Below are 61,008 nucleotides of genomic sequence, written 5' to 3' on the forward strand. Positions count from 1 at the left end.
AAGTTTTATTGTTATTATTATTTATAGGGGATATATACAATATAACCCTAACTTAATTAGTTAGTTTTATTTTGAATAAATTTCACCAGAATCCCATTCAAAAACTCAGACTGCGCAAATAGTTTCTACAGGCCAAACTAGTGATGTGAAAATATTATTAATTAATGTCGAAAGCCGTGTAAAAACTACTTTAAGGGCTGGCAACATTTAATCTAGCATTTCTGGTTCATTGAGAAGTTGGCTGCAATTACAAGTTCTAATACGAAAAATGTAATCGGTGTAGCTTTATTCCGCTAGCAAAGTTTGTATTATTTTTGGCCATTAATATTTGTTCTATTAAAGGAAAAATATTGATTGTGTAATATTGAGTGTAGTTGGTCCGATTTGTGTATGTTCAAATAAGAAATAATTCCGTGTTACTCTCTAATTTGTATTGAAATGTTTCTACTCAGTAACAAAGGAAATACGAAATGTAGAAACAAGTGAGAACAGTGCAGATGGAATAAAAGTGCAAAGGGTAAACAGAAGAAAGAAAATGAATAGCAATTAAAATGAACCATACAAAGGCCGAATCAAGACGTATAAAAAATTAGCCGTGGAGAAATATGAAATAAATGTAAATTGACTTTTTTTTTGCTTCGCGATATTTGCATCAATTTGCATTGATTCTTGTGAAAATAGTATGTGCTTTGCACATGCAGTATATTAAAAGATTAAAAACAAAAACTCAATACGTAAATAAATTGGAGTGATTTCTTGACTAGTATAAGAGTGCAGTTGCATAAAAACCTGAAGCTGTAACGCTGACGTCAATATAGGCAACAAATAGTAACGCAAATAAGTGGTGTTAAAGATTCTTGAGCAGATTGTGTAAAAATTATTTTAGGTGAGTTAACGGATAACAATGCGGCTTTGTTATGTTGTTTAATTATTAATATCCTAATGAGAAATGTGCTCTTGCTTTTAACTGTCCTTGCAAGGCTGCGTTGGACTTTGGACTTGCAATGCCGGCTCGCCTTTCGCTGTATCGCGCAGTGTTCTCTCTAACCAAAATTTCTTCGTAATATGTTATTTAAATTGAAATTGTAGTTCGAATGCACATGCACATACAAATACGTGACCTCTAACATATATGTACTTCTGTATGTAGGTACAAATGTCAGAGGAAAAGTGTATACGCGCTGCGTATAGTTACACAAAAAAATGCTGTTGCCCTACTAATAACTGAAGTTAAATATTTTATTTTATACTTAAATTGGTATAAATGCTACAAAAATTTCCATGGCATATACAAGTAATTTCATGACATGCATGAATATACATACCTACATATATTTGAAAAACGGATGTATTCTGAAAACGCAGATGGTGTATAGAAACTTTCAAACAATTCACATATACATATGTATGTATGTTATAATGCACATTATGCCAGCGTCGAAAGAAAGTGTATGCCACATATTGACAAGTTTTTTATTTTATTTTATACTTGATTGTATCAAAATTCAATGAGCTATAAATTTTATTTAAAGATTCCGAGTAAAAAGTTTGAAAGTTTGCTGAATTGTTATAAATTTTGTACAAAGTTAGAAACTTTGCGTTATATGGTTTTTGTTGTAGTATGCACTATATTTCTATAAAAAAAAAATAATAATAATACATTAAAAATAATAAATCAGAATATGGCAAATTCTTTTGATGCTGGGAGTATATGCGAAATCCCTGAGTTTAGAATATTCTTATGAACATATATTTTGTACTTGGTTTTGACTTAATTTTATAAAAAAAATGTATGTTAAAAATAGTTAAACTCTAAATATTTGAAATTTTATGTTTTGTAAATTAAATTGTCAGCATCAGTAAAATGCTAATGAATCCATGTATGCAAATTTGTACATATGTACATATGTCATATCTTCCCAGCGATACTATATATTGTATTTTTCTCATTTGTTTTTAGTTTCTACTCATTTTGTATAGCCACACAGTTGCAAATTTGTCATAATTCTTTCGACATCTTCGTATTTACTATCTACTTTTCATGAAATTCGCAAAGTCATATCGTTGTGCCTATTCGCTTTCGCTTTTTCCACAATTAACTGTTTTTTTTTTTTGTAAATTGTTTATTCTTTTCTTCCCATACTTTACGTACAAACATATAGTATATACATATGTGTATACCTGCATATATGTATGTATGCAATTAATTCACATATGTACATTTGTTATATTGTTTCTTTGTTGCGAAAAAGATATGCAAACAAGAGCGAAGAAAATTGTTTATAAAAACATATACAAACGTACTTATACATAAGTAATATATGGCATATAAACCCCTTTTCAGGTGTTTGGCCGAGTTTCTCTTCCAATTTGTGACGCTCTCCAAATGGCAGATGGTGTCTTAAGGGAGAAGCCCTTGCCCAGCAGAATTTCACTCGATAATTTTCTATTGCCTACCAAAGGGCGACTGCTATTAGAATAAAATATTTCTATCATTTGATGTGTCATGCTCAAAGTGGGCATTGAACCTGCCACTAATTGTATAGTAGTCACCCACGAACGCACTCGGCTAAGTTGACCGGCCCGTTGTTTTTAAGGAAATTTATTGCGATCTTACTATTTATTGTGTATCTCACACTCATTGCCGTGCCCAGCATCAGCTTTATTTTGTATGTCTTTCTGAAACTGTGATCAGTGAATATAAAAGTTATATACTAATGTCAGCTTGTAATTGCGAAGAAAGAAATGAAAACAAAGAATATCCAAACTCGCACACGGAAGAATATAAAAATAATAACGTCGCCTTGTAGGTAGCTATTATACTCGTCGATATTCGAAAAGCAAGTAAATATCATATGATAAGTTCTAAATGCATGAGTAATAAAGTAACAGCACAACACGCCCATGAAAAGTCCAAACAGACTTTGCTGTCATTCGGTATACAAGTGATAATTAATTTATGGAATTGGTGAACAATTTACCTGTTTCATTTAAAATTACCCTTTGTTGTCGACGAGAAAAGAATTCCTTATCTGCCCCAGGTCGAATTGATCGTTTTGGGAGCTTAAATTTTTATTTCCTTCAATTTAATCTGGTTGCTAAACTCTGCGTGAATAAAATTTAAAATATTACTGACATAAAATGGTTGAAATCGCACAATAACTACACCCGAATTATTAGCCAAGGCAGTTGGTGTATTTAGGAGAAATGCAACTTAAGAAATGACGAGTACTTTAGGACTAATTTGTGCAGGACGAATCGTTCTTTTATATTATATAAAGGATTAAAATTATGCGTTATACGAGTAATATATATACAATACATCAAACAAACAACGCTGTGATTGTGCCATTTTGAATTCAACAGTAGCAGGAAAGCTTAATATACTAGTACATAATATATTTGGCATTAGGGTGGTAAACGTCTTAAATCAGCGGAATCGGTTCATTACTATACACACCTGCCGTATAAAAGTATTTTTCAAAATTCAAAAAGCTGATATTTCATTATCTAATGAAAAAAATTTGATCGATATTTAATTAATAATAAGAGGAAATTGGGTGTCTTGCCCTTTTTGGGTGCCTTGCCGAGCTTCTCCTCCTATTTGTGGCGTGCGTCTTGATGTTGTTGCACAAATGGAGGGACCGACAGTTTCAAACTGACTCCAAACGACAGATGGTTATTTATGAGGAGCTTTTTCATGGCTGAAAAATTTTACACTCGGAGGTTGCCATTGTCTGCCAAGGGGCAACCGCTATTAGAAAACCCTTTCTACTCATTTTGGTGTTTCACGGAGTTTCGAACCTATGTCTTCCGAATGGTAGTCACGCACCAAACCATTCGCTACGGCGGCCGCCATATAGTAGTATAATATAATATACTTTTTACGAAAAAAATTGGGCAAATTGTTGAATGCGAATGAACTAAAATATAGGTCCCTTCACATTTGCCCGGTCCAACGACATTCCGTTTCACCTTTTAGAAACTAGCCGGATTTATATCAGACTTGTATGACGTAAAAGCTGATGAGGTAGTCCTTGGAGTGTTTGAGAGAAAGGCTATGTGGGATATTCAATAAACTAAAAATATGATTCTGTCGATAACCTATCGAGATAAAAAATGTTTCGATTTGGTTGTTACGTATACCACAAACTTTTTACCTGTGTACATTTTACCAGCGAACCATGGAGATAGTGTTTTGTGTACGAACAAACAAAGTAAAGCAGATAGAAATAGTACACAGAAACAAGTAAAAAACAATTCAAGGTAAAGCGTAAATGGAATAATTAGTCGCCGTATTGCTCATCACAGAACGATAACAGATTTTTGTTGGCGAACTATGGTCGGCGAATGAGCGAATATTCGCACGCTGCAATGTTTATATTATAGAATTTTTATACGCTCTTTTCTAGTAACATTCTAGTTTTGCTTCGCCTTTTTTACTACCGCCTCATTTTCGTATTTTCTTGTGCCAAGCACAATTTACTTTTCCATAAATGAGTGTGTGAACATTAAAAAAAAACAAAATTATGCTAATTTTTTCGTTAATGTAGCGTCGATCATTAAAAATAATAACAAAGTACTATTATAAATACAACTCTGGTGGGTATATACATATGTACGTACATACATATATATATTTAAGTTACTTTTGCGGCAGCTGATTTTGTGTACACATTTGCTTTAAGTATATAAATATATGATTTTCCGCTTTCAGCGATTTGGATTTATAACTTACAACTTTATGACACTTACAAGTGTTTTTATATTTTTTAGTAACCATTCGGGGATGCTCTTGACTTGTTTCTGAATTGTTTTTGTGTTTAATCAACCAATCAAAAACCGAGAGTTATCGAAGAGTTTGCTCTTTTGGTATAAGTATAGCTGCAATTAGTGGTGCCGCACCGTAACCATAGCAATCAGCTGTTCTGATCAAACATATGGACATCACTGTAAACGATTTTAGATGCCGCATCATAACGCCGTAACCGTAACCGTAAGCAGCTGTTAAATACTTTACATTTGTTTTGATATTTGCGATAAAAATTTGAACATTAGAAATGAGCGACAAAAAATTAATTGACTTAGTGGAAAATTATTCGTGTTTTTATGACAAAATACACATTTTGTCTGTAATTCTACTTCAGCTGTTTACGGTTACGATTATATGACTAATCAACTAATGCTGTAATATTTCGGCTATGGTTATGGTTACGGCTATGGCGTTATGGCTACGGCATCATTAATTGAAAAAAAAAATTAAAAAGCGGTTCGACAGAACTATTCACGCTGATTACATTGGTACTAAAAATGGGGGAGATATCGCAGGTCAAAGGTCAATTTTACGCATTTTACAAAACCAAGTACACCATTTGAAAAGCAAATGAAATACTTCTTAAGTTTTGGTGTAACATAAGTTTTAGAGAAATTCAAAATTTTATAAAAAAGTATGAGAAATGTTATATTCATTTTTGAAATACGACATTGTTTGCGACTGCACTTAAAAACAAAACCTTCATTCTATAAATAAAATATATTTTTTTTTTTCTAAAAAGCGTCAATGTTACCTTTGACTTTCGAAATCAAGTACGTCATTGGAAAGGTAATTACCAATGCTTTTTAAGTTAATGTGTAAGGTTTAAGAAAATACAATTTGTATGAAGTATAAAATATAAAACGATTTTTATCGAAAATTTGCTCAGTAAACATAGATTCAATATAATTTCGTTAAAAAGAGTATCCAATGGCCTTTCATTTGAAATACCAAACGCCTATTAGTTTTCGACTGCATTTAAAAAAAAATTGAACGGGTACATTGTATCTCTCTGGCTAACCGGCGCCGGTTGGACACACCAAGTCAAGCCAAGTCTTTCTCCAACTGATCTTTTCATCATAGAGGGGGCCTTCTTTCCTCTTCCTCTGATACCGCCAGTTGGTACCGCGTCGAATACTTTCAGAGCCGGAGCGTTTGTATCCATTCGGACGACGTGTCCCGGGTATATTGCAGTTTTAAAATGCATAAAATTGACCTTAAAGCTTTGACCTTCGGAGATAACGAGATATCCATTTTAGTTTCCTGCTGTTGTAATCAGCATTAAAAATTCTGTCCTCATTTTCAATTTTTTTTCTAGCGAAACGGTACGTATTATTTACTTGATCCTTGCTTTTATTAAATGCTGAAATCCCAGCACTGTTTCGACAAAGTGTATCTAAAATCGTGAAATTTCGAAAATTTGACTTTCAACTCAAATACCTTTGCTCCAACGAAAGAATGCTCAACTGAACCAAAGGGAAATACTTGAGGGCCCACTGATTTCAAGCAAAATTTGTATTCCAAACTTATTAGAATTATTTACGAGTACCTCTAATGCAATACCGCCCTTCAAGTCATACTGAACTTACTTCCCGTTGATCTTCAAGTTTCATCCATTGCCGCTCTGAGCTCTATTAGATTGTACGAGGCTGGCCTCTGGAGGCAATATCTCCATCCGCAAACTGGATTTTGAGGGTTGGGCTAGGGCTATCTTTTCCAGCAGACTGGATTGAAAGGAGGGGAGAGTCTGAACAGGCATAGGTACCTCTGTTTTCACCGACGGATCCAAGATGGAATCTGGAGTTGGAGCGAAGGTTTTCTCTAGATCAGCCAATATTTCAGGCTCCTTTAAACTGCTGAAAACTAGTAGTGTTTTTTAAGCAGAGGTCTTCGCGATTATGCAGTCATGCAAAATGCTTAGGGATCGTTCTTTGCGGGGAGACATAAATATCTTTTTCGATAGTCAAGCTTCCACTTCTTACTGTAATTCGTTCGCTTGCTGCCAAGGTAAAAGTTTATGTCACGTTGACATGATACGGCGCTTAGTAATTACCTATTGCCTACTTGCATCGCATGAATTTCAAATATGTGGGGCCTTTTAATTGATTGTACGTAAATTATCAGTGGAGACTTGCCATTTAAAAACTGTTCTATCAGAGCTTGTATTATATTTCGTGGAGTATGTACTCTGATGTACTGTAGTCCATCAAATGAATGATGGACAGCTCGCTGCTGGGTCAAGTCTTCCTTGCCTTAGTTTGTTCGGGTATTATAACAAAGGGGTGCTACAAATACGTACAGATGACAATTTGGGTGTTTCTTTATGGGCACGTGTGGGCAAGTTTACAACAAAGAAGAAGAAAAAAAAAATCACATCTATCCAAAAATCAAGAAAAATTAGCCCCAAGAGTCCCGCATAATCAACAAACAACGACTGCCAGTGTGCATTCTATTTTCACAATTCTATTTTTAGCAAAATTCTCTTAATTCTTCAATGCTAAGTTAAATGTGTGCGTGAAAGTTTTTTTGTTTTAATTTTTAGATTATTTTTGCGATTGAGTGAATCGCCAGCGGTTTTCTTTTCTGTTTTTTTTCTTTTGTTTATACAAAGAATTTTGTTTTGTTTCTCAGATTTATCTGTGTTTACTTTTTGATTGCATTCTTTATATGTATTCGCTTTTGTAAATTATGAAAGTCACGCGATTAGCTTTTAAATACGATTTTTTTTTATATACAAGTATTTTTCCTCTAACCACAATTAATTCGTACCCATGCTATTTCTTCTTATATGCACCCCGTTGCGAAATTGTAAACACACAACCACTCTTTGTTTTGGGAAATTATTGTTCATACTACAGTAGAAGCCCGATAAGTGCAATACCGATAACTGCAATTTCGCGGAAAGTACAATTCGATTTTGAGTCCATAGAAAACTCGAAAAGAGCAATAAAAAATTGCAATTTTCCGGCGCAAAAGAATTTTTGTTCGAAGAAATTTTTTACTTCATACGGCAATGTATTTGCGTTCATCACGCGCGAAGACACAGCTTTATAGCTATGCACAGTTATGGTTCTCGGAATTATTGCGACCAAAAACACTGTTCTCACGCTTTGTGATTTTTGATTTTTACAAATAACTGTAAAATTGTAGCGCTGATATCATAAAATATGGCATCGAATCGTTTGTGACATTCAACACGCGTTAGTTTCAAGCTGGTTCTTGAGAGTAAAACAATCGTTCGGAGTTTGAATCATTGTTTTTTGCTTTCATCAAATAAAATCATGGGAAAAGTGAAAAAGAATCTACATTTTCTTACATTGAAAGAAAGAGATGAGATTCTCCAAAAAATTGAAAAAGGCGTTAAACAACGAGACCTTGCATTCGAATACAAAGTTGATTGCGCAACGATTTGCCGAATAAAAAAACAATCCCGTTCATTAAAAGAAAATGCATACAATTCATTTTCACTTGGAAATAAACGGAAAACTTTGCGATTTGGCAATCATCCAGAGCTCGAGAAGCGTTTGTACCAGTTTTTCATGAACCAGCGGCGACGAAATGCTCCTGTTTCACATTTTCAAAAAGTGGTCTTTGATAATTTTGTCGAAGAAGTGAAAAAATTCGTCAAAGAAAATGAGGTTCCACCCAAAGCATTACTCTTGCTGAATCAAGCCCCATCTCATCCGCCCGAAGAAGAATTAGTTTGTGGTGAGATCGAAGTGATGTATTTTCCGGCCAATTGCACAGCGATTTTACAGCCAATGGATCAAGGTGTTATTAACTTGACAAAAATTCAATACAAAACATTGCTAATGGAAACCATAATTAGTGAAAAAGATTCTTCATTACATGAACTATTGATGAAAATTGATTTGAAAACCGCCGTGATCATGTTGAGCCAAGCATGGGGGAAATTGCTCCCTGAAACGATCGCTAAATGCTGGAAAAGGGTATTGGCGACCCCTTTCTTGTTGGAGGATTACAACGGTTAAATGAGATGGTCGAAAACTATGTGGGTGAAGCAGACACAGATGAAATCCGCAATTAGGTTTTGGAATTAGGAATAGATGAAGGTGATAGTGAAGCCAATAAACCCGAAGATACTACTCAAGAAGAAACAACCGAAAAAGTCCAGCATGAACCGATTTTTGGCTGTGTCAATACAATTTTGAAATGTACTGTCATTCAATCAGATCGCTTGTTTGCATGATATCCGATCAAAAGCACTTGAAAAGTGTTACGAGAAAACGCAATCGAAAATAACAAAGTTTTTCCAAAAAAAATAATTGAATTTTGGAGCACACACTCATGTGTCCTTCCGCATTGATCTCTTTGTATTAATTTCAATAAATATGTGCTAATTTTTCTTGAACATCGACCTTTTGAGCTCATTAATTGCATTGAATAGAGTTAAAATATTTTTCCCTAGGTATTCCTCGATCCACAGGAGAAATTCCCAAAAGTGCAATTTTTCGATAAGTGCAATCATTGCTGAAATTTTCCAATTGTACTTATCGGGCTTCTACTGTATAACAAAAACCATGTAATGCAAAGTTTTAAACTTCAACTAAATCTAATCTAACCACATTTTTCTGAGTAAGCGGTTTTTAGCTCATTGAATTTCCACTCGAGGGCTTCATAACATACGGACAAAAACAAATCGAAATAACCTCATTTGGTCTGTTTACAAATTACAAATTACAAATGAAATTTTTTAAAAACGCATGGGTTTATGTAACGGTAATTTCACGCTCAGTAGTCAAATTCAAGTCAGTTCTGTTATTCATTAGTAGGGTGTATTGCATTCGATTTGTCTCTTGTCTTTATTTTGTTAATTCAGGGCACAAATCTAATCAATTGTTAATTCAAATTTATAAGCCCGATGTGGCAAATAAAAGAAAAGTCCAGGAAAATTATAGTGATATTGAAAGCAGTAGCTCAACAACCACCTACGCTTCATACATTCGTTCTGGAAACAAAAAAGATTGTGTAATAGACAAATTTCGGGCGGGAGACGGTAAATTCAATCCATTATTTTTGTCATACCTGAATAGAAAAGTCAAGATTACATATTGGCGATTGCTTCATGAGGTATGACACCATGTTCCACGGTACTAAATGCAATAATTATATTACGAGTATAATATATATTAATAATAAAAATACCGCCTCAAAACGCTTAGCGTACTTCTCACTCATTTTTGTTTATTTGCGTTTACGGGAAAGTTTCGAACGACACTAACCTGAGTTAGCACTGGCGTCGTAGCCCTTGAATGGGACTATTATGCAGCAAAAAGCGGAACGAAATATATCTTGAAGTTACAAGAAAAAAACCGGTTCTTTTCTTCTGTATATAAATATTATTTTCTCCTGTTGACTAACATTCTATAAGGTTCTCATCATGCCAGCCCTAACAAATTACGCAGAAGCTTGGACGATGACAATATCCGATAAGGCATCCCTTAGAGTGTTTGAGAGAAAGATTCTACGGAAGATTTTTGGACCTTTGCACGTTAGTAAAGGCGAACAATGGAACAATGAGCTGTATGAGCTTTACGACGTCATAGACATAGGTCTATGGTCGTTCCCATGATAGTCGGTTCTACGTTACCGGAACGACCCGAATTTATATCCGGGAATGTTTATGCTGTTACAACAACAACAGCAGCTTCGGTGGCTGGGTCATGTCGTTCGTATGAATAAAAACGCTCCGGCTCTGAAAGCGGTACCGGCTGGTGGTAGCAGAGGAAGAGGAAGGCCTCCTCTGCGTTGGAAAGATCATGTGAAGAAGGATTTGGCTTCAGGTGGTGTGTCCAACTGGCGAAGGTTAGCATGAAAATTGCGTAATCGGTTATCGCGCCAATTAAGAAGAAGAAAGGGCACGTTTGAAGTGGCTCAAAATTCGCGTTGATATTTACCTACTTATTTTATATATTTCATTTATGAAATTATTCTGTACAAAAATCCCTGGTTACGCGCTAGGGTAGCAAAATAGTTCTCCTACTGCCTAGTTTGAAAGAATGTCTGGATTCAGTTAAGGTGGAAGTTAGTTAAGAAATTGTTAGGGGCAGGGTTTGAGGTAATTATTTTTAACCAGATATCAAAACGAGCTTTTGCAGTTTCCGCGTGAGAGGTTTTTCGAGCGAGCTAACCTAACTTCATATTTTTTAGTTATGTCAATAGATACGTAATTAAATAACGAAACGAAAAATATGTAATGGAATTTATGAATTTAAAAATAAAAGGAACTCAGTAAATTACTTATGTATATATCTCCCTGTACACCTCTAGGGCGGCAAACTTCAAAACAGCCCGAATGAATTCTACACATAGACTATTTGTTTTAAGTATCGTCAATCATATCATACAAATCAATTGCTTAGATGCATAAGCGGCATCGTAAAAAAATATTAATTCCTCGACAACAAGGCCTGTTTTCTTTGTAGTTATTTCATTGAGTTATCAACAATTCCATTTTATAATCGGTCAGTGTCAATTTTATAGCTGAGAGTTTTTAATATTTTCTTTCGAAACGTATAAATCAAGTAATTCTAATAAATACAATTATGATTTTAGTTTATGTTGTGTCATGTGTACTGGTCTATTTGTTTATCGGCACATGCACGCACGAGATGATTCTTAATGGTCAATCTAATGAAGTGACAACAACACAGCAATATGCCATGAGTGAAAATCTAGGTCAGTATTGTTACCATTGCCGATGTCAGCGCTGTTGCCTTCGTTTATGTTTATGCGACTATGTCGCCGAGTTAGTCAATGTAGCCGCCACAGAGGTACACAGTGAAACGTGAACACTACTACGTGGCTCCTTAAGAGTTTGCACAAGTATCAAGAAAACAATAAATTTGAAAGTGCGAAATCATTGCATAAGATAGATGACGAAATTTATCGAACGTTCTACTACTACTTCGGTTTGTATATAAGTATGTCAAGTGGGGGAAGCGACTGAAAGTATACAAAAAGGATGCAGTGTTACGTACACTTGCGGGCACTAAATTCCACTCTGGCTGGAAAAGTCATGCGTATCGGGCTTGGTGGCAAAAAGTATAGAGAAGTCAAAGGAGGAGGCATGCACGCACGGTCAGCAAAATCGATGGGTTTTTTGACATTTCATATTTTTATTCAAGTGCACTTTGGGCTCGCGCTCAACAAACAAATGACCAAAGAAAATTGTGCGTTTAAACGTCAAAAACACCCAAGGAAGCCGCAAACAAAAAGTCACCGTGTAAATGTACGAAAATTTTCGAAGACGTCTTTAAAAGAGAATGGCAAAAACCCAGAGTGAAAAATCATCGTGTAAATTGTCTCCAACTATTAATAACAATGCTCGTTTACTTACTACGAGCTAATTTTTTTAAGAGACTTATTCCTAAAGCATATTCGCTGTCTAGAGTAAGTGCACTAGCCTTGCTATCCAAGAGGTTATGGATGCGAATCCCACAATAGCACGGTCCTCGCACTTTTCCAAATTTACCTACTTTCCCTGTTTCTAAAAAAAAAACAAAAATCATTCATCAGACCCAAAAACTTATTCTTTCCATCCTTACTCCCGCACAATAGTCAGCGCTTTATTTTGCATTAAGGCTGCTAAAACCAGCAAAAAATAAAGAAAAACACACAGTTACACATTGCAACAGTGGCGCCAGCAAGAGGAAGCGGGCAGCCGCGGTAATAGCGCAGACACACCACTTTAGCGCAGTCTTCAACCATCTGTGCGACCCTTGTGCCAGAAAAATGTGCAACACAGGAGCGCTCTAAGCAATGACAGCAATGCCCACTACTTAGAACTGATAGCGGCAGGCTATCTACTCTGTCAGAAATCAAATAGATTAACGAAACCAACGCAAGATCGGTCTTCTAAAGGCCCTATGCTTCGGAGAGGAGTGAAGAAGAAAAATAAAATCGGAATACTTTAATCCCCATGTTCGAAAAAAACGCTCAAGTAATTAATAACACCACAGGCAAATTAAAAAAAAGTTGACAAAAACGTGCATAAAGAAACCTATTCCCTTTATATTGGAAAGCTTTAAAGAGAATTGAGGATATTAATACTTCCTTAGTTTAGAATTTCTTTTGTAGGCTCATTTAAGCTTCACCATTGAGCCTAATATAATTAATGGGTCGTAGTTCCATGTAAAAATAATCTAAATTCTTTGAATTCTTTTTTATGTGGCTTCATTTACATTTTCTTCGATTCCATTATACATTTAAAATATGTACATTCTAACTTATGTATATAAATTTTTGTATTGTATTCATTGAATAATCCTTGAAATCCCTTGAAAATGACCCTCATGTACATATTTAAAATGCCCTTTGCCAGAAATACTAAAATCGGAATTTTTTTGTCGAATTTGCTGATTGCAGGGATGTTGAGTTAATTAAATGCCCTGTTTTTTTATTATGATGATGTTGTTGTTGTTGTAGCAGCATAAACATTCCATAAGCGTTTGGGAAATAATGATGGGGTGACAGTCTTTAGGCGGGTATAACACATGGGATGAAAAGTCGCAGGCCTAATAAAAAAACACGATTTTCTGGTGTTACCGCCTCATTTGGAGATCCATTGCGCTGTGCATCATCGGTGTCTCTACGACTACGATTGAAGTAAGCGAACGTTCGTTTTATTGTTGAGTCTGATAGAGCGGGGTCCCCATAATACTTTTCAAACGGTATTTTTCCCATCAAGAAGCAGTGTAAAATTAAAACACGAAAATAACAAAAGTAGCGTCACTCTTAGGACAATAACTCACGAACTAATGAACAGAGTATCATGAAATATTAACAGCTGTCTTTTTAAGGTTAGTACTAAATGCAATAAAACTAGTGCCTAGCCTAGGGCCGAGACTTTCCAGTCCATGTGTTACACAAATTGCATCTGTTGTCAAGTTTTCAAGTTCAGAAAGAACTTCCATTTTTGCCGGAATGTTAATGTCGTGCGCTTGCTCATTGTTTACATATTACAGAAAAATACAAATGACAATAGGGGTGATTGATAGATTGATACATAATAAAATCGATTAAAGCGAAGAGTAAAGTAGCTGCCGAAGTGCTCGAAAATTTAATGAAAGAACTGAAGTTTATGTTTAAAATGAAAAACAAAAAAAAAAATTCAGTGCTTATAACCATGCTTGTAAAAGTAAAACAAATTTATCAAAAATAATTCCATTGTCAATGCCTAAATCAATTTAAGTGATTTTTTTTCTTTCAAAGTTACGGCTGCAAATCTGCAAATCTTCAAGATTGTTCGTTTTTATTGACTGCAAGTGTATATTAATATAACATTCATTGATGCTATTCGTATAATAGAAGGGAATCGCCCATTTCTTTTTCGAATTTCCCTTTTTTTCATTGCAGTTTTTTATCTAATTTTTTTCACTGCACTTCAAGTTTGCTTTATACCATTTTAATACTTATCACCTGCCCAGTGCAAATACGTTAAAACCAATTAATTCAGTGTTAAGTGGGAAAAGTGCATTTTCATTAACAGTTTTCAATGCACGAGCGTCGCAAATTCACCCTCCTGATTCCGGCTAACACACGTCTCGCCAGCATAGCCAACAAAAGAGCCAACTCGTCAGTTGTTTTCTTTTACCTACCTGTCTTTGGCATAGAAACGTTCCAATACCGAAAGACAATGCGGCCAACCGATTCACAGTCAGTCAGTTTTGCTGGCAGCGTCAATGACAGAAATCGAGACTACGACGAGACGACGACAACGACGATAGCAGCGGCTGAGCCCGACTGCTTTGGTCGATTCAAATTTATTTTCTCCAGTTTTCCTTTGTCACGTTTCACTGGCTGAAATTCCAGTAAAGGCCGGTCGGTTGCCTTGCCGCTTTTCCGATTATTCGTTGTTTGCAGTTAATGTTTTTTGTCCATATTTTTGTTGTTTATATTTTGCCTATCAACAATGTTTTTGCTTCGCACTATTGACTCTCGTGCGTCGTTGTGTTGTTTGTGGTCGTTAGTTTGGTTGTTTAGCTCGTTACATGGCATGGCTTTTTCCCCAATGCTAAACATCATAGTCCGTCCATAGCCAGTCAACGCTGGTTGTTTTTTGCTCATTCATCATTTATCTTTCTATTTTCGTGTACATGCATATATTGCGGTTTTGTTTTTTGTTTATAACCAAATGAGTACTCGATTACCTGTTTCCACGAGCCATTATCGGTTAGTACCCAAAGTAAAAGTGTTTTTCGTGTGCGCTCTTATTTTTTCTTCTTCTATATGATTTTGTTTTGTACGCGACGAGCAGACCACGAAGTGCATACCTTGCCAAAATGCCATAGAAATACACAAACAAATATCTCCGCTTATACATATTTACTCGTGTACTGATATGTATTTTAGTATACATATATGTAGACTCGTGTAACTAATACGATCATTGACAAATATTAGATGTCGCGCCTGGGCGAAAGTGAATCTGAAATGCAGTTGAAACGTGAATGAAAATTTGTACCGCCATATGAATGTAAACTACACTTTATGGGGTTTTGATACCAAACTCTTTGAGTTGGGCTTACAATTAGAGGCAAAGCCACAAAATCGATGATTGCCAGAAATTTATATATGTATAAGCACATGCATAGAAACATGCATATGTTTTAGTTGACAACGGAAAAAATTACTGGCAAAACATCTGCGTTGGTATCCATAAGAAATGAATATATTTACATACATATGTATGTGGGTCTCCGTATGTAATGTGGCTCGATATGTCACATTAATTAAATAAATAAAAAATCATACAGTGGCGAGAAAAAATAAAGGCACCACAAAATGCAGTTTTTACTGCGCACTTTTTATACATTTCGCACACATCTTGGAACGGATATATATGTACGATAAAGTGCGTCATGGAAATTAGGCTCTTTTATCCGTTTATGCAGTAATGTACCAGCAAAAGTCTAATGGCTAACATGGCTGCGAATGGTCATTATGTGGAACTATCTTCTTTTTTGTATCAGACATATTTATATGTATGTATATATATACAATATCTATATCTATACTAATATTATAAAGAGGAAAACTTTGTTTGTTTGTTTGTTACGAATAGGCTCAAAAACTACTGGACCGATTTTAAAAATTCTTTCACCATTCGAAAGCTACATTATCCACGAGTAACATGGATTATATTTTATTTTGGAAATAGGGCTCGAGATATAGGTCAAAACGTGGACCCGGGTAACCTTCGGACGTGTATGTACAATATGGGTATCAAATGAAAGCTGTTGGTGAATGCTTTAGTACAGAGTATTTTTCATGCCGCTCCGTGACTAGGGTCTCGAGATATAGGTCAAAACGTGGACCCGGGTAACCTTCGGATGTGTATGTACAATATGGGTATCAAATTGAAGCTGTTGGTGAATGCTTTAGTACAGAGTATTTTTCATGCCGCTCCGTGACTGGGGTCTCGAGATATAGGTCAAAAGGTGGACCCGGGTAACCTTTGGTTGTGTATGTACAATATGGGTATCAAATGAAAGCTGTTGATAAGTGCTTTAATATGGGGTAATTTTCATACCTATTGATGACTAGGGTCTGGAAATATATGCCAAAACGTGGACCCGCCGTCTCTTTGCACCGAATTAAACCAAACTTACACACATTGTTAAGGAGGTATTGAAGATGGTTTCCGTATAGTTTGGATACCTATTGGTAGATAGGGTCTCGAGATATAGGTCCAAACGTGGACCCGGGTAACCTTCGGATGTGTATGTACAATATGGGTATCAAATGGAAGCTGTTGGTGAATGCTTTAGTTCAGAGTATTTCCATCCGCTCCGTGACTAGGGTCTCGAGATAGAGACCAAAACGTGGACCCTAGAATGTGTTTGTACAATATGGATATCAAATGAAAGCTGTTGATAAGTGCTTTAATACGGGGTAATCTTCATACCTATTGATGACTAGGGTCTCGAAATATATGCCAAAACGTGGACCCGCCGTGTCTTTGAACCGAATTAAACCAAACTTACACACATTGTTAAGTAGATATTGAAGATGATTTCCGTATAGTTTGAATACCTATTGGTAGATAGGGTCTCGAGATATAGGTCAAAACGTGGACCCGGGTAACCTTCGGACGTGTATGTACAATATGGGTATCAAATGGAAGCTGTTGGTGAATGCTTTAGTTCAGAGTATTTTTCATGCCGCTCCGTGACTGGGGTCTCGAGATATAGGTCAAAACGTGGACCCGGGTAACCTTTGGTTGTGTATGTACAATATGGGTATCAAATGAAAGCTGTTGATAAGTGCTTTAATATGGGGTAATTTTCATACCTATTGATGACTAGGGTCTGGAAATATATGCCAAACGTGGACCCGCCGTGTCTTTGCACCGAATGAAACCAAACTTACACACATTGTTAAGGAGGTATTGAAGATGGTTTCCGTATAGTTTGGATACCTATTGGTAGATAGGGTCTCGAGATATAGGTCAAAACGTGGACCCGGGTAACCTTTGGTTGTGTATGTACAATATGGGTATCAAATGAAAGCTGTTGATAAGTGCTTTAATATGGGGTAATTTGCATACCTATTGATGACTAAGGTCTGGAAATATATGCCAAAACGTGGACCCGCCGTCTCTTTGCACCGAATTAAACCAAACTTACACACATTGTTAAGGAGGTATTGAAGATGGTTTCCGTATAGTTTGGATACCTATTGGTAGATAGGGTCTCGAGATATAGGTCCAAACGTGGACCCGGGTAACCTTCGGATGTGTATGTACAATATGGGTATCAAATGGAAGCTGTTGGTGAATGCTTTAGTTCAGAGTATTTCCATCCGCTCCGTGACTAGGGTCTCGAGATAGAGACCAAAACGTGGACCCTAGAATGTGTTTGTACAATATGGATATCAAATGAAAGCTGTTGATAAGTGCTTTAATACGGGGTAATCTTCATACCTATTGATGACTAGGGTCTCGAAATATATGCCAAAACGTGGACCCGCCGTGTCTTTGAACCGAATTAAACCAAACTTACACACATTGTTAAGTAGATATTGAAGATGATTTCCGTATAGTTTGAATACCTATTGGTAGATAGGGTCTCGAGATATAGGTCAAAACGTGGACCCGGGTAACCTTCGGACGTGTATGTACAATATGGGTATCAAATGGAAGCTGTTGGTGAATGCTTTAGTTCAGAGTATTTTTCATGCCGCTCCGTGACTGGGGTCTCGAGATATAGGTCAAAACGTGGACCCGGGTAACCTTTGGTTGTGTATGTACAATATGGGTATCAAATGAAAGCTGTTGATAAGTGCTTTAATATGGGGTAATTTTCATACCTATTGATGACTAGGGTCTGGAAATATATGCCAAACGTGGACCCGCCGTGTCTTTGCACCGAATTAAACCAAACTTACACACATTGTTAAGGAGGTATTGAAGATGGTTTCCGTATAGTTTGGATACCTATTGGTAGATAGGGTCTCGAGATATAGGTCAAAACGTGGACCCGGGTAACCTTCGGATGTGTATGTACAATATGGGTATCAAATGAAAGCTGTTGATAAGTGCTTTAATACGGGGTAATTTGCATACCTATTGATGACTAAGGTCTGGAAATATATGCCAAAACGTGGACCCGCCGTCTCTTTGCACCGAATTAAACCAAACTTACACACATTGTTAAGGAGGTATTGAAGATGGTTTCCGTATAGTTTGGATTCCTATTGGTAGATAGGGTCTCGAGATATAGGTCAAAACGTGGACCCGGGTAACCTTCGGATGTGTATGTACAATATGGGTATCAAATGGAAGCTGTTGGTGAATGCTTTAGTTCAGAGTATTTCCATCCGCTCCGTGACTAGGGTCTCGAGATAGAGACCAAAACGTGGACCCTAGAATGTGTTTGTACAATATGGATATCAAATGAAAGCTGTTGATAAGTGCTTTAATACGGGGTAATTTTCATACCTATTGATGACTAGGGTCTCGAAATATATGCCAAAACGTGGACCCGCCGTGTCTTTGAACCGAATTAAACCAAACTTACACACATTGTTAAGTAGATATTGAAGATGATTTCCGTATAGTTTGAATACCTATTGGTAGATAGGGTCTCGAGATATAGGTCAAAACGTGGACCCGGGTAACCTTCGGATGTGTATGTACAATATGGGTATCAAATGGAAGCTGTTGGTGAATGCTTTAGTTCAGAGTATTTTTCATGCCACTCCGTGACTAGGGTCTCGAGATAGAGACCAAAACGTGGAGCCTAGAATGTGTTTGTACAATATGGATATCAAATTGAAGCTGTTGGGGAATGCTTTAGTACAGAGTATTTTTCATGCCGCTCCGTGACTGGGGTCTCGAGATATAGGTCAAAACGTGGACCCGGGTAACCTTTGGTTGTGTATGTACAATATGGGTATCAAATGAAAGCTGTTGATAAGTGCTTTAATACGGGGTAATTTTCATACCTATTGATGACTAGGGTCTCGAAATATATGCCAAAACGTGGACCCGCCGTGTCTTTGCACCGAATTAAACCAAACTTACGCACATTGTTAAGTAAGTATTGAAAATGGGTTTCGTAAAGTTTGGTTGTAATTCGGAGCACTGGCAACGGGTACAGCGTTCTTTTGAACCATCCATAATGTCGCTTACTTTTTTAACGCTTGGGGCGGAACTGAACTGTCAAATTGACAGTGTGAGTTACAATGGGTCTATATTTCTTTCTGATTTGGATGCCATAAGGAAAAAACGTAAGTGCAACATGTAAAAATTGTTTGTGAATTTTTTTGGAGTGGATTTTGGAACAGTGAATAATTTCTTACGAAATTTGAGAATTTAATGTGAAATCCGAATGAAATTATGTGTTCGTGAAAAAAAATTTTTTTTCGTTTTTTTTTTTGAAAAATATAAATGGATAATGGTTAAAAAAGCTCCAATGCTTAATAAAACATATAAATTGAAACGAAAAATTCATGGATGATCAGGAAAAAAGACGATTGTTTATTCATATGCGTTGATTTGACATTTAAAAACAATCTTCTTTTTTCCTGATTTTCAATTTATATTTTATATTTACTCAAAAACAAATAGAAAAACAAAAAATATTGTTTATGCCAAAGCGCTTGAATAAAGAATAAAGAAATAAATAATATGAAAATCATATATTTTCTGTTCTAAACCATATCTATTCTATTTTAGTGTGCTCAGCGAAGGGGGCCGGGTTTGCTAGTATTAGAATAAGTTGACAAAGAAGTAAAGAGTGCAAGCATTGACAAGCAAAACAGCTGTACGCTTTTCAGTGGCACTCACTGTAAGTAAATAAAGCTATAGAAATGAATTATAACTAGAGAACGACTGAACATTGATTTTTAAGGCGGAAGCGAATTTCGGGCAATTTCGACGGAACCGAACAATAAAGAAAGCAAGGACTCTTTAAAAATCCAGTATTTTTGTTAATAAAAATCCAAAAATATAAGTTTCCAACGCATTAACTTCAGCTCATAATAGAAAAAAATGTTTGTACATAGAACTGTTTGTCATCATTCTAAACAATTGCCCCCTAGATCCGCTCGATGGATGGGTAAATAATATAATATTTCACCGCAATTTTTTTCAATAAAAAATGCTTGCTTTAATACCAAAATTCAAAATGTTACAAAAATGAGATTTTATAGAATTTTTTCACAAAACAACTAAAAAAAACCTTCAGCCAAAGTTCACCTTTATTTTGCCGAAGTCGAACCAAACCCGCATTGCACTTTTTTGATCGAATATGGGCGATGCCGAATTTCGATTGTTCTCTAATTATAACAAATTTTCCTCATTGTGTTTTCTTCAGTGTCATTATGGCATTTTCATATATACATTACATATGTGCGTAATCCTGCCATAAGTTCTGTTATAAGTTAAGACCGTTATAGATATGAAATTATAATACTTTTATTAATGAAGTTAGTTTTATTTAATCATGTAAATATTAAAAAACAAAAATTTAAATTTTCATTCGAAATGGTCACTATTGGTTTTTACACAAGCCTTCAAACACTTAGGCCATTCAGCTATTGCAGCACGCATAGTTTCCATGGATACTGACCATATTTCTGTGAGGTCTTCGACAGGCCATGTTCTCCAATTCTGTGAACCGAGGAATATTTTTATTTAGTCACTGGTGGGTGATTTTTGCCTTATGGGTTTGAACGGAATCTTGCTGGAAGATCTAACGCTCTCCATTGAGGAGAATATTGCTCAACTGCTTCACCATGGCTTCTAAAACATCCTCCTAGTACATTTTAGCCCCGGTCTTAACCACTTTTTCAAAGAAATGAAGAGATGTAACGCCTTTACAAGACGCTCCCCACCAAACACCATTTTTTGCGCCTTTAGAAGTTTTAGTATAGATTTTGCCATTTTGCTTATTAAAAACTTCTTCAACAGTGAAAATTTTCTCATCTGTGAAAAGAATATTTTCATGGTCGTTGATTGCGTGCCACTGTCTAATTGTCTTCAAGTGCGTTGTCAAAAGATGACCAGTTGAGCGACGAAAGACTTTCATGTGGAGATCATATTTAATTGGACTTGACATGGGTCTGGTCGATAGATTCATTTCCATGGACATGATTTTCTGCTTTCTAAAGGCATTTCTGCGAATTCTTTCCCGAACGGCTTTTATGGGAGCAGTGGTTCAAACCACGCCAGGACGACCACTTATTTTTCTGTCTGTCACTTCAGAGTTTAGGAAAAACTATTGATCGTGCGGTAAACACACATTCTCGAAATATTATGTTTTTTCAGCAATTCGTAAATCTCACTTGCACTTTTACCACACTTTTGCAATGCAATCACTGCTATGCGATTTGCTTAGCTCCCAACTCTATTTTTAACAAGCGAAATTTGACACGAAACTGAGTAGACAATGCGTACGAACAAAAGCAAAAATAACTGAACTTTTTTCTGCAAATTTGTTCTCGACAGTATTGGAGAGAGTATTGGTTCGGGCGAGTTATTCCGTTCTTGGTGAGTTTTTGTTCGCGGATTATGCCGTCGAAAGATGCCAAAGGTTTAAAATTGAACTGACACCAAAAAGGGTAGTCGGGTTTACCGAGCTTGTACTGTACTCATTATCATGGATTAGCTGGGGGAGTTAAGTTAATAAGGCGTGTTCACTAATTATTGCTTGTAAGCAGTTTGGAATTTCTTTGTATCACCTTATAATTAAATTTTATTTATTGGAAGCGATCAATAAAACATTTTTAATCAATATATATACTATAGACCCGTACTACTTTGAAAGCGCTTTTGTATTTCGTTTGTCCTACACACAATAAATCGTTTGATGTATCTTCACCTTGAAAATAATACACGTTGGATTTGTATTACTAATCGATATAGCCTTAGTCTCCGAAATAACTGATGCTTCGTACTTATTTGATAAGCCCTGTCGATGCCTTTGCGTATATTTACACACATACATATATACGTATACCGCATGTATGTATACATAGATTTACTGAAAACAAAACTTGATTGTTTGTATTTTTTTAATTTCTCTTTTGACTCGATCTTTACGCATTTTTCAAGCACTCGAATAATTGGCTGGTGATAATGCTGTTATGCAGATTTCATTCAAATAAAACTAAAATTGTATATAAAAATCGCTGAGTGAATAAAAATACATTTTTTATGAAATAGAGACATACAAACATCTATACACACATGCGTTGATAAAAGAAAGAAACAAAGAAATTGGTTCGATTTGGCACAAGACCTTCGATAGCTCAGTTGGTAGAGCGGTGGACTGTAGAGTGATTTGTAAGAAACATATAGATATCCATAGGTCGCTGGTTCAAATCCGGCTCGAAGGATTCAGAAATAAATATTTTACTTTATTATTTGATTCACATTAAAAATTGTAGATACATCTTTGCAAAGCTATTTTGGCTTTACTCATTATTTCTATAAGTTGCAGAGAAAGTACGCCATCACGAAAGTCTATGAAATGTATGGACTTAAAAATATAATTAATGTTTGTTAATTCAAAGCCTCTTAAATTTTTTATATTGTATATATATATATATTTTATGCAATTGTGCTATTTACTTATGCACTAAATGCAATAAATGCATGCCTTCGATAGCTCAGTTGGTAGAGCGGTGGACTGTAGAGTGATTTGCAAGAAAAACGTAGAAATCCATAGGTCGCTGGTTCAAATCCGGCTCGAAGGAATGAAAGACATATTTTGTTTTTTCTCTTATTTCCTTTTAGTGAATTATTCTAATATTTGTTCGCTAACTAATAAAAGGTGGTGCAAAATTAATGATCCCATCGCAAGGTTTATAAGTTGAGCAGATGGTGACATACATACATAGGTCAATCGCACTTAGGACACTTGCGAACTAGACAGCTGCAGTACACAACAGACAAGTAAACAAACAAGCAATGGAGCGCTTAAAGATCAAACTAAAGATTTCCATCACTCAAAATGATTTTTTTATTTAGTAAAAAAGTGATTAAAAAAAATTATAAAAAGGATGATTAATTTTGCACCACCTTGCACTAACTAAATATTTTTATAAAATGAATATTAAAAAAAATGTTTCATTAGAAGAGATCTTATAAAAGGAAAACTTTTCAAAGAAATTTTCCGTAAAATCAATGAAAATGCTGCACTGTAATCTCTAACATTTCAGCACTCTATCGTTAGTTTTATAACAACTGTCAAATTTAATTGCATGCGATGGCAATGTTTTAAGTTTGCGCATTGTCATGTTATGTCATAAGTGCCCATTTACACAGGGAAACATTTGGAAAGGAAACATTTTGTTCGGGGGAGAAGGAAAGCCACGGACACGCCGCCGAACTGGCGACACGCTTTGCGCTCCTTATTCGCTTTTCTAATCTTAAATCAATTTTCCACAATTGCTTGATTTGTTTTTTTCTTTTGTGGAAGAAAGTTCTGAGTTCTGCGTTGGTTTTTAATCAAACGTAAGAGATCAACGATGACAAACATCCGAACGCTTCTTGGGAAATCCAGGATTATCTTTGCTAGTAAAGTAGGTATAATTTAAAAGTTATGGGACATGTTTATGTTGAACTCTAATTTCTAATAAAAAAAACACCAAATTATTTATTATTCAACCAGTTTGCATTCTTCATTGAAATATTTAAGAAACTGTTGACGAATGTCCTCCACTTTACATGTTAGCGGGTTACAAAATATATCCGAATCAGAAGATGCTAAAGTAGTAAACGCCAAAATATGCCGAAAACAATTACCGCAAATGAAACGTGAGAAGAGAATTTCCAGATGTCTCCGTGTGTAAATCGGCACTAATAGGATCACATATAACTAGATTATATACTTTTTCGAGCTTAGCTTCCAATTTGTAATTAAAAAGCGAATTTATCCGTATAATACTTATCTCCCCAAATCTCATTACAAAATAATCCTAGATTATAAAGACACATTTTTTCCGTACGATCCTGTGTTTTCCGTATTATCGATACTTCTTATTACGAATGTAAAGAGAAATGTCAAAGTAAAAGCAAGTAAATAAAATGAACGCCTGGAAATTCTAATACAATTTTAGTTACATATTATTAATTAAGCATTCATATAACAGAAAAAAGCGTGTATCCATAGACGCTTTGGCCTCTTAATGCTACTATAAAATGTAGTATCGAATTTCGCATATAACTGCCATAATATTTTACAACCTCAGTATATGGCCTTTAAAGGTTGCAATTAAATTAACTTGCTTCTCTTTGCCATTTCTTTATATCGTTGATAATTATGAAATAAACCAAAAACACTAAAATATTCCACAAAACCTTTTTCTATGAAAAAAAAACTTTTCGAAACAGTCTTAACAGCTGATTGCCAATTTTGCAGCTAATCTGCCATATCTTAGATTAAGTATTGGGAATTTATTGCTAATTTATTTATGTGCACGTACTTTTATTGTCGTTTTGAAAATGTCGTCAAGTAAACCAGTACGATTGAGTGAACCATTTTTTGCACAGACGGGAAATGCACCGTCTGAAAGACTAAAATGATAAAAGTGCTGCCAATGTGAGTGCCTCAACAAATTACCAATTGGCTGTCAAATAAAATGGCAGCCCATTGTTTCACAGCTGTTGGCAATATATGACTTAAAGTATAGGCCTCTTTTGCAAGCAAATGAACATATGTCGGCAACGGGGAAAGAGAATTGCCTTAAATTGCATGTGCTGGTAAAGCAGTGCGGCCTAATGATTTATAGCCACACTCGCTAGCAGCGAATCTTACTCGATAATTTTGTTGTTGCTTTCGCACTCTCCTCAAGTTAATCGAGCATAGAGATAGCGAGCGGGGAAATGACGAATAGGAGAGGCCTTATTTCAAGACATTAATTGCCAAATTCATTTAGTTTTCTGTCTCGATTGACAATTCCCTTGAAATTGATCATTGAAGTAATCACAAATGCAAATTTAGTGTCGAGATGCCTAGTAAACTGTATGCTTCGTCCTTATGTTATTGTTTAAAAATACGTTGATTCTTTATTTAGGTGCAAAATAGCGCCGCATTCGTACCTTCGATAGCTCAGTTGGTAGAGCGGTGGACTGTAGAGTACTTGGCAAAGATATGTAGAAATCCATAGGTCGCTGGTTCAAATCCGGCTCGAAGGAGAAATATTTTTTGACCAGATTTGCGGAGCGTGCGGGCTCATGTATCACCATCACTCAAAATCATTTATTTTTATTTAGTAAAAAGCAGTCAATTATAGAAAAAAAAATTAATTTTGCCTTTTTTCACTTTTGCATATTTTGGAAACTAGTATAGCTACAGAGATCATTTCATTAACATATTTTAAAATATTTATTCGCTTATCCACTTCTCTTATCTGCCGTAGCCGATTGTGTTGGTACGTGACTACCATTCGGAATTTACAGAGAGAACGTAGGTCCGAATCTCGGTAAAACACCAAAAATAATAAAAACATTTTTCAAATAGCGGTCGCCCCTCGGCAGGCAGTGGCAAATTTCCGAGTGTATTTCTGCCATGAAAGAACCTCTCATGAAAAAACCGCCTGCCGTTCGGAGGTGGAAAAACGTCAAGACGCACACCACAAATAGGACGAGGAGCTTTTGGTAACAATCCCAAAGAGGTTGTAAGCTCCAATCATCATATACAATATATCTGTTTTTTTTCGACTATATAATTATTTGAAGAAAACTTAAAATCAGCAGCAACTCTGCGCGGCAATACAATTGGCAATTTTTTTACTCTGCTATATAGCGGTAAAAATACTCGCGCTGCATCCATTCTTTAACCGTATTTTGTTTATTTTGATTGACACATTTCCTGAGTATCATAAGGTCCTATAATCGTGGTTTCAGAGGAATAAAGTGGACGAAATGGTTTGACCCCACAAAATGTAAAAAAATTTTCGCGAATTTGGAGCCACTTACTAAATTACAACAGTTTTTATATTAAAACCGGACCTTTTTTTTGTGATAGTAAAGACGACCATAGTGAAAAAAATTCAAAAGGTGTGACTAATATCAGACCATTAACCGGCTCTCATCGAATTTGAAAGAATCAGCTGATTGGCTGACGTATACGGGATCAGGGCAGCGGTTTGTTTACGAAAAAACTGCGATTGTGTTGGTGATATACGAACAAATCAATACAGCATACGATCATGTTACTTCGTTGCTCTCTGAACAACAACCATGGTTAAAAAAATTCAGAAGGTGTGACCAATATTAGACCGTTAACCGGCTCTCAACGAATTTAATAGAAAGAGCTGATTGGCTGATGTAACGGGCGTGGCAGTGATTTGTTTACGAAAAAACTGTGATTGTGTTGGTAATGCACGAGAAAAATCAACACAGCCTTGATCATGTTACTTCGTTGCTATCTGAACCATAGATAACTAGATGTGAAACTTATTCATTTTGAGAGAGAGCGCGCCCATGAGGATGTTTCAAAACTTGGCAGCACTCACACATTATGGGATTTTGAACAGCTGATAGTCGAAATGGCAGACTGCCAGAAGAAACGCGCCAAAAATAACAGACGAAAACAGTTCGTTTTTGCTTAATGGAGAAATGACGTGTTGAAATGTTTATAATTATTTGTCTTAAAATTAATTCAATTGAAATGTAATAATTTGAATTTAAGTGAGTTTGTAGAATCCAAAGCTTGTTATATCCTTTTCGACTTGTACGTTTAATTAGTCTTATGTACATAATGTAATTTTATTGAAAACTGTGTGTTGGTTTATGTAAATTTGTATATACGTAAATATTCTATGGTTGAAAAGCGTAGGTAAGGGAACTGACTTTCTGTTTGAGATATTTTACAAAAATTAAAGGTAATCTGCTTTAACTTATTCTGTTCGTTGTTTGAGAATTTTTTTTTTTGTTACCCAATTTCTGTGTTATACTAAAAAATCGCAATAAGTCATGTTTTTAATTATAACTTATGTTTTTCGCGTTCATTACTTTATTATTATTAAATTACTTTTGTATTTCAGTTTTAAATAATTTCATTTACATATAAATTTTTAAATTTTTTGCTTATTTATGTACATATTTCATACGGATTATGCTTATTTTTAGTATATGTAGGTGTTTACGAGTGATATAAGGCTATTGGGCAACCGCACACTAAATACTAACCTCAATGGTGGTGTGGAAACTAAAAATTCCAGACCTTTGGTTCAAAAATACCCAATTCATGTTTCTACCGGTGTGGCAATATTGGAAAATGTTATATTATAAAAAATGCACATTTTTCAGCGCTCTCACGAGAAAAAGAGTTTCACATCTAGTCATCTATGATCTGAACAACGACTGATTGAACGAGTGTGTGAATATCTATGAAATGAGCGGGCAGAACTGCTGCCGAGTACCCGATAATGTAGCAGCCGAAGTTATTCGCTCAATTTCGTTCCTCGCCATAGCTGAAAGCCAAACCTGATAATCTATCATCCTTGTTGGTGAATGATGTTCAGAGCATACTTAAATTATGGTCTATCATAGATTGGATACACAAATATAAAATTCAGTACGCGTTTGAAACCACATACTAATTGTTGTACTAAATTCAGTACGCGTTTGAAACCACATACTAATCCGGCTTTCCTTATAGTTTTTTCTTCAGTACGTAAGTCAATGTTCGTTCCATAAGGCATCCAATAATAAACGAAAGGCATGCAATCGAAAGCAGTAACAGCCCGAACTGCTATATAATATGTGTTCGTTTTCGCAAACAATTGCGTCAAAGCTTGGAATCACAGATACGGTTTAATAACATGCATTTAGGCTGCACATATTTTTTGCAAGGATTAATATCAATTGCTTTGTTTGAAAGAACTTATTTATATATGTACCTTCCGAATATGAACCAGATCTTACCATGAGTACTGTTTTTCGACTAATCTCGACCACAGCATCAACTAGCAGGCACATTTTCTCTTTGATAACTGATATAGAGGGAGGCCGCCGTAACTGAATGGGTTCGTGTGTAACAAGTATTCGGGAGTTCAAAGGCTCGAATCTCTGCACGAAACACCAAAATAGAAAACAATTTTCTATATTAATAGCGGTGACACCTCGAAAGGTAATGCCAAACCTTCAAATGTATTTGGCCAAGAAAAAAGCTCCTCATAAAAACCCATGCCGTTTGGAGTCGACTTAAAAATGTAGGTCCCTCCACATGTGGAACAACATCACAATACAATAGGAGCAGGAGCTCAGAAGTGTACGCGACAATTATTTATTTATTTGTTATTTAACTAATATACATTCTGTAGGCGTTTTCATATAAATACCTGGATCCCAGCGTCATCTACCGGTTTTACAACTGAATTCTGTGTATTAGAGTTCGTTTTTCTTTTGAACAACAACTTTCTCATTTCATGTTAAATTTTTTTTAGATTATTGTGAAGAGAGAAAGGTTTCAAATGAAATGCATCAACATAATTTTCAATAAAGCTTATGGACTTCTGAACCAACGAATTGAATAAGGGATGCATGTAGACTTTGTGCCATCACTGTAAACTTCATTTAATTTGACGGTAATTTAGTATTTAAAAGTGTATGAGTATCTTTTTTGGCAAAGACTTAATAAAAATCGGGTCTGTTTAGTATTAAAAATAGTATATATTTCTGGCACCATAATAATGATCAACAGACTGAGGTGGGCAGGTCACATATTACGGGCTACCGATTACCCACCCCAACAAATACTCTTTGAAAATTGCTACACACATAGAAGAAGAAGTCGCCCGCCGCTCAGATAGATTGACAGTGTAGATGCAGATGTAGGTTTTTTGGGATTTCGGGCATGGAGGACGCAGGCACGCAACCGAAACAATTGGATGCATGTGTGCAGCAGGCGAAGACCCGACCACGGTTGTTCAGCCAATATGATGATATGTTTCTGAGAATCACAGCAAAAATATTAAAAAAAAATTTTTTTATGAAAATAAAATTTATAAAAATAAATTACATTCCTAAGAGTAACCAACTTTTTGAATAACAGTTAACATACATACATATGACCCAAGAATGATAGAAACAAGATTGCGCTCATCAGCGAGTGTGTGACGTCACATTAGCTGAGTTGTGCAGTGTTGCCAACCATTTGCTCTTCGCAATAAATTTAGTGCTTTTTTATACCCAAAATTCGAAAATTTTTAAGTTTGGTGTTTGTTTCTTTTTTGCATTTTCTGAATGCGAATTAAAGCTATAGAGATGTAATCGTTTCTTCCGGCTCTCCATCCTTACGACATAGGGCATCAAGAGGTGTATTCATAGTAAAAATAAACAAAAAATACCAGAAAATATAAACATTACATTTTAATAGAACAGGCAGAAAATTGTCATGAAGAAAAAACTAAAATTCCGAGACAAAATAACAAAAAAATGCTAAATCAAGTAACGAAAAGGGAAATCTGGGCATACTCTTTGTCAAATTCGCTGAGAGCAGAGTAAGGGTACCACGATAGGCGCCATCTCATTATTCTTTCCATCATGCATATGACCCATATTGGCATCCTTTTTACATTTTTTCCACACTCAAAATGTCTAGCGAATTTGAAAATTTGTAATAGCTCAATCCATTTTCGACAGTTTTAGTATGAAAAAAAAAATCAAATCTTAGCCCGCTCTCCAGAATATCTCCACTTTTTTTTACATCTAATTTAGAACGGCGGTAGACATACATACATACATATGTATATTCATACCTAGTCGTATACTGTTTATATCTAATCATTCAACTGTTAAGTGCATAGTATTTATATTTTTTTGTATGTGTGTATGTGTATGTATTTCTTAGCATTCCTATATCTAGAATCGTTCACTATAGTATAATACAACTTTCTCGAGTGTATCGGCCATTGCCAGCCGCTTGGTGGAAGCATTGACACCACACTCAGCGACACTGGATACCCATTGCTCCACTACGAGAACGAGAGCGTTGCCATTGCCACTACTCGTATTCCAGCATACCTTGCACATCTAATTTTAAGTACGAGTATGTACATAGGTATGTCCACATACTATATACTACTGCGTATACATACCTATATACATACGTATAGACAGCACTTTGAATATACTGGGTCTTCGTTCGTCTCGATTACTACGATTGCGGCTACGCCATTTACGGTCGTAATCGCTGTCGCCGCATTTAGTCAACTACAGTTGCTCCTCGGTCGCGTGACGCTTCGTAACTAAAGTCCATACGATAGTTTTCAGTTTTTTAATATTACTTTATAGTATAAATACTTTTTTCATACATTCTCATACATATGTACTTGTACATGTATTGTAAATGTTGTGCGCAAATTTTTATGCGTATATTCCCGAATTGCCTTAACAATTTCGGTGTGGGGTAGGTCTGTGTATACATTTATGTTTTTTGTTTTTTCGTATACAGTTGAAGAAAAAGTTGTTTGATGCTGCTACCCGCAGGTGGTTTAATTATCGAAATTTATTAAAATCATTTCTTTAAAACGCAAAGTGTTCCATCGGTCACATGAAATCGTCTAAGTATTGCCTGTTAAGCATAAAAGTTCAACAAATAAATTTATTGTGAAATGTACATACATATATAAAAGTATATAAAAATGCGTATTTCCTTATTGTGTTTCCTGCTATGTTATGCCACTTCATCCTGCCACTTTTACGGTCACACGCTAACGTTCGCCGCGCAACCACGCTGGATACAGACCACAACTTTCGTGGTGATGTCCATGCACATACCCAGTGGCGTAATTCTAATTTCCCTTTCCCGATGGAAAACATTGTCCTTTTTCGTAATTTTGATAATGTGACATCTGCAGTGAGCAAAGTAAAAGTACTAAATTTTGTTTGTGGAAAAACTTTTAAGCTTTCTTCACAAATTAATCCATGCAAATGTGTCAATTGTCTTTTAACTTAACAAAATTAAATTTTACAAACTTCAGTGTCAAAGTTGCCTAATCACATATTCGGATGTAGGCACATATATACATATATATATGTATGTACCTTTGTAGTACATATGTACGTACATAAGTAAAAGAACGACAAGACATAATTTCAAGAGGAGGCTATATATTTATCCATACGTACGCCCAACTCTCTTTTTGCGCGGTTGGTGGTTAGTTGGTTAAAGTGGTGATTCTTCGAGAACCCAACTAGCGCTTCCGCACCATTTTGTTGCCATATCCTCCTTATCAACTTTTTTAACGGTTATTTACAGCATGACTATATCCAGTCTGTGTGGTTCAGGAACCTTATCAGGTTTTTGACGTCTAAGCCAGACAGTTGTTCGAAATTCTCGAACAGTGGTTGGCCCAGGGTTAACATTCTGTCCTTCCATAGGGCAGGGCATTCACAGAGGAAATGGAAGATTGTTTCCTTTTTCTCCGCTTGTTTACAACTGTGACAGTATGTATTGTGAGGGATACCCATTTTGGCTGCTTGTTCTCCGATAGGCCTAAAGCCGGTTATGACTGCCGTTGGTTTCCAGGCGTCCCGTCGTTTCATGTCTATCAATGCTAACGATTGCTTAAGGTTGTAGGTGGGCCATAACGTTCTGCTAATTTTGTATTTAGGCTGGTTTCTCCATCTACAATCCGCGATTCGGAGGTATTTTAGGGAAGTTGTATTCTTGACTATACCTAACAGTGTGAATACCGATTCTAGCAGATCGTTATTCATGGCAGATCCCCTCCGGGCCAGTTCATCTGCTTTTTCATTACCTTCAATGCTCCGATGTCCCGGGACCCAGATTAAGGTAACTTTATGGTTTTCACTCAAGGTGGTAAGGCTATTCCTGCTTTGTTCCAATAAATTAATTAAATTCAAAATGAGCTCACATTTAAAGAAAAACATAATGTAAACTGAACAGAAAAAATCTGCCTTCACTTCAAGAATTATGAAAAGAAAGACAATATTATGTCTTCTGATGACCATCAGAAGGCGATTATTTCATTGATCCAACTAATTTTACAGTTATTTCTGGACTTATTGCTTCCCATTCTTCCTTAAGAACATCTTTTAAATTTTCTTTGCTGATTTTGGTACGGAGCCGGACTTTCTTCTCGAGTATGTCCCATAAGTGCTCTATGGGGTTTAGGTCTGGTGATTGTGGGGGTCTATGTAATTGTTTTGGAACATTATAGAGCAACCACAGTTTAACAATCTCTGCTGTGTGCTTCGGGTTGGGCCTTAAATCTTTCACTCAGACTCAGATTTTTTGCACTTTCTCGTAAATTTGGTATTTTAAAAACCAAGATAATCATATACGTTCATTATGGATTCTATAAACTGCATTTGGCCAACGCCTGAGCTAGTCAACCACCGCCGCACCATCGCACCTCCGCCAATGTGTTTTATCGTAGGCACCAGGTTTTGATTTTCGAGTGCTGTTCCCAGTTTTCGCCCGCAATCTTGCGACTTTTTATACCAAAAATGCAAAATTTACTTTCAAGTGAGTAACTCCATTACAAAACTCAGCAGTCTTATTTAGATGCTGCTTTGCAAAGGCTTTCCACTTATGTCGATTTACTCTTGAAGGGAAGGGTTTTTTTGTGCAACCCTGCCGTGAAACCCAGCCTTTTTAAATTTTTTTCAGACTGTATCCGGACATATCTGCTTATGGAACTTTTCTTCTATGTTCTTTGCGATCTGGCTTGCTGTCAGTCGTGGATTAGTGCTCGTAAGGATAGTTAATTTGCACATTTCTCTCTTCGAAAGTTTTGATTAGCGTTCGGAACGAGGCTTGGATTCGTGGGATTTTGTTTGTTTGAAGTTGTTAAACACTCTTTACCTTGATGAATACTGGGTGCAAATAATACTCGCGATTTCACGACGGCTCTAACCAGTTTTCCAGCAACTAACGATTATTTGTCTTTTGCTAATATCTATCTCCTTTCTTTTTCTATCCGTAGTTAAGCAAAATATAATATTTTATACCTTACTTCTTTACCGCGACTACTCTTCTTCTTAATTGGCGCGATAACCGCTTACGCGATTTTGGCCGAGTTTAAAAAAGCGCGCCAGTCGTTTCTTTCTCGTGCTAACCGGTGCCAGTTTGACTCTTCAAGTGAAACCAAGATCTTCTCTAGCTGATCTTTCCAACGTAAAGGAGTCTTTTTCTTTCTCTGCTACCACCAGCTAGTACCGCATCGAATACTTTCAGAGTCGGAGCGTTTGTATCCATTCGGGCGACATGACCCAGCCAATGTAGCCGCTGGATCTTTATTCGCTGCGCTATGTCTATGTCGTCGTTAAGCTCATACGGCTCATCGTTCCATCGTCTGTGATATTCGCTATCGCTAACGTGCAAAGGTCCAAAAAACAAATCAAAAACAAATTGCGTGAAATTTTATCCATAGTATCTAATAAATCATATCTAATATTAGTAATGTAATTACCCATCGTTCGGTCGTCATCCTCTCACCCAAAGCCCTTCCTTCCTTCCTTTCCACTAAGTTGTTCTCTACCAGACAAAATCGTTACACGTAAATTTGTGTACAATACTGTGCAGCAGCCAGAAACAGACAATAATGTGGTATAGTAATTATGAAAGAGAAGAGCTGTAGAATATTAGACCACCCTAAACGGGAAACACTTTTAAATGACTCCAAAAACGGGAAACAAATGTGACTTATGAACAAAGTGGAGCTGGAACGTTTTTTTTTGTTTGTTTTAAGAATTAGGTACATATAAATAGAAGATAGTGAGAACGATAGGTTTAAAACCATTTAATGATATACTTTTGTCCGCTACTGTACCCTGTTTTCGTCTGAGAAGAACCCTACTGAAATTTTCCGCGGAATATTTCTATGGAACATTTTAATCCTACGTCGACCCTAAAAAAACATAAGGGTCAACATCACTCACAATATACGCCATCAAATTGACTCTTAAATATCATACGTTATCAATGATACCCTATGATCAGACAGTACCGGGAATGTTTAATTAAAATAAAACGGAGTAAAATTTGACAAAATACACATGTGCCAACGTTTAACACAGTCCTCTATGCAACCCTGGTAGGCCTTCAGCTCCTTTGTCGCTTTCTCTTTGATCTCCTCTATCGACTGAAATCTCCTTCCACGAAATGGTAACTTCAACTTGGAAAACAAAAAGAAGTCGCACAGGGCCATATCAGGTGAATACGGTGCTTGCACGATGGTATTTACTTGGTGTTTGGTGAAATAATTCGGCACAATTTGTGCTCGGTGTGATGGCGCGATATCATCACGCAAAATCCAAGAATTGTTTGTCCACATTTCCGGCCGTTTGTGATGTATAGCATCTCTTAAACGCTTCAAAACGGATAAATAGTGGCAGATGTGTGTCTTACAGTCCTACCAACCAAAGAAAAAAATATGGACCGGTTCCCCAAGTGCGCGGTTCGTTTAAATTAAACTTTCCCGGTACTTTTTGATCATAGGGTATATGTATCATAGTTTTATACAAGTTTTTCCAAATAATTTGGATCAATTTAACACCAAATTAAGAAAACTTCAACACACTGTAAAAAATGGGGTGTTTAGAGACAAAACGGAAGGTGATCTAATATTCTATAGCTTTTCCTCTTCCATAATTGCCATAGCACATTGTTGTCTTTTTTTGGTGAGAGGTGCTTCACAGTGAGAGGAACTCAAATTAAGTTTTTAAATTGTTCTTGTTTCAAACCTCCACTAGTAAGATGTTCAACAGGATTTGTCGTTCGATAAGAAAAATACAATTTTACAATTTTATTATTCAGTATAGTCTCCCTGATGTTCAATGCACTTGTTCCGACGAGATTCCAATGTATGAATTCCATGCCTGAAGTGAGAAGCTGGAAGGACTGCAAAATACGCTTCCACAGCTGTTATGACCTCATCATTGAAAAATGCTTTCCACGCATGAATTCTTTTAGGTCTCGAAACAGATGTAAGTCGCCAGGGGCCAAAGAATTGTTGGAGCATCCACCATATTCACCAGGGTGGATGCTCCAACAATTCTTTTCTTTAATACTCCAACTTTAATTCATGGATTTTAGCCATTGTGAAAATTCTCTTGTGACTCGGTGCATTGTCCTGATGAAAAAGATTCTTTTCTTTTGCAAACTTTGTCTTTTACCTCGAAGTTTTTCCTTCAGCTGGTCTAAAAAGTTACAATAATATTCAGAATTTATTGTTTTACAAGTTTACTCCACAAAGAAAATTCCTTTCGCATCCCAAAAAAATTATGCTAACACCTTTTTGGCCGATTTCTGACCACGAACTCGTTTCGAAGCCGAAGAACCAGGTTCACACCACTCTTTAGCCTATCGTTTTTTATTTAGGATCATGGTGATGGACCAAAGCCTCATCCATAGTGATGAATCGACGCACAAAATCCACTTTAACACTGTAAATGTTGTTGAGAAAGTCGCATTCGAATGTGTTTTTGTTCCCTTGTTAGCGAATGCGGAATGCGGCACTCATTGTGCACACAGCTTTCTGAAACCCAATACTTCATCCAAAATATTGCATACACTGCCACTTACATCAATGAGATGCCTAGGACTTCTACTAAATCTCCTTCAGTCACCCAACGATTTTCTGTATTCTTTCTATGATTTCTGGCGTTGTTTCTGTTTTTGGACGTCCTTGATGTGGATCATCTTGAAGGCTTTTTTACGACCACGTTTAAATTTAGCAAGCCAACTTTCTACTATACTAATTTATGGCGAAAATTCCTTATACACTTCCAAAATTCGTTCATAAATTTCCTTAGCTTTTAAACCTTCCAAAAATAAAAATTCAGCCACTGCACGATACTTGATTATTTTCATTGTATGTGCTTTATCGATGTGCTTTATCGAAAAACAAGCCAGACATAAATTTATTTTTTCTCTGCAAAGTGTTTATTTCCTTAAACGCCAATCGGCTTTATTTATAAAAAAGTACAAATTAACTACAAATCTAATAAAATGTTTCCTTTACTTATTTTTCTTGCAGTTAAATGGAAGTATCGGATGGATCACCACCTCCTTCATTGTGCATTGTACGAGCCGCTGAATTTTTCCCAAAATCAGAAATGGAGAAGGAAGATACACAGTTGACAGTTCCCTTTCAAGAACGTTAGTACTTTTGCATCTTTGCTACTTTCTAAAATATAAATGAAGCTTTTCGTTTTCTTATACCTGCAGTTGCTGGAGAATCTGTCAAATATCTGGGTCGTACTGACGATGGTGTATTGGCGCTCTCTACATACCGCATATTCATGCTTAAAAACTCTACCAACTCAGAGACATCCGTGCCGCTGGGACTGATCGAGAGTGTACAAACACGTGACCTGTTTCAATTAATTATAAATTGCAAGGACGCTAGTACAGTTAAATGTTCCTTTGAAACAGCTGAGCAGTGCGCCGAATGGCAGCGACGTATTCAGTTGTCTGTGGGTGTGCCGGAAACATTAGAATCACTTTTCGCATTTCCCTTCCACTCATATATGTGTGATGCGATTAGCATACAGAATGGCGATGTTGTTGGCAGATTAGCCGCTGGAGGCGTCATTGACAATTCTACCGAGTACCTGGAACGCCTACAACGTGCCTCCCGCGATGACGAAGACTTTATGCGCGAAGTCGAACGACTCGGTTTCGATTTAAATGGCGCGTGGCGTATTTCCAAAGCGAATGAAGAGTTCAAATTGTGTCCTTCGTATCCGCAAAAATTGCTGGTGCCGGGTTGCATATCGGACGAAATGCTCAATGAAGTGTCGAACTTTCGTGGTTCGCGGCGTCTGCCAGCCGTGGTGTGGCGTCATCGGAAATCGGGCGCAGTGATTGCGCGTTGTAGTCAACCAGAGGTCGGCTGGTTTGGTTGGCGCAGTACCAAAGACGAACAACTACTCAAAGCTTTGGCCGATGCTTGTGCCTTTGACAGAGGCGAGCAGATGCGCCGTCTAATGCAGTCCACCAATCCTGGGCTATTGATGACTTCCGGCGAGAATTCACCCTCAAGCGGTGAGAACAGTCATGAGGAAGTTGCGCTGGACGAAGTGCGGGTACGTTAAAATACAAAATGTATTCAGTTGTGTATATTCAATCACAATTTTTTTTTCTTTTCCCTTTTTGCTATTAGAAAATTCTCATTGTGGATGCGCGTAGCTACGCATCCGCTGTAACGAATCGAGCACGCGGTGGTGGTTGCGAATGCATTGAATATTATCCGTGTGCGGAAATTGAATTTATGAATCTGGGTAACATACACGTCATACGAAGGAGTTTCCATGCGCTCAGACAACTGTGCGCTTCCCCACCAGATTGTCCCAAGTAAACTTTGAATGGCTTTTGTTGCATTGCGTGTTGGCTTTAAATTGAGCGAATTTTTCTTTTCGTTAGCTGGTTAGGTTTACTCGAGAAGACGATGTGGCTGCAGCATCTCTCGGGATTATTGGCTGCTACCGTAACCGTATGTCATGCCATCGAGAAGAAAGGTCGGCCAGTATTGGTACACTGCTCTGATGGATGGGATCGCACGCCACAAATCGTGGCCACAGCAGAACTGTGCTTGGACCCTTACTATCGCACTGTAGAGGTAATGACATACGATTTTCATTATATTGTAAACAAATTAAAAAACAGATTGAGTCTTCTATATTATAAATGCGCATACTCGTGCAACTAAAATTGGTAATTATTTCTTTTTTAGGGTTTCCGCGTATTAGTCGAACGTGAATGGCTAAGTTTTGGCCACAAATATTCTGATCGCTGTGGTCATGGGCCCGGTTCTGATGAGCTAAATGAAAGATGTCCTGTTTTTTTACAATGGCTGGATTTGGTGCATCAAATACACAAACAATTCCCATGCAGTTTTGAATTCAACATGGCTTACTTGGTAATTTGCAAAATTACAGCAAAATTGTACGTGTGTACAAATTAATTTATGATATTATCTCCTATTTCAGATAAAATTAGCACAACATTCGCATTCATGTCTATTTGGTACCTTTCTGTGCAACACCTACAAGGAGCGATTGGAAAAGTCAGTATTTGAGCGTACATACTCAGTATGGCCTTTTCTTTCAGGCCCAATGTATAAAAATCCACTATACTTACAAAACAGAGATGCGGTAAATTCAAATATGAATACTTAAATGCATATGCTTTGAATAAAATTCCTATATCTCTTTCCACATAGGTAATTTGGCCTGCGCATCATGTAAGAGACTTATACCTATGGACTGATGTTTATTTGGGCAGCTTGGGTAATCAAAATAGCATTGATTTTCCTAATAATAGTAACGAAAGTGTGCAGGGATCGATCAGTAAGTTTTTTCTGCTATTTTATCATAATTTTACGTATAAATTGTAAAACAAAAATATATCTATTCAAGGTCCTATGACAAAAACACGTTCATATGGTGATTTAATCTCAGCGAACATTATGCAAAGTGGAATATCACGTCGTTCGAGCGACCCAAACATGACTGTGGAACCGAAGTAAGCTATACTATCCTGCTGTTCTACTCTGTGTATGCAGATCATTTAATTTATAAGAGAAGTTTTTATATGGTCGATTAGTAATCGCAAGGATATAAGTCAGCTAGTAGAAAATAGCTTAACTTCCAGTAGTGGAGGAGGATTAAAAAATGCTGACCAATCACCGTGAACATATTTCTTATGTTCCCACTGCAGTCGGTTGTACATTGCCGGAACGACCCAGATTCATATCCGGCCAAAGGCTCTCAGCCCAACAGCATTCCCCACACATATATGTGGAATATTTATGCGTCTACAAGTTAGGTTAGATTAGGTTGGCTTGGCTGGATGAAAGCCATCACATATGTAGACCTATTGGTCCTTAGTGGTACCAGATGGAGCTTGACCCTTACGTTTTCTTGTAATAGGCTTCTTGTAATAAGACTGCGTCTTTTTCGAATCTAAGTAAACTCTGAAGCTCTAACCCCAAGAGACATTCTAACCTCTCATATTGTAGAGCACCTAAACATTTCATTCGGGTCTAGCTAATGCAGGGCAAGAACATAGAAGGTATGAGAAGATGGTGAGAGTTTCCCTCACTTCTAGTTCATTATAAAATATGCAGCTATCATTGTTTGCTATTCCCATCTTGTATGCGTGTGCCGCTAACAAACTGGCCTGTCAGTATACCTACGACAGTTCTACTTTCCTTTCTAGATAGGGCTGTATTCTATGTACACATGATTTTTGCGGTATTACAAGTGGCTAGATTATTCCATCTCCTGTCTATCCGTGTTTTCATGTCCGCAGCGAAGTCATTGTATACCGTATTTAAAGGTTTCAGTATGTTGTTTTCTTGTTCGAATTGGCAATCTCATCTACAATTTCGTTTCCTGCAATGCCTTTAAGTCCGTGTACCGAATAGATGTGTAACCGTCTGTCTGCGGCTAGTCTCTCTATGGTTTCCCTAGTCCTAAGAACGTTTTTAGAAGAAATTTCATATTGCCGCTTGACTGTCAACGTATATATTTATGTTGGAGTTTCTCGATGTCCTTGCTAGTGCCATTTCTGCAGCCTTTCCTACCGCAAAGATTTCTGCTTGAAAAATGTATGCTTCTACAACAACAGCAACATATTTCATATGATCTCCATAAATTTTAGACATACTTTATTTGATATTTTATTTTAGCTTAACTTTGGCTACGAATTCGGAAAACAACTCCATTGCGGATACGCAATCCGAACGTGAAGATTCGCCAGACAACGTAAATGATACAATACAAAAAATACAAAATCTCACCATGCAACTAAATAACCAGGACAAGGTAAACTACTTTAACGGTGGAAAACCTATAGACGAATTGTCAAAGGAAGAACGAAAAGAACTGAACGATAATGTAACGGACGTTGAAAATGCTATTGAAGACATGTTTCAGCACGATAAATCTAAAAACTGCAACGATATGTTGTCAATGGGTTCAAACAGTGCTCCACTTGAGGAGGAGCCCGAGCCAAACATTTTCAATTCAAACGAAATTGACATTACGCATAAAATAACTGATGTTCAAAATACTACATATAACGGCACTGAGGTGGATGGTGTGAGTCAGAATGAGAATGTGAATGCTGCTTTGGTGGCCACAGAGATTAGAGATTCGGGAGGTGGTAACAAATTAGATATGTACAAGAAGTGCATGAACGAGGATCTGATGTTGAGCGTCAATTTAGGTGGTGAGTATTAGTGGAACTTTTAAGCTACCGCAAACGTGTATTAATTTTATTCTGAACTTCATTTCTATGTTAGATGTAAGCTACGATGTTGACGGTACTGCTACAAGTGTAGCAGATGAGCGGCAGAATATTTGGCATGGCTCGATCAATACCAGCACAGATACCTTAGTGCCGATAGAGAGAAGGCAAAATAACGATTGTAGCGAAATTAAAACATTTGCCACGAAAGAAATTGATGTTGCCGATGGTTTTGGTTCGCCAGAAAGATTGTCCACAACGTCTGACAAAACGGAACTTGGCTTAACCTCTCCATATGTTTTATTGAAACAAGAGGTATTCAGTTTAGATTGATTGCGAATATTTTCAAGTGAGATAAAATGATATTTAATATTACATTACCATATTTTAGCGCAAAACTGCATCAACCTGTAATACCAATGGAAATAGCATTGGCGTCAATGGCGTACAAAACAGTATTTTACCAAAAGTTCATGGCGTCAGTAGCACCTCGAATCGTTCAAATATCTTGTCAACTTCATCTAGTAATGCCTCCGTCTCTTCTACATCGTCTTCACTCAATAACTTAAATAATATTAGAAACAGCAACAATAGCCTCGCAACAACTACGACCACACCAGATAGGAATTGTGACAATAAAAGCGGGAATGAAGCTGATATCGATGATCCCGACATCGATGACGACGATGCTGCTGATCCATTTCCAAATACTCATGCGCATTCCAGCGATTCCATGAATGAAAGCATCATCATTTTGCCAGAGCATCGAAAATTGGAAATATCTGTAAGTGGCAAATGCCAGACAATCTCGAATAACGGGGTATCATTGCCGACGACACCAACTGGTTTTGCAACTATGAGTGGTGGTGGTCATGGGGAGATCGGTATGGTAGGTGGTGCAGCCACACAACGTCGACGACGCACTTCATCGTCAAACTCCAATCCAAATCGCTACTTCGATGGCATTAACATAAAACTAGCCAATGGAAGGTAAGCAAATGCATGCATCAATTCCATTTACTATAAAATTTCATGTTTTTTTTATTTTTATTATATTCCATTTAGCACAACACGGTTTTCTCTGCCTGGTGCACGATCTTTGCCAATGACACCGCCCGCACAACAGGAACGACCACAAATTACAATTTCCTGTCCAGACGGATTGGCGCATGCGCTGAGTGAACAAAATCTGCGACTACAACAAATTGTGCTTGAACACAAGGTAAGCAAAGGGTCAATGTTTAAATTTAAATGAGTGATTTTATTCAAATTATCAGGAATTTTTTGTGTCGCTAAACGAAATTAAAAAAATTTAAAAAATTCTAAATAATTATATTTATTTTTTATTAATACAATTTTTTCTGTAACATTGTGATTTTAGGTGCGCGAGGATGTATTGTTGCGCGAAATTCATGACATGCGTATGGCATTACTTAAGAAAATATGTCCTAGCTGTAACGTTGCACAAACAAACGCCAACGATGAACAGGTAAGGAACTGACAGCTGGAGTTAATAATATTTACCTTTAGTTGCACTCTGCAAAGAACAAGATGATCAACATTGATCGGGTGGGATAGCAAACAGTGGTGACGTTTTTCGTATGCAAATCGAAATGTTACTAGGTTTTATTTTTTAAATATCGGGCAGTCGATTGAAAATCAAAATATATAATAGTACAACCGAAAAAATTTATCAAAAATACTTCACTCTTAAAAAAATGTCTATTTTTTAATACTAGATTTGCACACACTAAATACTAGATGAAACACAGACATGTTTGTAAGAAAATAGTTTCGATGTTTGTTTTGGCATTCAACATCGCATTACTCAATGATAGTTAAAAATAATATTTTGTAGTGTTCCAATTTTAAAGCATTAATAATCACGTATTTTCGAAAATTACCCTGAATTGCTTTGGTGCTCTTAAGGGGTTACATGGGTTTCGTCGGGTAAAAAAAGGCCTATTTTCAATATTTTTTGTTTCTATGTAAAAAATTATTTATTTTATTCAAACTTTTTTATGTCTTATAGATACATACATATTTAAATAATAATTTCTGAAATTTTCAAAACAAAAAAATTAAAACTCCTCCATTGTGACGTCATTTTCGGTGACCCCTCTAAAAAAAAGGTGCGTCCGCGTTGGAAACATAACTCCTGACAGGCTCATCATCATGAAAAAACAAAAATAAGTGTTTTAGTTAAGACCATAAACTCGTGTTTGAACGAAGGAAAGAAAAAAAAAGTAAAAATTGGAGTTTTGGCAGACATTTTTGCAAAAAAAAAGAAAATTTCGGTAAAATTTGCTTGACATTTTGTTTTTTTTTTTTTTAATAGTTTTAAATGAAAAAAAGAACAAAATCCTTCGTTCAAGCACGAGTAAATTGTATTTCGAACACCTGTGTAAAAATTCATCAAAATCGGTTGAGTAGTTTTCGAGAACATTTGACAACCGACTTTGAAAACACGGTTCCGAAAAAACGCGCTTAAAGTTTTGAGTAACAATAAAAGTGGCTTGGAGCGCACACATTCCAAAGGCTGTATTTCCGAATTTATTATTCGGATCGACTTGAAAATTAAGGATAATATTCCTGAGAAGTTGTAGAAATTAATAAACAAAAAAAAAATAAATCGATTTTTTGAACCAACGAAACCCATGCAACCCTTAATTAAATTAACAGCCAATGTTAGGCTAGGTTAGGTTAAACTGGCTAGCCAAAGCCATGCAGAGATCATTTTGGTCCATAGCGATACCAGATCAGAGCCCTTTTTTTAGCGAAAATATGCGTCACTCAAGATGCACGTACTGTTCGCGAATTTCAGGAGTCGCCCAAGCTCCAATTCAAGAATAGATTCTAGTATAAATAAATATGTATTTATTCATAATTTGTACGAATACCCTTTATTGGGTATTTGGCCGAGCTACTCCTCCAACTTGCTGTCTGCATCTTGATATTGTTACAGAAATGGAGGTGGCGGGACCTGTAGTTTTATGCCGCCTCCGATTGGCAGATGGTCTTTTATATGAGAAGCATTTTTTTTCATGGCGAGAGCCCATCGTTTAAAAAAGCAAAAAATCCTTTTCTATCATTTGCTGGTTCATGCCCACAGTGGGTTTCGGTCCTAACGAATGGTAGTCACGCACAAAACCATTGATAGTAAAAAATCGCATGTGCCCCACCTCTGGGTCCCAACTCTTAAAAAATGTAATGTAGGTTTTCTCATTATCCATTGAACATAGATTTTGTTTTGATGGGGTTTTCCAATAAAGGCCAGTCGAAAGAGGATAAAATAATCCTTGCGTGGCATTAATAAAATTAATTTTTTTATTTGAAAAGTCCATGCATACCATTATGTATGGAATCAGACATCGTTTTCCACTAGAGCCAACCATCCCCTCAAATCGTTTATAGCAAAGTTTTATCATCTGCATATGCTGTTCAATCGAATAACTTGCCATGGTGATTTGGCATCAGCGACTGATTAATAAACAGTTTAACGGGTGTCACCAAAACATCATAACCATCACAGCCTATCAATATGAACCTGTTCTTTTTAGACCACCATATATAAAATAACCCAGGAGTTTTAATAAGAACGAAAAATTGTGTTGACCCTAAATTAAAATTCATAAATTTTGCAGTCAATATTCTGAGTTTACTATCATCACTTTAAAGATGCTCCCCACATTTTTTCGGGCTTCCTATGCAAATCTTAAAACTATTGCACCAGCGTTGATCTACTTACATTTTTTACTTTACAAACCGAAAAAGGTATTGGCACAGTGTATGTAGGAAGATAAAAGATGCGCACTGAGTGTCGTGAATAGCTGTGGCTGTATTATATAATATATTTATTATTATATTTTTCCGCAAGTCATACATATATATATGTTCATGCATACGTTACATAAATAATTATGAGAGAAGTATTTGAATAATTATCGAAAATCGAGCAGCAATAATTAATCTCTTATGGCAACCTCGCAGTAGAGTAGAAAGCTTTAATGCAAATTAATAGGTCTCCTCTTTTCGCTAACCATTAGCAAGTGGTAAATAGATGAAGCAACTGGTATAAATGAACATATCCTGGTAACGCTAGAATAGAAATGCCTAAACAAACGCTTCAAAACGCCAAGATAGAAAATTGCATGGACGGTTTGGCCCATTGGCACGAACTCCTTGTGAACAATTCCCTTGGAATCGTAAAAACAAATGAGCATCGACTTGATTTTTGACTTCTCCAAACGCGATTTTTTGGGTGGTGGCTCGTTGTTGTTGTTGTAGCAGCATAAACTTTCCCTATATTTACATACGGGGAATGCTGCTGGAGTGACAGTCCTTGGCCGGATATAAATCCGGGTCGTTTCGGTAACGTAAAACCGACTGTCGTGTAAACGGTGGTGGCTCGTCTTGGGCCTGCCATTCCGACACTTTGACGCTTAATTTCAGGTACATGTTGGAAACACCACGATCCATCACCAGTTACAATGTTGTAAAGGAAGTTCCCGTCTTTTCTCGCCTCTTTAATGAGGTTTTTCGAATGTTGAATTCTGAGTAATTTTTGGTTCTACGGAATGAAACGTGCACAGACCTTTCGTAAGCCCAAATGATCAGTTAAAATGCGATAAATCGATGTTTTAGAGATATTCAACTCCGATTCCATGAATCTGAACCATCATTTCGGTTCATTTTTGATAAAACTACGAACAATTTCGATGAAGTTTTATTATTACCGATTTTTGGCGGCCCGTATGTTTATTGTAATTTATGTCCTCACAACCATTTCTTAAACGTGTAAACCACTCATGAACTCTAGCACGAGATAGACAATCATCGCCATAAACTTTTTTTATCAAATCAAATGTTTCAGTAAATGCTTTACCGATTTTTTAAAACAAAATTTGATACTAGCTCTTTGTTCGAAACTAATTTTTGTACCGATGACACAAACATACTGACACTTCAGACGCAATAACTTCGCTTCCACTGAACCGAATGGCACCAAGCCTTCACTGAAAGTCAGCTAGGGATGTAATCCAACGCACTCATGAAAAAAATGGCGCTATCAAAAACATTTTTATGACGCCAGTCTTGTTTATTTTGGACTTCACCTTATAGTTTGCGGAAATTCATTATTTTTGATTAAAATTTTTGCACAAATGGTTTACCAAGAGGTAAAGGGCAATGCTACGTCTACTAACATGACGGTCAACTTCGATTGTTTCTGTGATTTTATCGACATTTTCGTTAACATCAAAAATGCCTAGATGGAATCGACGAAACCAAAATTGCACATAATAAGCTGTAACAGTATCGGGACCATAAACACCATTCACAAACTCACACATTTTCGCCTTTAACAAAAAAAAACTGTAAAATATAAATGTACAGGTATTCTTTTTGTTGACTTCCATTGGTAACACCCTGTAACTCACTACTGAATGGAACAAAGAAAACACAGCAAACACACCCTGTAACTCACTACTGAATGGAACAAAGAAAACACAGCAAAGCAATTTTTTAGTGTGAAATGTCAACTTCACCACGAACACAAACTTTAAATTGTTTGATCAATACTTTACGAGATATCGATCACTACAGCCATCTACCGAGAAAATAATGGATTTCTGTTTCCCGAAACTACTTGTAAGGTCTTTGTAGAGTATACGAAGTGATTCAATATTTGTAGTTTTTTCTTTTTATATTATTCATGAAGTGTGCCAATGCTTTTTTCGGTTTGTGTACATACAGTCAGCGTCAAAAGAAAGTGTACACCACATATTGATAAGTTTTAACTATACATTTATTTATTTTGTAGTTTCATTTATTTTTTTTTTTTGTAATTTAATTTTTTTTTTTTATATAGCTCATATTACAACTAAAGCCACATAAAGCAAATTTGTAAAAAGTCAGCAAATTTTCATCAAAATTTTTAACTTTTTGCTCAGAATTTTTAGAAAAACTTGGGGCATTGAATTTTTGTGCAATAAAGTGCAAGTTTCAAGTTGTTCGAAAATCGTGTTGATTTTTGACAATTTTTTCTGCTGACGGTGTTGGGTGTTTTCTTCTATATAAAAAAGTGAAATAAGCGTTAAATGGAGAAAATGCAAAAGATCGCAACCGAAAACAAAATCTACTATACGAAAATTTAATTAGCTATGAAATTGCACATTGCATTTGAAATTTTTTCCAAAAAAAGAGTAATAAGTTTAAAATTCTGAAGAAAATTCGGCGAATTCTTAGACATTTTATACAAAGTTTGAAACTTTGTTTTACCTGGTATTTGTTGTAGTATGAACTGTGTTTTTAAATGAATGAATAGGAACAACTTGTCAATATGTGGTGTACACTTTCTTTTCATGTTGACTGTATACATATACATATGTAGTTGCATATGTATAAATATGTGCATATATTAGTACATACTTCTATCTACTACACCCAATCAAGGTAGATGAGCTGTTAGTTAGCAGACGTAAAATATTTGAACGTACCAGATGCCAACTCTTAAGTGCTAGATCGTGTAAGAAGTGCAAACTACTGCAACAACAGCAAATGCGACAACAACGACCCCACAAGCTACATCATCGTTTGCAACGTTACAACACCACGCTCGACCACCATTATCGACTGCTCTCCCGTTATCGTTATTGTCATTGCCATTGCCAAAACAGTTACAACCAGCGTAGACGCCATCACAGTTTCAGTTGTAGCCTTTGCTATAGCAACGAAGATGATTTGCTGACAGACGACGATAATGACGTCGCAGTGACGACACTAATTCGCAATTGTAGTTGCGATTGCGGTGATAGCAATAGTTCCTTGTCGGCGGTTAGTTTGTGAATTTGGTTTTTTGATTTTCCTTACATTGTTTAAAAACTTGGTGTACCGTCTATGGCGGTTACTTGCTTATCGCAATAATGAAATAGTATATCGATATAGAATAATCAGTATTTTGCAGTTTTATACATACAGTATTGACGAAAACTTAAACTTAAGGGGTCCCGGTGGTCTAGAGCTTTAGGATATTTTCAAGAATTTGTTTTTTACAAATAAAAATGAAAAACGATATTTAAATTTTTGGGCTTTTTATTTGACTCCTTTTACATACAAAAATGAAAAAAAAATTAAATTTTTATATTTTTATTCCTTTATTATTCCACTTGGGAACATAGGGCTTCAACAAAACATTTAAATCTTACTCTGTTAACCGCTGTTCTCTTTACGACATCCCTTTAATTTTAATAATTTAAAAAATGGCGCTGAAGTTGAGCCTCCCGAAAAATTGTACCTGGACGGTGTTGTCCTCTTTTGGCTCTTCTATATATCTAAAACACAAAAAAAATATTAATCAGTATGACTGTAGCTATGTCCCGTACTATGTAGAATAAAAGAAATTTACAAAATGGCGGGTTTTGTATTTGACACTCTTAAAATCCGGTTTTTTTCAGTTTTTTTTATCAAAAAATACGAAATAATTGAAATAATAATATGATTCTAGTACGAGCGATAGCCATTGATGTTGTGAACAACATATTAAAATTGTAGACGATTCGCTTGAATAGTTTCTTTTTTTTTGTTTTGACAACACCAGGCCGAAAAAGTAGTTTCGATATAAATGAGTTTAACCCTTAGAATACTGATAGCATAAAGGACGGAGTGGGGTCACTAAAGTCCCCCACACAAAAATTTTTTCGTTTTGTTTATAAGTTGGCATATTAATATTACAAAGACTGTTAGTAAATTAAAAAACGATAAGTTTTTATATAGGATTTAAAATAAAACTCGACTACCTAAGGGGAAAAAGAGAGAAAGAAATTATTTACAAGTTATTAAAGAAAAACTTATCCTGGGGGACCTAGAGTCCCCCACTCCGTACTCTAAGGGTTAAAGTTTGAGGTACAGGAGCGCGCGGATCGCTCTCTACCTAGTTAATGGGCTGTACAAGCTAGAATATTGGTAATTTCCGCATGAAATTTCACAGCATATTATTAAGATACTATACTATCGAAAAAAAACAAAAAATCGATTTTTTTTAATTTCTAGACCACCGAGTCCCCTTAAACTAAAAGCCTCTGTCTTTCTTTCCAATTTATTTTTTCCATGCAATTGAATCGTTTCATTTATAACATAGTTTTGCTGATAAAGAAACATTTTAGCATTTCGCGTTTAAGGAATAAAAATCATAATTAAAATTGAATTGAATTAAATTGAATGAAAATAACAAAACTTAACCACTCCCTGACCATCTGTTAACCCTTTTGCATCATTCGACGGAATAATCCGCGAACAAAAACTCTCTCTCATCACTAAGAGCGGAATAGTCCGCGAGAACCAATACTCTCCTATCACCATGAACGGAACAATCGGCAATAAATTATTATTTTTTTTTTGTTAAAAGTTTAAGAAATTTAATAAATTTAGTAATCCTGTATCGCTCCTTTTCATAAGAGCAAACAGTAAAAGTCTTGCCGACGCAAGGTATACAAATTTTGAAGCTATATATTATAGATTTTCCGGTAAATATCTTCTGTGAACTTTATGTATCTAAGAAGCTTAAAAAAAAGTTCTTTCTGTTTCTCCTGCGGTGAAGCCAGGTGTGGCTTACAGCGTTCAAAAAAAAAAAGTTAAAAGAGAGAAAATTCGTCTTAAATAGAGAAAAGGTATTCAATATAATACAAGTGGTCCAAATCGGACCAGCTTTAGAGCAATTGTCCCTTTGCTAAGGAATTGAAAATTGATTCGAAAACTATTTGGCATCCATCGTTGAAATAAGGCGAAAAAATTTCGAGAAGTTTTTACTTCATATAAGATTATAGTTAATTAGTTTTTCACAATGCAGATGTACTACAAATTGAGCACTGCAGCATATCGCAAGATGGTGCGTGTCTGTTGACCGGCCTCTACCATTTCAAATTACAACTTTGTTCTTTGTTCAAAAGTAACAGTTGCACTAAGTTGCTTAAAGAAAACCCAAGTATTTTCATTTCATAGAACAGAAATACACGTTCTAATTCAAAATCAAGATCAAATTCAATGTTTACAAGTATGTATAACAAGCAGAGCTCTCATTTAAACAAATCTCGAATTTTCCAACAATTTTGAATTACTAAAATCAGGTAATGAATAAAATCATGAAACTTTGTTCTGAAAAAGTATTCAACCCGATTTCAGACATACAAATTAATAAATATGAAGGTTATACCTATATAATACCAAGCCAAAACAAAAAATATAATACTGTTTCATGTTCTTGAATTGTTCGTGATTTTAATTTTTGGGTGAAAAAATGTTTTTTTTTATATATAAAAATAACTTTTTAACTTAAAAAAGGTTCCACACCTTCCTTTGTAAACCAATCGATATGCTATTTTTTGCGAAAAACTTTTATTGAATTGTTGCAATAAATGCTGCTTGATTGTTTGGGCGGTTTTTGCATTTTTTCGCTCGTTTGTTCTCGCTGTCGCTCCTGAACCAAACTAACTTTGCTGTTGTTGCTGTTGTTTGCTTTGCAAAATACTTATCTCGCAAAAATGTATTACACGAGTGCACTTAACTTGTTGGAATTCTTGTACGTTTTTTCTGCGCTAACTTCTTTTTTGTTTTTGAAAAATGTCGCTAACCGCATGTGCACTTCGCCTCTATTGACTCCCTTACAGTTTAAAATTTCAATTCTTTTTTTGTGCTAATTCTTGGTTGTAAGACTAAATATGCACTTGTTTATACATACAAACATACATATGTATATGTGCTACCTAGTAATAACTCGTATTTTTCAACTTATTATTTTCCAGTGTTCAGCTATGGATAATATTGAGAATGCTTCGATATGCTCTTGGGAGGCAGTTGAAGATCGCAGTGCTCCCTCTTCTAGCGCTAGTTCCTCCATACAACAACCAAGCACCACAAGTGTCCTCTGGGTCCCCGATCATGCTGTGAAACGCTGCACCAGCTGTCAAGTCGAATTCTGGATAGGCCGACGAAGACATCATTGCCGGTGCGAAAGTCAAAACACTTGAGAAAAAATATTATACATTTTTAATTTAATTTTCTCATTCTTATTTCGAATTTAAAAATAATAATTTCTTACTGTTTGCATTATTCATCTGTTAATAACAAAATATTTTTGGTTTATTGACTATGAATTAAGAGGTTACATACGTCCAGCAGCGTCAAAAATGCGCTAAAAGAAAGGATAATAATAGAAATTAATAAAAAAAATTGTATGCATTGTTTCTTAGTACTTAAACTTTATAAAAAAATGTATTTTAATTTTTCTTTACAAAAATTAGTATATATATATGTGACCCAAAGTACAATGAAAAAACAGTTGCTCAACGGTCTGCATCATATCTCCTTGAAATGTTGATGGAACTGTAAAAAGTAAAAAAATCTTGTAAAATAAAGTTGTAGATAGACTGTTGTGTCGAATTTTTGAATTTCAAAAAATTTGGCAATTTACGGCATTTAAAAAAAAAGTATGCGTTTTACGTCACAAATGTCACACTTTAATTATGTTAATAAAATTTTTTAATACAAATATCAAAAATCAAATCTATAGAGAAGACACTTTCGAATTAAAAAAATAAAATAAAAAAATATTAAAAACTGTATGAGTTATCATGCAGACCGTGCCGCAAAAAGTAGTTTCGAGAAAAACGAGTTTAAAGTTTGAGGTACAGGAGCGCGTGCACCGGTCTCCACCTAGTTAATGGGCTGTAGAAGCTAATATATAATATTGGAAATTTCCACATGAAAATTTCACAGTATATTCTTCAGATACCATACTTTTGAAATATCGAAAAAAACGATATTTTGAAAATTCTGGACGCATGTAACCTCTTAATTGTTTACTTTCACTTCCCTTTTTGGAATATACATATGTATAGGGTTTTTCAGTAAGAGCGCTTCAACTTTTGAACTTTTTTGAATAAAACACAAACGGTTTGACTTTTTTAACTAATTTTTTTTATTATCGAGTTTGAACATATACATTTAAGTATGAAATTCGATTTCTTTTGCATGACCACCGCGTGTACGTTTTACGAAGTCCAATCGTTGAACCCAATTTTCGACCACTCTTTTGCATAAATCGGCCGAAATTCCAGCAATTTCGCGTTCAATATTGGCTCTGAGCTCACAAATTGTCGCCGGCTTGTTACTGTAGACCAATGACTTCACATAACCCCAAAACGGGACGGCTTGTTAAGTGGACCGTAAAATGGCCGTAATGCTCTTAAAGTAGCAGCAACAGAACGATTATTTTCATAAAAAATTTGCACTATTTGCAATCATTGCTCAAGTGTGTAGCGTTCCATGATGAAATGTATACTAATGAAGTTTACAAATGACAAGCGAAAAATAAAAAATATTGCGTCGTTCGCCCTCCCTATCGGAAAAAAGTTGAAGCGCACCTATTGGACAACCTTGTATATACTTATATTTAATTATTTCTATCTGCCTTGGAAGAAATGTATGTTGAATGCTTAAAAAGTTTGTGCGTTGGCCGCTAAAATTGTCGGTACTTGTGAGGTACTTTTGTATTCAAAATTAAGCTAAAGATGCTGGTCGCATACAGGCTGGCTTTGTTTGCTGTATTCGCTTTGTCTGGCTTTGAAAACTGATATGGCTAGGAATACTGTCATCAGATGATTTGTAAAAAGATACATAATACATTTTTGAATCACAATGACAGCTAGAAGCTGTGAAAACATATTGCAAATTTTTCTTTTAATAGTAAAAATGTACAAAATAAGAAGCCAATCACACCAACGATGAAAGTTCTGGGTGCGCGAATTATATTTATATCGACAAAAACATGGGCACTTTCAGCTTTGCGCAAGCTTGTTAGAGGCAAGGAAGAATTTAGGAATGAAATATACATATATGTATGCTATTCAATGGCATTTATGGGGTTAGGGGTAGTCAGAGGCCCGAAAATACAAAAATAACTTTAGCAAATTGACTTTAACAAAATTTCAAAAAAAAAAAGTTATCGCTGTTTGTGTAGAGTCCGTTTCTCCAGAAGTCCCTTGCGGTGATCATCACAATTCCTAGGAGATTCAACTAAAATCAATGGGACAAGAGAAATTAGTTTTATTAATAGATAGACTCGTGCCTGATTGAAGCTTTTTTCCCAAAATTAACAATATGGGGGCGTCAGAAAATATTTTTCAGATTTTCGAGAAAACCCCCAACAATTAGTTGTTTAAAAAAATCGAAATTTAAAAAAAAAATTCTTCGAGCAGGCACGAGTTTTTTATGTTTTTCAAAAGCAGTATAAATTTAATTGAAATCTACCAAGCGGTTTTTAAGTTACAGTGATCACCAGTTCAAAAAACATAGTTTTGAAAAAGACACATTTAAAGTTTTGCTACTTGCTCTCGAACGCTCCGGAGCGCACGCGCGTCCTTTGTTAATTGTTGAATAACTCGAAAAGTATTTGTCGGATTCACTTCAAATATTTTTAAGATATTACACTTTAAGAAAATGCAAAAAAAAAATACATTTTTTTGAAAATTCTGACTACCCCTAACCCTTTATTAAATTTTCTTCAAACATTTTTCTTATTCACATAATGCCTCCTTTGCCGCTGTCCTGCTCTAAGCAGAACTCGATACAAGAGCCTGAGATCGGTATACTTTTCATCTCTGAAGAATCTTGCTGACAAAAAGTTTTAACTGTTTCTTAAAACTCTCCAAGACATGCATCACGAACATTGTTTTAAACGACTCCAACAACACTGGTAACACTACGGACCATTGTAGTCTACATACGTGAGATCTATTCAGATCAACCAGATATACATAACCTAACCTAAATGTAAATAAACAACCTCTCTAATCTACCTAAAACTCGCAAAGGAAGCTAAACCAATTAAATGAAAAACAGGAGTGTTCAACTCCTAATTTCAAAAGTGCTGCAAATAGAACATTGAGCTATTTGAGACTTCGCCGTACTTCAAGCAAAGCTAACGTTTGGTCTAATATCATTTATTTTAGTATTGTTAAATTTTATTTTGACAGTTACCGAAGCAAAGCCAGCCTGCATTGGGCCTGCTCCACCTTAATGGAACATGCATTAATCTCTTAAATAGCCAATACGAAAACATTATTAAATCCAGGTTCATTTTGACTATGAATATGCCAACAACGCTTCCATACATTTCATGGATTTTTAAAATTTTTATTGCTTTTTTTAAATACTTGTATATGTATGTATTTATTTATCTTTTATTTCTCTGTACCAAATTAATATTCCTTTTCCTCTATTTAGTTCGTGTGGGCAGATATTTTGTGCCGACTGTTCAGAGTTTTGGGCACCACTACCTGATGCAAAACTTTTCAATCCCGTGAGATTGTGTGGACCTTGTTACCATGCCGTAACTACGAGAATACAGGTAAATATTGCAAATACTAAAACGAATCAACGAATAAAGATATATACTTCAGTGGCCACGCTTTTGAAGTGTATCTCAATCATAGTAACTCACATTTTAATACGAATTTTTCTTGACTTAGGCGTGATTGTATAACTGATAAATTGGAAAATGCATTTACTGTAGGTATCAACTTGAAAAATTACTACTTCCACTTAGACGGAATATTTAAGAAAAAAACTGGGAATGCAATTTTATAGCCCATTAATATAACAAAGTACAATGTGGCGCGTCGTACGTCAATCATATTTGACACATGTGAATTAGATAGCTGCAGTATATAAGCAAGCAAAGAAGCGCGTTAAGGTCAGAATAAAGATTTTTTTCATGTTCACGGGCATTCTCACAGGTCATTGCAGACTGCACAGCCATTTGTAACATGGTCGGGATATGGTCCACTGATACTTGTCGTTTCTGCGACCAATCACAGAACACTCCAACCCGCCTTCTTTAATGCAGTGCTATAGCGCGGAACAAGTTGAGACATTTGGGCCACTCGCAGCTAGAAGAAAGGCACGTACGCCTAGCCCAACTCAGCTCTATCTTACGTTTAATAAGGGAACGGAGTCTGGATGTAGTTCTGTGATGAATAGAGTGCGCAAAAGACCAGGAGGTCGGAGTGCAAATCTCAAATAAATTTAAATCGAATCTACACTTTGTTATACTGATTTTATTGGGCTATAAAACTGCATACCCAGAATTTTTCTGGGTAAAACTTTGTTCTGAATAAAAAGTTGAAAATTTTAATGACAATTTTTTTTTTAATTTATTAAATTTTTGTGAATTCTGTGCAAAGTTGGTGCTTTGAGTTATATGGTTTTTGTTGTAGAACGCACTATACTTTTTTATAAGAAAACAAGTCAAAACTTGGTAACTCGTCGCGCTTATATTATTTTGAACACAGCTGTACATATGCCATGTATTAAAATAATAATTAAATATTTTCATACCCTGGTTGGACTTATAGCTAGTTTTCAGACCAAAGCACGAAAAAATATATGTCTTGTATAACAGTTTTGTTATCTGACAAAAAAAAATTAACTAACAAATTCAGTTTTATTTTATATGCAAAAACTAAACCCAAAATTTCTTCTATAAATAAAAATGTATTAATTTATTATTGCGAAATAGAAAAAATAGTATTTTAGTTTTAATTTAATCTCAAGTTAAGCCCATCATAGCATTTCAAAAACCCTTTTCAGGGTTCGAAATAAACTTAAAATAATAATAAACTTAAGCCTATTTCAATGTTGCGTTTTCTTTGCTTTTCTCTCTTATTAAAATATTTTTCTTTTATTTATTTTGTACTTTCAGCAACAGAGCCGTTCGGTTATTACAACCAATATGCCAAATTATACAACCACAACCACCAGCACCTCTGCAAATACTACATCGGCAACTAATGTCTACGCGCCTAGCGGTGGAGCCTCAAAGAACTTGCCCAATATTGTGGTGCCTACAGTTACCAGCACAGCGCCTGCAATCCCAGTTGCAGTCGCAACTACAACTACACCTGCATCAAGTACGTTGATTATGACAGCGCCTCCAATACCTATAACAGCGGCTGCTATGCTACAACAGCAGCAGCAACAAAGACAAAATGCAGCAGTAGCCGCTAGCGCTACTGTAGCCGCTGCAGCCGCAGCTACAAGCACACAAATCGAAAGTAACAGCATGTCGCACATGTTGATGGCGGCGAACAAAAATATTGCAGCAAGTGTTGCAAATTAATATTTGCCTTGCAGTCGCATTGCATGATGAGCAAGTAAAAATCATTTTGTTTCATTTCGTAGCAGAAATTAAATTTTAATGAACATTCTTATAAGAGACCTCTAACATGCTGTTAATTGCGAGTGTAGCAGCTTAACAGCGAATGCTGTTACACATTAGTAACATTTGGAAAACGAACGCGAGAGAGACTGTGCTGCCAGACTGTCGGCAACGTTGTTGCCATCGTGCCTAGACAAGTGTGGATTTTATTGCTTAACGCGTGCTTGTATTTTAAATTCTCAACTTTTTTTCTTTCTTATCTTACACTTTAGTTATTTGCATTTTCTTTGCTAACTGTGAAGAAAATAGAAATGCGTAACAACTATCAAGCAGTTGTATGTATTTCCATTTTGGTAATTTTGAAAACGAAATTTAACATAAAAAAAATCAGTTTACGTAACTGTATTGTGTTAAATAATTATTGAAGTAAAAATAATGTTAACGCAATAAGTTTTTCTGAAAAAAGTCTAGGTAGTAAATTACAAATCCTTCTGTATGTGTATGTTTATACATACATTTCTGCAGAAATGTTAATTTGGAGAGCAAAATTAGTAAAAATTAGACACTTTGCTTTATATTGTATATGTATGCATAACTTTATAAATTTACAAATGTAAATTGTTCGTAAAATGTTTAAGACAAAATTGATTTATGCTGTTCAAAACGAAATTAAAAGCGAATTTGTTAAAAAAAAATAGCAAATAAAATTGAAAGAACATTAAAAAAGACTTCTTCTTGTTTTTTTTTTATAATCATATATTTCGTTTAACTTCAAAACATAATGAAAGATTATTATACTTAAATAAGTATAAGTTCAAAGAATATAAATGTCCATGTAAAAGAGACTAATAACGTGTATATCAATATTTCCTCCCAGTATGTATGTTTTATGTTCAATTAAATTTTTCTTACATAGTAATCTATTGGAAAAATGGCAAAAAAAGTATTTCTAAATTTTTGTTTTGCAATTTTATTTTTCCTTTTAACACAACCAAAGCCTACCACAACAAAATGGCATGGAGCATAAAAATAAAAATAAAAATGCGTTTAAAAAAAATTAAAAATAAAACAATTCATAAACCAAAAATGAAATACATCACCTTGTCGAAAAAATTGAACGTGTATTTATTTAAAACGAAACAAGCAACTAGATGCTGCGCGTTTTCACATACTAATAAATTTAATTATAAAAATGTGTAATTTACAATATTTGACTCTTTGTAAGTGCATATTATATTATAATGGTTATGTTTAAACTTTGATCCCTTGATCCCTATATTGAACACAATTGAATGTAACTATGTACGATTAGGAGTTTTAATTATGAAATAAATTTATAATTATTGCTTATAACAAAATAAAACTGAATGCAAATGCAATACGAATCGAACTTGATTTTATAGGTTATGTGATTGAGAAGGGTGCAAAACAATTGACAAAACTTTTTGGAAACCGTATTAAGATAATAACTTTTGGAAAAGTTTGGTTAAAGATTTATAAAAATAAATGTAGGTGTTTCAATAAGCTTGTCCTATCTCTTAGCTATAATGAAGCAACGAACTGTTTCGTTGAAGGTTAATTTTGACTGTGAAAAATTTGTCACCGTAAAACTGGCGGTCGCCCCTCGGTAGGCAATGGCAAACGTCCGAGTGTATTTCTGCCATGAAAAAGCTCCTCATAAAAAGTGGTCAAAGACCCTCCTTACATATTTGATTTATTTACCCCGATTTAAATACTACAAAAATAACAACATACGGCAAATTGCCTGTTCAACGTCGCCTACCGAAATCAACTAGCGTTTGGATTTCATTCCTATGGCAGTCGCTTCTACGTACCGGAATTACTCTGATTTTTTTTCGATCAAGGGCTGTCGCCCCAACAAACTAGCCCTGTCTAGTAAGCTGAACCTTACCTTCGCCTATCGTCACTGGAACAACTCCATGCAGCAAGCCCAATACTCCTTCTTAGGCTCTGTTCAGGTCTTAAGATCCACAGCGAGTGGTACGTACGATTTGTGACCATTGGGTGCACTCAGCAACTTCTAGTCCGCTTAAAGTGACAGTTACCGGAACGACCCGGATTTATATCCGGCCAAAGACTGTCACTTCAGCAGCATTCCTCGTATATGCATGGGGAATGTTTATGCTGCTACAACAACAACAGCGGAACCTCTAGGGAGCTCACCTGAGTAACATCACACCGGCCTTTCTGTGCCCCAATCCTCTTCTACTTCCCGCTCCAATTCCCTTGTGAGGGTTAACAAGAAGGTATTGGCCCCCACACAGTCTGTTCCGTGCGTCACACCAGAGTACCTCGGAATCTCATATCAGTCAAGTGCAATTCTTGCGACTACACAAATCAGCTGCAACTCGAGAAAGATCAAAGATATAACTAATTTTTCGAACCAACGTGGAATTTAGATAGCTGCGGTCCAAGAAACAAATTAAAATACCAGTCTAACGGTTAGACGCGATAGAAGTGAAACCTTCCGTAAAACAAACTGAGAGAGAATGAGACGAAAGCAGCATTAGGAGCGGGATAATTATGGGTTCATTGTAATATTGCTATAAAGTTCATATTTTATTTTCTTCATTTTATTATTATTCATCCTCAATGTTTTCAATTTCAACAAATGATACGAGTGGCTTATGATAGCTAAAATATGATACAAATGCTTTGGTTTCGATGTTGTCAACATATCTTTGAAATACCGCGTCAATTGTTGTTTTTGATCGTGTTGTCGATTCAGTGCGATTGTTACACATTTTTAAATTGAATGTTGTATTGAGAAATTAAAGAAACCGCTGTGTCCAATAATTTACGTTAAAATCGCCCCTTAAAATCATTGGAACTTTATCGTAATCTTTTCTAAGTATCCGCGATACTTCTGGTGTATACTTTATTAAATTTTCGTGAACGAATTCCGTGATGCTATTTATTGATTGATTCGGTGAAATATAAATTGTCAAAACTAAAACTGTTTTTCTATTGCTCAATCTGGTTTCGCATGCACATATTTCTCCCACTTCAGAGAGCTGAACAGACAGTGATTCTAGTTGCTGTGCATTCAGATCTATCTATGGAGTTACAATACGAGCACCGTCATTTTGATTGTGGTATATTGCAACACCGCCTGCAATTGCGGTAAATATTTAAAAATGAAAATATTTACGAATATAAAAATACGGACGCAATACAGCACACGCGGTTGCTATTATGAGCGTCGTAACGCGTATATTACACAGCCGTACTAACATACACACAAACATTCGTAGGACGCTTGGTCTAAGCAAGTATTAGGTAGTGTAGTATAGGTATACATAATGCCTTCTCGCTCACCGTGGCTCCGTAATACGCAGGCGCGCACACATACGTACTAGCATACATACAAACATACATACGTATGACGCTTGAATTAAACACCAAAGCAAGTAATAGGCAGTGTAGTATACATACTACAATACTCACTATAATAGCGTGGCTCAGCAGTAAGCAGCCACACACATATACGTATATCAACATATAACGCTTTTTCGTTTCATCGAGTCTCAAATCACTCCCAACGATTCTAAAGAAGTTTTCACTTCAAAAAAACCCACAGTATTCCCTCTCTGATTACTAGCGCACTATTACAAATGTGCACCGTAAAGATCGTGAGACAGTGGCGGCGGTTTAGCATTTATGGTCCATCATTGATGCAGACACCGGAGGGACAACACCTTGTGGTAGAACAGCTGAAGCAGCTTTTACAGCAAACGAGCGTGACCATTTACGCCAAGCCGATCCCGAGGATCCTCGAATAAAGGATCTCAACTGAACATCATCCAGCAAAAGCAGGCTAAATGGGTTGAGCATTTGAAGACGTTCACCGTAGGACGCTTGTCGAACCCGACGAAGCACAATGGTAGGGTGGCAATTTTTTTTTTTGGTATTGTGTTTCATCGGGCCAGACAAGATGGGCGAGCTGTTTTAGCTGGCAATTTATTTTGCATCTTCCGGGCGACAGCTCTAAACGTCGTACTACCAGACGGCTGCACAAACTATCAAACAATTGCTTAAACCGCTTACTTTTTCCTGCGATGAGGTGAAGGTAGCCACTAGAAAAGCCAAAACTTCCAAAGCCATTTCGCCCGACGACATTAACAAGCTGATGCTGAAAATTTTGGGTCCGTCGGGAGTAAAATACTTCAAAAAAGTAGTTGAAGTCAGAGGGTGTTATTGGTTTCCCATGCGCCATTAAGAGTTACACTATATGGCATAAAGATAGATTTTGTAGTCTGGTCTTGTATAATTAAGTGGACTCATATTTCTTTGAAAAATTTTGAAAATAGCATTTCGCACTGGTCTTCGTTGACTGACATTTTCAACATTTCTAAATGAAGTCATTAGGAATCGCTGCAACGGATATCAAGAGTCACCGACCAACCATCCTGTTGATATAGTAAATAATTATTTATCAATATTAAAATTTCTGTATAGACATTTCGTTTTTCATGATTACCTACCTTTCTCTATGCTGCCAGAAAGAATTGTTAATTCAATTTCACACATTCCTTGTCAATTGGCAACCGACAAGTTCAGAAGAAGTTCGACTGCTTCTTTGTGCCATTGCGATCGCTTTTTTCTGTAACATAAACGCATAACTAAATTATTGAATAAACATTTTATTAGAATTATGTCTACGGACTTCATTTCTTTGCCGGCGTCCATTTTACTGAGTTTTTACATTGACGCTTCTTCGTACATTAGTAATAATAATTATCGATAACACAGAAAGCACCGGGTGATACGGAAAAAAGGATCTTTAAGAAATGTTGTATGAGTAATCGCGGTTTTTAATTACGGTTCGGACTTAAGCTCGAAAAAGTAGATAATCTAGGGTTGTATATGTAATCCTATAATTACCACGAAGCACCGCCGAAGTAGCCAATTACCTCAAATTACTTTAGAAAAATCTTAGAAATTGGCGAAGACAATAAGAGAATTGCGTGTGTATAGTAAAAAAATGTAAAAGTACGTTCACATTTACGGCAATCACCAAAAAATCCACAAAATTAATCTACCCGTTCACATACGGCAGATTACCAGCAAAATTGACAATCAGCTGCCAGTGCTGTTGTGAAATGTTTTTCTACAAATAAATTGTTTTGGTGGAATAATTTGCAGTTTTTGGTTTGTTTAATTATTATTAACGAAATGAAGAATCGACAAGACAAATTTAATTGCGCAATTGGCTACTAGGAATAAACAGTTGGAGGAAATCTGTAAACGATGTTAAC

General features: G+C 35.9%; 1 protein-coding gene and 3 non-coding genes across 5 annotated transcripts; all 4 read left to right on the plus strand.

Annotated features, from left to right (window-relative positions):
* Positions 1 to 252: 252 nt before the first annotated feature.
* On the plus strand, positions 253 to 56,455 carry LOC129239433 (myotubularin-related protein 4). 2 transcript variants are annotated; one of them, XM_054874909.1, is made up of 17 exons: positions 253 to 886; positions 36,302 to 36,423; positions 36,493 to 37,352; positions 37,430 to 37,620; positions 37,690 to 37,885; positions 38,000 to 38,185; positions 38,256 to 38,420; positions 38,489 to 38,615; positions 38,685 to 38,790; positions 39,959 to 40,500; positions 40,574 to 40,833; positions 40,910 to 41,508; positions 41,584 to 41,740; positions 41,900 to 42,007; positions 50,316 to 50,518; positions 53,797 to 53,920; positions 55,274 to 56,455. In XM_054874909.1, exons 2-17 carry the CDS (start codon positions 36,306 to 36,308, stop codon positions 55,688 to 55,690), a joined length of 4,359 nt encoding a protein of 1,452 aa, XP_054730884.1. In that variant the 5' UTR covers positions 253 to 886; positions 36,302 to 36,305; the 3' UTR covers positions 55,691 to 56,455. The 2 variants fall into 2 exon arrangements, with proteins under 2 accessions (XP_054730884.1, XP_054730883.1); XM_054874908.1 differs by lacking the exons at positions 253 to 886; positions 36,302 to 36,423; positions 36,493 to 37,352; positions 37,430 to 37,620 and adding an exon at positions 46,972 to 47,352 and having other exon boundaries at positions 37,675 to 37,885.
* Positions 22,581 to 22,678, plus strand: Trnay-gua (transfer RNA tyrosine (anticodon GUA)). Its single transcript has 2 exons — positions 22,581 to 22,617; positions 22,643 to 22,678. It is a non-coding gene; the product is annotated as a tRNA-Tyr (tRNA).
* Trnay-gua (transfer RNA tyrosine (anticodon GUA)) lies at positions 22,941 to 23,038 on the plus strand. The gene is made up of 2 exons: positions 22,941 to 22,977; positions 23,003 to 23,038. It is a non-coding gene; the product is annotated as a tRNA-Tyr (tRNA).
* Positions 25,385 to 25,481, plus strand: Trnay-gua (transfer RNA tyrosine (anticodon GUA)). Its single transcript has 2 exons — positions 25,385 to 25,421; positions 25,446 to 25,481. It is a non-coding gene; the product is annotated as a tRNA-Tyr (tRNA).
* Positions 56,456 to 61,008: the final 4,553 nt, after the last annotated feature.

Source organism: Anastrepha obliqua, chromosome 2 (genome assembly GCF_027943255.1).
Source record: "Anastrepha obliqua isolate idAnaObli1 chromosome 2, idAnaObli1_1.0, whole genome shotgun sequence".
Taxonomy (NCBI): domain Eukaryota; kingdom Metazoa; phylum Arthropoda; class Insecta; order Diptera; family Tephritidae; genus Anastrepha; species Anastrepha obliqua.

Excerpts from the sequence above, each read along its gene's own strand:
- LOC129239433 (XM_054874909.1), top strand. The coding sequence starts at position 36,306 with ATGGAAGTATCGGATGGATCACCACCTCCTTCATTGTGCATTGTACGA. Across the intron at positions 41,509-41,583 it reads ATAAAACTAGCCAATGGAAG|CACAACACGGTTTTCTCTGC; the intron begins GTAAGCAAATGC and ends TATTCCATTTAG. Across the intron at positions 42,008-50,315 it reads CAAACGCCAACGATGAACAG|TGTTCAGCTATGGATAATAT; the intron begins GTAAGGAACTGA and ends ATTATTTTCCAG.